At 45.1% G+C, this 71,882-nt stretch overlaps 3 protein-coding genes, 1 long non-coding RNA gene and 1 other non-coding gene across 7 annotated transcripts; 3 read left to right on the forward strand and 2 right to left on the reverse strand.

Annotated features, from left to right (window-relative positions):
• Nucleotides 1–2,005: 2,005 nt before the first annotated feature.
• LOC125545674 (general transcription and DNA repair factor IIH subunit TFB1-1-like) lies at nt 2,006–11,859 on the forward strand. Of its 3 annotated transcripts, none has more exons than XM_048709696.1 (20): nt 2,006–2,323; nt 3,135–3,213; nt 3,579–3,652; nt 3,767–3,830; nt 4,062–4,200; nt 4,910–4,985; nt 5,075–5,170; nt 5,320–5,364; nt 6,583–6,639; nt 6,806–6,961; nt 7,053–7,118; nt 7,287–7,410; nt 7,826–7,882; nt 7,961–8,085; nt 8,408–8,587; nt 9,870–9,983; nt 10,199–10,276; nt 10,928–10,975; nt 11,080–11,148; nt 11,429–11,859. In XM_048709696.1, exons 2-20 carry the CDS (start codon nt 3,180–3,182, stop codon nt 11,507–11,509), a joined length of 1,683 nt encoding a protein of 560 aa, XP_048565653.1. In that variant the 5' UTR covers nt 2,006–2,323; nt 3,135–3,179; the 3' UTR covers nt 11,510–11,859. The 3 variants fall into 3 exon arrangements, 2 of the variants coding, with proteins under 2 accessions (XP_048565653.1, XP_048565652.1); XM_048709695.1 differs by having other exon boundaries at nt 2,027–2,473; XR_007300151.1 differs by lacking the exons at nt 10,928–10,975; nt 11,080–11,148; nt 11,429–11,859 and having other exon boundaries at nt 2,026–2,473; nt 9,837–9,983; nt 10,199–10,233.
• A 985-nt stretch (nt 11,860–12,844) lies between these two features.
• On the reverse strand, nt 12,845–12,917 carry TRNAR-UCU. Its single transcript has one exon. It is a non-coding gene; the product is annotated as a tRNA-Arg (tRNA).
• Nucleotides 12,918–15,526: 2,609 nt separating this feature from the next.
• Nucleotides 15,527–17,179, forward strand: LOC125548979. Its single transcript, XR_007301212.1, has 2 exons — nt 15,527–16,257; nt 16,783–17,179. It is a non-coding gene; the product is annotated as an uncharacterized LOC125548979 (long non-coding RNA).
• An 11,014-nt stretch (nt 17,180–28,193) lies between these two features.
• On the forward strand, nt 28,194–31,331 carry LOC125548980 (increased DNA methylation 1-like). The gene is made up of 6 exons (XM_048712483.1): nt 28,194–29,390; nt 29,478–29,548; nt 29,677–29,909; nt 30,024–30,110; nt 30,474–30,573; nt 30,672–31,331. The coding sequence occupies exons 1-6, from the start codon at nt 28,214–28,216 to the stop codon at nt 31,011–31,013; spliced, it is 2,010 nt and encodes a 669-aa protein (XP_048568440.1). The 5' UTR covers nt 28,194–28,213; the 3' UTR covers nt 31,014–31,331.
• A 1,348-nt stretch (nt 31,332–32,679) lies between these two features.
• On the reverse strand, nt 32,680–33,223 carry LOC125545675. Its single transcript, XM_048709697.1, has one exon. The coding sequence runs from the start codon at nt 33,153–33,155 to the stop codon at nt 32,877–32,879; it is 279 nt and encodes a 92-aa protein (XP_048565654.1). The 5' UTR covers nt 33,156–33,223; the 3' UTR covers nt 32,680–32,876.
• Nucleotides 33,224–71,882: the final 38,659 nt, after the last annotated feature.

A 71,882-nucleotide genomic window follows, 5' to 3' on the forward strand; every position in this document is an offset into this window, starting at 1 on the left:
CATGGGATGTTTGTGAAGATTGCCTAACTTGCGACATATGACTTCAATGCGATTATGCCTCTAAGTCGTGCCTCGACACGTGGGAGATATAGTCGCATCGAGGGTGTTACAATATGATTAACATGTTTCTAAACATATCTTTTGACCTCTACTTTTTATTTACATTGTGCATTTTTCGTAAATATAAGGAACACTTTTTATACCAGTTTAACACTTTAGTACATTATGAAAAAAAATTCTACAATATATGTTTTGATGTCTAGTTGTTTTCATACACATTGTACATTTTTTAATATATAAGGAACAATTTTCATGCACATTTACCATTTTCTAAAACATGAATAACATTTTTAAATGTTTATTTGATCTACTTTTCTCATACACATTGTACATTTTTCATATAAATAAGACACATGTTACCATGAAAAGAAACAAAATAAAATATGAACCAACTTATGGTTGGATGGTTAGAGGTACAGTGGTATCCCCAGCCCACCAGCTCAATATGATATGCTGGCTCAGTTCTCGAAGGTGCTCATAGGGATAGGGTGTGTGTGCGTTTATATGGGTGAGTGTATGCGCGTATGTATGGGCGCTTGTGTCCGTATTGTGTTAAAAAAATAGGGAATTGCTTTTTTTTCAGCATTGTGTTACATATCATGTAGTCTAGTTCAGTTTTTAACCGGAACCCAACTAAATTTCTGGTTCAATAAAAAATCAGTTCTGATTCTGTCATTTCAGAAGATCGTTTTTCTTCTTCTTATAATCTTATAAAAATGTTATGCGTCAGACCTGGCCGCCTCCATTCCCCTTCTTCCCCAACCGAGCGCCTCCATTCCCCTTCTTCCCCAACGAGCGCCCCCCCCTCAGATCCGCCCTGTTTCGTCATGGGACTGCGGTCTTCTGCGGGTGGGAGTGGGCGACGAGGCTGCAGGATCGGGGGAAACCCCTAGCCAGCCGTGTCGGCTGCGACGGCGGCGACGCCCGCGGGCGCCACTCACCTTCCTGGAGGCGCCGGTCAGGTCCTGCCCCCTACCCCCTCCCCCCTTTGTCTCCCGAGTGAAATCCTCAACATTGTTGGGCAGCGGCGACGCCCAGGGCGTCGTAACCTTCTTGAAGGCGCTGTTATGGGAACAAAGATGGGTTGCGGGCTTCGTTATGGTGTAGGTGGAGTGTGTCAGCGGCGGCAGCGTGTCTCCAGCGGCGGCGGTGTCCCCTGGGCGTGTGGTCAAACTGGTTTGGTGCTCTTTGTTGGGCTGCAGGGCTCCTCCGGTGCCCATGGATTCTCCAGGACGGGAGGGGATAGGGTTCCCCTCCTCCGGTGGCTGCTCTTCTGCTCGTCAAGCGAGCCGAAGACTTGGTTTTGGGCCTTGCTGCTGCCCTTTTGTGCATTCCGATAGCTCGCCCCTGTTTCATGCCCGGACTCTTGCATTTGGCGTTGCTCTATTTCTGGTAAGTCGTCGTCAGCAGGCTAGGAACGCCTGGTTCCGCCCCTGTGGTTGCATGCGATGCCATTCATGCAGGTTCTAGGGTGAGCATGTCCATCGCTCACCGGTGCGGCGCCTCGAGCCAGGCGAGGAGGCAGGGGCCTTCTGTGACAATGGATCTGGATGGATGTGTCTCCTTCAAGCCCAGGCGTTTGGCAATGGCGTGCTTTGTTCTGTCGTCGGTGCTCTTTCCTGAGCCATTTAGCGTTTTGTGCCTTGGTTCTCGGCGTGTATGGGGTTCCTGACATCTCTAGCTTTGTGTTTCATGTCCATCTTCTAGCTAGCTAGTTTGTTGTTTGCCTCTGTGAGCTGCTCCTAGGCGCCCTTGTATCTTTGCTGTTTGTTTTCTTTCCTTTTAGTTGGAGTGTGGTTGTATTCCGGAGTTGTAATCCTGGCCGGTTGATGGCTTTGTTAATTCAAAGTCGGGCTCTTCTTGAATCTACGTTTCAAAAAAAAAATCTTATAAAAAAACCCGATCAGTTCGGTCTAACCAAACGCGACCTAGCTTTAGCCACGGCCTTGTCTTCTTATTTACGGGCCAGTGCCACCGCAAACCCACACGTTCGCTCGGCCTCCTTTTCCCCTCGCCGTCCCTCCCTCGCTCAGACCGACGAGCACCGCCGCCTCCCACCAGCATCCCCTGCCGCCGCCGCCTAACTCCCTCCCTGTGCCGGAGTCCCAGCTCCCCGCAGCGTCTCGTGTTCCGCCCCTGCAACGACTCCAGCCCCCGACTGCACAGCCCTCCTTCGAACTCGACATCGATACCAACCCTATCGGCACCGGCGCCGGCGAGGCGAGGCGAGGCGAGGCGACCATCCGGGTGTCACTTTCCCGAGGTTTGCGGGCGAATCCCTGTCTAGATAGCCGCCTAGCCCTCTCCCTGCGCCGTTGAGAGCGAGGAGGGGGAGGCGATGGGGACCATGACGATCGGTGCCAAGTACAAGACCACGCTCAGGGACCCCGGCCACGGCGGCGTCCTCCGCATGGTGCGTCCCCATCCTCGCTCGCCCGCTCCCCACCACCACCACCACTCCCCACCCACCCCATTCGCACCTCCCATCCGAAACCCCCCTTTTGTGTTGGCCTTGGTTCTGTTTGGTTGGCTTGCGCCGGCATTGCTTTTGCTGCTCGGTCGTCGAGGCGTGGTTGCTCGGCAGGGGGTTATCGGTGTTGAGGTGACCAACTGATTGATCCAGAGTAGGTTTCTGATTGGACGCAAAACAGAACAAATTGAAGCATGCTGCTGCTTACTAGATCGGCGTGCGTGTGCGTGTGCCTGTGCTTTCCTCATTGTTGTATGTGTACTGCACCCAACATTCGGGTTTAGTCGTGGAACAGAGTAAGTCTGATCCGCCGTAAGTTAGCATTGCGGTTGGAGTGAAAGGATTGTGTGTCAAGCCCGGTGGTGCCTCCTTTGCCTTTAGTGGGAGCCAATTTGTGCCCCAAGTAGGAACACCCAGTTTGCTTAATGAAATTGGGGGCTCAACACATGCTATAAAAAATCCGCTTGAGGCAGTTGTTTGGTTCGTGATTGCATTGTTTATGTATGATGTTCCTAGTATTTTCATTTTTCATATTTGGTGCTGATGCAGTCTTACCGTTGCTTGCAAGTGATCATAATGCGCTTCTTTGTTCTTGTAATTGCAGAGTGAAGACAAGTTAATATTTACCCCTAATGATCCACGCTCACTAATGAAGCTCAATGTTGATTTCCGAAGCATCAAAGGTGCTTGTCCTTTGTCCATATGCAGCGCTGGTTTCATAATCATAGCACTGAGGGTTGTACAAAATTGAAGTACTGCCATTGTTCTCCTTGTTCTAATGTGTTAGGAAACTACTTAATTGTAGATAGATGGGAATTTACTAGGTGTGGTTTGCGATTTGCCGTGGGTTTGTTTGAAATGATTCAACAGAATGGAGAACATATACATCCAAGATTACATATTCAGAATACATACGTCCAATATTACATATTCAGCTCATCAGCTGTGCCAGAGTAGGCCTTGCATGTTGGTTGATGAGAATTGATTTCATGGTCATTACCAATATGCTTGATGGTAACTTTGTAGCTTCTTCCTACATGTGCTTCAGGCCACAAGTTTAACAAGGTAGATGGCAGCAAACCAACGCCGCCATTATTGAATCTTTCAAAAGATTCTGACAAGGTATGATCAATTAATTAAATATAAACATCCTGTTGAGTTTTGGTTGATAGGCATATGTATGCTCTGCATTTATTTCTGTGACTGAGAAGATTGTGATTTCTGTGCTTTTTTCAGGGGGGAGGCTATATTTTTGAGTTTGACAATGTTGGTAACCGTGATTTGTGTCGCGACTTTGTAGGTAATGTTCAGTAAATGTTTCTAATAGGCATGTCATTTTCTGCCATCAAATAGATCACATATTATGAACAAATACATCTTTTGAAAATGATTATTCTTGTTAGACTGAGTATATGCATTTTTAATGTTACTTTTGGTCCTTGCTTCAATATTTTGATTGTGAGTTTCACCTCTAGTCTACACAATTATTGCCAACAAAATATAGAACTAACTGGTGATGTTGTCCTTTCAGCTAGGGTTTTAGGCAAACATCAAGGTACTGTGCCTGCTAGAACAAATGTACCTCCAGAAAAATCAGCTGTGTCAACTGGTCCAGAACAGCTCAGTTCTGCCGAAATGGAACGGCGGATGAAATTGCTGCGAGAAGACAGGTAATATCTGTATTTCAAACACCCTGCATGATTCTTCTGCTGACAGCAACATGGGGTATTGATAATAATTTAATACTAAACTGCAACAGCGCAAGCTGTCTTGCTCTCTTTAGTAATTTTTGCTGAGCCCTTATGTGCTTGTGCTTTTCAATTGATTACCTGATTCTTATTTTTTTTCTTGTTAAGTATGCATTTGGCTTTCGTAGGTTCACTTATTCAAAGATGATACTAAAGCTTCACTTTTAACTGGTCTTTACTGGTCTGTTTCATCAGCATACAAATCTGCGCAACATTACATAATGAAGCTGGTGGCATAGCTTCTAGATTGAAAATGATATGCCTTTTATGTGTTGTAACTGTAGAACTTTGAAAGAGCCAAAATAAAGTGCAGATGCCAAAATGTTTTCACCTATCCATTTTTTGTATGGGAATGTCATTCAGATATATTTCCTAGCGTACCTGAACTTGCTTGGGACGAAATGCTACCGTTGTTGGTGTAATGTCATTCGGTTATATTTTATTAATAGATCACGTCAGGAGCATGTTGATGCTGTTAGGTTAACAGATCTGTGTAGCTGTAGGGATGAACATTTAATCTTCCTATGTTGTTTTAAGAGAATGATACAGACAGAGTTTCAGACTATCATAGCCAACCAGAGGAACACAGTTCTGTTGTATTATTGTCTTGTTGAACCTTCTCTGTTTGCAGTGAACTGCAGAAGTTACATAAGAAGTTTGTGCTTGGCAATATTCTGCAAGAGTCTGAATTTTGGGCAACAAGAAAGGTAAAAACTACTGTGCATGGATACAATTTCTGTTTGTTTTGTAGTATATTCTTATTCCGTTGCAACCAATACTTATTTAAGTCCTGCAGAATTTACTTGACGATGAAACAAACAAAGCATCAAAACAAAAGCCAGGTTTCAAAAGTGCCATGCTAGCTGATGTTAGGCCATCAGCTGATGGACAGGTATGCTATGGGCCTATAGTCATTGCAAGCCTATGTGGCAAATTATGATAGTTTATGTAGTACATGGCTGTATCCTATCACTTATTGACTTCACTGAATGTTGGTTATCTTAATTTACTCATTTCTGATTTATGTGTATCCTTCCACAGACAAACAAGGTTACTTTCAGTCTGACTACTGAGATTATCCATCAGGTACATTGTTTCTACCTTGGTAATGAATTATCATCTAAAGCAGGTCTACCTGCTAGCATCATTTGCTACTTCTTCAACCATCATAAATGCAGCTATGCATTCATCTAAATGCTGGTCTGCCTGGTAGCATCATTTGCAATATTTTTAACTGTCATGTGCCGTGCTATGTACCTAAAAAAGGTGTAATGCTATGGTTGATGGAATTTCTAAACAGTTGTGTTGTTTAATGGTTTCACTTGACCAACTATTTATTAGCACCTATTGCATTCTGTGTAAGGAGCAACACCTCACTTGTTTTCTTAGGGTCATGTACTGACACATGGTCCTAGACCTCCACGTCATCCTCACTAGGTGGTATTTTACAAACTGTAACTCTTTGTGATGACACAGTTCTATTTTTCTTTTCTTCTTCAGTACTTGACATACATATAGAATGGTAGGATCCCTTGTCAAGCCATTTTTATGCCATGAAAATCTAAATATGCCATTTTTACTGCATGAAAAATGTAAATTCCACTATGTTTAGCTATACCTGTTCAAAAACTTCGAGTGGGCTACTCAAACGCATTCTTGCATCTATTAGTCTGGATAATTGAAGCTATGCTCAGGATTGGCCTGTCCAGACTATCAGGCATTGTAAGCCTGTCCTGGACATAGTTACTTGGATTGCAGGTCACTGTCCTATTCACGATGTCAGGTCGAGCACCCTGTATTCTTGTGATCTGGTTGTCCACCAGGAAGCTGCTGGTCATGACCCCATGCAATAGCAATGGGACAAGGACAGAGTGGAAGGGAGAGATTGAGAGGAAGTGAGCTAGTCCCACAGCCCACTCCCTTCTCATTCTCTTCCTTATTCCCTTCTCTGAATACATTTAGATTGTATCGATGTATTATCTGACTCTTAGGCTCATTGGCCTGGATTCATCGGGCCACATTCATAATCAGTGTCGTGAAGAACATTGCCCCTTTTGACTCACATGGGTAGCCACCTATGACTTTACTATGAGTGAGGCCACACCGTCGTGACCGCATTTCTTGACCCGGTCGAACAGGCTTATTCTGGTCCTTGGGCTGGGCTACATCTGCTCAGTAATACTAGTTTACCTGGCATACATTATTAACCATGTCAATGCTAAACTCCGAGATTGTTTATTGGATGTTGAATAAGTCTTGAAAATCAGTTGTTATGAATATGATATATTATTTGCGGTTTTGCAGATTTTTGCAGAAAAGCCAGCCGTGCATCGGGCATTTTTGGATTATGTCCCGAAGAAGGTAGATAGTGCATACTTGTATATACTATTTTCATGTGCCTTACCAAGGCTTTAGGAAGCTTGAGCTTAAGTTGAAGTTAGTTTATACTATATCTGTGTTGGCATAAAGTGGATTTGGATTCTCATTTTGCTCTGTTTTTCCTTCATCTCCCGTGACTCCCAAAAAGTTGTCAGAAAAGGATTTTTGGACAAAATACTGTAGAGCTGAGTATCTACTTAGGACAAAAAATACTTTAGCGGCAAAAGCTGAAGCCGCTGATGATGAGGAATTAGCCATGTTTTTGAAAAATGATGATATACTTGCCAAGGAGGCAAAGCTCAAGGTATAATTCTGGCTGTTTATTGTTGCATCCTGCATATTTTGCAATACAAGTTTCCTTCAAAAAATATTGATGTCTCAATTATTGTTTACAGATAAAACGAGTTGATCCAACATTAGACATGGAGGCAGATGCAGGGGATGACTACATCCATCTTCCGGTGTGTTTGTGTTCTTGCTACTGTTTTGTTATATCTACAAGTTCACAAAGACAAGTGGTTTATCCGTTTCTCATAATGAGCAACTTTGTCTGCTATTTTGATCACAACCTCATGTAGTGCTTAGTCCTATTTTGAAAAATTCATATCATTATTCTTTCGGGCATCTAGGATCATGGGGTTCTCCGTGATGGCAGCAGAGAGACAACTGATATTGATAGCGAGTTGGCTAGGAGAACACTTTCTCAGGATCTGAATCGGCATGCTGCTGTTGTTCTTGAAGGGAGATCAACAGGTGAAGTTTGGACTCAACTCAAAAGTTTTCATGCTGTCTCTTTTAAGTTTTTGTATACTGAAGTTGATTGGTCAAGCATGCTATTACTATTATGAGATGATACTGATATGCTAACAGCCTAACAGTTCTCCTGCGATTACACTTCTACTGGCTTCCTGTTTGTCTATCTAACACTTTCCTGAAAAAGAATGCACCGACAATTGCACAAATCAACCGTCCTATACTGCTGGTTGGTTGCACACTGTAATGCTCTAGTGTAGTACCTTCTCCGTGCTGGTGTACTTTCCCCTTCACATCAGAGGAATGCCAATCATTTCTACTTTGCATTTGCTTATTGCTGTTAATAACTTAGTATTAATGCACCATATGGTTTCAGTGCGTAAGGTGATTGTATGTGTTGTGCGTCTTTTTGCAGATATTGAATCAACTGATACGAAGACTGTGGCTGAAGCACTTGCAAGGTCCAAGAAGGGTTAGTAATTATATCGCTGTGTGCATCTTTTCTCACCCTAATTAGTTCCTTACTAGGCTGATGAGTTATGAACTGCAGAACCACCTCCTAGCTCTGCTGCTGATGATGCTAGTCATGAGAGATTGGTAAAGGTGGCCCGCATGACTGAGATAGAGGATCTGCAAGCTCCACGAAGTCTCCCATATGCACCACTTTGTATAAAGGTAATAGTTGGTTCATATGGCTTGATATAATATATTACCTCCGTCCCAAATTAGTCGTCTTAGATTTGTCTAGATACGGATGTACCTAACACTAAAACGTGTCTATATACATCCATATCTAGACAAATCTAAGACAACTAATTCGGGACGGAGGGAGTATCAACTACAGTAATACTCCCTCCGTTCGGAATTACTTGTCGCAAAAATGGATGTATCTAGACGTATTTTAGTTCTAGATACATCCATTTCCAAGACAAGTAATTCCGAACGGAGGGAGTATATCGCAAGATTATGGATTCTCACGCCTTTCTTGTCTTCATAGGATCCTCGAGAATATTTTGATTCTCAGCAAGCAAATGCTCTGAGACCTTTAGGTAGCAACGATGGAAGAAAGGCCCGCAGCTGCAGCCTGAGCACCGATGATGCATTCCGTCATTTAATGGATCAAATATCTTCCGTGAAAATGAACTGTCCTGTTGTTCAGTCAGATGTTGCTCTAAAGGTAAGCAGTTCTACTTGAACCTGATACCAATGTTCTATAATAAACTTTACGGGGATTAGGTCCTGTTTCCTTGAAAGATGCATGTCTGTAGATATATCCGACTTACTCCCTCCATTCCAATGAATAAAGCATGCATGCATTTAAAAAATGATCTTCAACAATAAATTAGACAAACTAAATGTGCGTTATGTGCAACAAAAATTATACCGTTGAATTCGTATTCGAAAGAAGTTTCCAATGGTATGATTTGTAGGTTATAAAAATTATATATTATTGGTCTAATTTATGGTTAAAGTTGGATTTGGAATGTGTGTGCGCCTTATTCGGTGGAATGGAGGGAGTAGTACTATCTCGTAAGCAAAATTGTTGGTGTACTAAACCCCCCTCCCCCCCTCTGCACATTGGTCTATTACTCTTTCATTTCCTCTGTCATGGGGTTACCTCATCCAGTGTAGGTGAATCTTGTTTCCTCTGTAAACGGGATGGTGGTTCTTTGTGTGTTAGAGTACGTAATGGTCCTAATGGCCTGGGCTGGCGGTATAGCCCGTTAGTCTTAGGGTTAATTAGAGATAAGGGTCGTTTGCTTAGGGGTCAAGTAAGCCTTGCTTAGGGGGCCTTTTGCCCACGGCCGGGCAAGATGGAAGGGATTTCCTTCTTAATTCTTGCTTGATTAGATTGATACATCTCCTCTCTTTATATAGAGAGGTTTACTTGACTCCCAAGCAAGGCTTACTTGCCCCCCTAAGCAAGCGATCCTTATCTCTAATTAACCCTAAGACTAACGGGCTATACCGCCAGCCCAGGCCATTAGGCCCATTACGTACTCTAACACTGTGTCTGTACATATTTTACTGGAAGAGAATTTGCTCTTCCAAAACCAGTGAAGAAAATTTGCATAGGACTAACCAATCAGTTCCCAACCATTTCTATGGACACAATGATAGGCCCGACATTCTAAATGCTACAAACACTTCTACTATGAGAAAAGTTGATGTTTGTGTAACTGTTTTATATATATGACTAACTTACACCTTACCTGGTCCACAATTTTGCATTGCCAAAAAAGAAACAGTATCCATTTTGAAACTGGTTTACCTTTGTTTGTTTTGTTCCAATTCTTAATGTTGGATTGTCATCTCATCAACATCCCAATACTCCCAGTTACCTGAATACTCCAAGTTTCCCTTACAAACACACGTTTTGGATGCTGTGGCTTCTCTATTCTTAAGGTATTAAATTGCATGAGCAGGAAAACCTAACTACCTACATGGTATGGGCCTAGGTTCTTAGCGAATTGAATGAAGGAATTTCACGTTCACGGAGGCTTAATCTTAAGAATCCCCAAGACAGTCTCCTTGGTCGTCTTCCTCACCGAACACGAGAGGAACTTATGGATGTGAGATACTGCACCTATTTACCTTTTATGCAGAAGCTGTACTGTACTTCCAATTTTTTCTAGAATGTTTTCTTTCCGGACTTATCTTAATGTACCTTTATTTATTTATTTATGTATATTTGTCCGACCATTCTAAAATCATCTTATCACTGCACTCGAGATCTTATTATACATCTTGTATTGACAGAGTTTATTGTGACTGTCTATTTTGTTAGCATTGGACGGCTATCCAGGAGTTGCTGCGCCATTTTTGGTCATCATACCCAATAACAACCACAGTCCTTAGTAATAAGGTGTATTGTCACTCCTATCTTGTCTGTACTATTTTCTAACCCACAAATAGTATTTCGGTGGAAGTTGCTAAATGTAGCTCAGTGGCGGGGTGACTTTTGATTAAACAAATGGTTACTGAAATGTAGTTTCCTGCTTCAAGATGAGAACAATACCAGTGCATGTTATACATGTGAATAATAACTAATAAGAGCGCAAGTAGAAATTATCAGTTAATAATTTTAGTGGTGGAGTTTGATGTGTTGCCAACTTGATGGTTGTCTCTTTCCTTGCTATCAGTAATTATGGAAATTAACCACCACCAGGTTCTTCTTCTACTTTATTATTATATTTTTGGCTGTCAAAATGTTGCATTTAACTACCCAATTTGTTTTTAGCTTTTCTCATACTACATTAATTCTGTTAACAGAACCAATTACTGAAAAATAGCAGATGTTAGGATTGTGTTATACAGTCTAGTATTGGTATATTTGTGTATACAGCGTAATAGTAAGTCAAGGATGCCCAGATTGATGGCTATGTTCTGTGGTTTTGTCACTAATTTATAATCTAGATACCTGGTAGGACTGCTATATGGTAAGCTATCTTAAACAATTAAAACATCCAGACCATTATTGCTTAGATGTTTATGCACTTCTCCGGTTGTTCCACAGGTTCAACGGCTGAAGGAAGCAATGACACAGATATATCAGAAGTTACAGGTTAGTCTTCCTCAGCACAGTTGATATTTGTAATCTAATTATAACTGAATTGCCTTTGATTATATTTGTATATACGCATCGTGTGTGCAACTTCATACGTGCAGGATATAAAGGAATCAGCACAGCCTGATGTACGACATGAAATATCTCAACTCGTAAAGCCCATGACACAGGTTCCTACCATTCCTTACTGTTGTGCTTGATTACATTACCCAATGAATTATCTGAAACTTGGAGAAAACTATCCACCTATACCTTTTGTCATGATTTAGCTATACATTTCCATATTTGCAAAGCAGAAGCATATGTGTGAGAGCAAATATTTGTATTGAATGCTCATTTGCTGGTTTTCATGCTCATTGGATACTTACTTCCTTGCTGTTGATGTCATAAAACACACGAATACCATTCTTCTTTCAGTAATTTTCAGCAAGCTGATTATATAATTTCCAGGCGCTGGATGCTGCATTCTACCATGACCAGCAGCAGAAATCTTCAAAGGCCGGTACCGGGAGCAAGCCCAATGGGTTTTGAGCAGAGAAAACCCCCCATAAGGATTCAGCCTGATTACTGCTAGAGCGTGAGGGCTACCACGCCGGTGAGCTCTAGGCGGCAATGATGCCGTGTTGAAGAGGCTTTTATTTTGCCGTGTATTAATTATTAAATACACGTGGAACATAATAACATGCCTACTTGCAAATTTTGCCCTGGACATCTCGCATTCCTCCCCTCCTAGCTGTTTCAAGATAGAATCATCATTCTGGTTCTTCGTTGTGTTTATGGATGTCCTATTTCCCCTGCAGTGGCGATGTGCAAATGGTTATAAATAAAGAAAATCCTGATGAAAAGATAGGTATACCATGATATATCAGCAATTTGCTCTTGCGAACGAATGCTTGTTTTGTTCCATGTTAAAAAAAATAGGCATTATAATGTAGTAGTAGCTTGTAACGTGCATCTTCTTCTATGGGTATTTTAAAAATTAATGTGCTGGATTGCCAAAAAGAGAAGTGTTGGTATGAAGAAATAAAATTGTGTTTGATGATAAATGCAGTTTTCATGTCAATAGTTGTTGCATGGTACTCCCTCTGTAAAGTGATCTAAACGCGGAAGTACCTTCCTACACCTAGTAGGAGCAAATGCTCCTGGTGTGAACAGTAAAATCACAAAAAAAATCTGATGTTTTTTCGTGATGTACTTTCACAAATGTTATGTGCATGCAAAGTTTCATCGCGAAATCACATTGGTGGAAGTCGTGCCAGAAGAAAAATAAAATCAGAGCTTCAAAATTCTTTTGTAAGTAACATTTTTAGAGCATCGATTTTGTTTCTTTACCACACCTTCCACCAATGTGATTTTGCATGCACAACAAACATTTATAAAAGTACATCACAAAAAAAAATTCATAAATTTTTGAATTGTTTTGATTTTACTGTTCACACCCGGAGCATTTGCTCCTAGGTGTAGAAACTTTACAGAGGGAGTGAGGGAGTACCTCTAATAGTTACATTAAGTTTGCCTGGTAGGGCTGTTGTCATCAGACCATTCTAGAACCGATGGAGCAACATGGCGCGAAGGTGTGATGTTGGCGTCCTTGTGGCTGAAACTGGTTCCATGGAAGTGGCATGCTGCCACTAGGATTTGCCAACGCCAGTTTTTCAAGGGAAAAATGGAGCGGTGGTGGTGGGAGTGGGAGTGAGGCCAGTTATTTCAGCAGAGGAAAACAATACGCTGTAGAACAACCAATGGAATAAGTTCACTTCGAATTTAAGAGAGAAAATACTCACAAGAGAGTGAGTTCAGAAAAAGTATACATACAGAGAGAAATGGAAAATAGAAGCAAAAAGAACAAATATAAAAAAAATTACACACGCCCAGTGGGACTCGAACCCACAATCGCCTGATTAGAAGTCAGACGCCTTATCCATTAGGCCATGGGCGCTTTTTGATTAAATCGCACCCAAAATCTATTAGTACTTATCTTTCTTTTTGGGGGTAAAAGATTTTTTTTTTTTGCGAGAAGGGGTAAAAGATAATTAAGGAAAGAGCATGCGTGATGCGTCTCCGAGCTGCTTTAGGGATTGCATAGGAAGATTCACACGTTGCAAGCCAACATTTCTTTTTGCGAGTAGCAAGCCAACATAATTTCATTTCAGGTCACCAATCTTCGCCGGAGGAGAACAAAACGTCTACGGTCTCTGGGTGGGTGCAGCCTATGATTATCCTAGATGATAAATGTCACACGTATGACACGAAGCATTCTGTCCCTGACAGTTTTTACAATAAAAAATAATATGTTGCCATCTAAAAAAACACGGGAATTTGCCATCTAAAAGTAAGTTGTCATCTTCGTGTAACTAAACTTGCCATAAAAAACCTTTCGGAGTTGACATGTGTTCGTGTCACATGTGTGGCACTTATCAGGGTTCATGATCAATTTTTTTGATGAATGCAACATTGTTACCTTAATCCATTCTCTTTTTTTTTGCGAGAAACTTCCAATCTATTCATTTTCAATCATGGCAGTACAAAGAACAACAGAGGTAATAAAAATTACAACCATGTCCGTGGACCACCTAGCGACGACTACAAGCACTGTAGCGAGCTGAAGACGCGCCGCCGTTATCGCCCCTCCCTCACCGGAACCGGGCAAACCTTGCGGTGGTAAACAGTCGGAAAGTCATCGTGCTAAGGTCCCATATGACCAACACACGAGATCAGCAACCATCATCGATGAAGAAAGTCGTAGATCAGAAGGATCAAACATGTAAACACCCAAACGAAAACGAACAAAGACCGGATTCAAACAAATCCACCAAAGACAAGCACGGATCGAATCCCACGAGATCCGACGAAGACATGCCTCCACAAGTTGTCTCCAAGATTCTTGACAATCTTCACAAACCCTCTAATTCTTGACAGCGAGTTTGTGAAGATTGTCATGATTTTGCCTAGCTCATCTCCAAGATGGTCGTGAGGGACGGTAACACTAGTTGTTTTCACCACTTTGTTGCTCATGTGGTATTACTGGCAAAGAGTGTTGACAATAAGGTTATATGTCAATTTCCAGAGAGAGGCGACATTACTTGAACCCCTTACATAATAAAATAAAATAAAAAGGAATGTGGTGTAATCTGCAATGGATTCGTGAAATACTCGACAACCAAAGCCTATTATGGAACAGATACTGTTGAGTATTGTTGCGTGAGTGCAAAATCCAAAGGCAAAATGCATGTGAGGATTCCTTGCTAAAGTGCCTTTATTTTATAAAGTTTGGTAAATATTTCACGCCGGGTGACCGGCTAGAACCTGCGCCGGTGTCTCTGCACGTCGCCCTCGTGCACGTGGCAACGTCCTCTCATGCGGGCCCAACCTTATCCCTTCTGGCACCGCCTGCCCCTTCCTTTTCTTATCTCTTCACCAAAATGGCGTCAACCTCTCGTTCTACTTTGCCTCATTTCTTTGTATCTGATTACTCAAAAAAAAGAGAATCTTTGTATCTATTCCCCATCATGCCCAACCTTTGTATCACCTCCCCCCCCTTGGTGGTCATGGTTGCTGCCACTGAAGACACGTGATCCGCGACGGGTCACGCGCCCTCCCTTCTTTCTGCCATGCAGTGGTTGTGGCTGCCGCCGACCTTCTCCCTTCCGCCCTGCGGTGCTGTGACCCGCCATGGTCGGTACCCACCCCCCTTCTTTCTGCCCTACTGCCACCCCCTCCTCTCTTCTCCTCATCTTATGACCAAAAGGTTGCGACCATCGATTGCCGGTGTTGCAACCATGGATGTGAGAGCTCCAACTGGTGTCTAGGGGAGCCACGACCATGTAAGACGAGCGTGGTGATTGCGGGGGGCTAGGACGGCAGCCTTGGTCCAAGCGACACCGGGCATTGCTACAACTAACATCGTGTGTTGCTACCACGGGTGTCACGCCTTGCTACAGTCGACGTAGTATTTTTTGCTACATTTTGCTACAACCGGCTTCACGTTTTGCTACAATCGGCTTCATGTTTTGTACAATCAAGATCACATGTTTACTACAACCGGCACCGCACCAACCCCCGGGGGAGGTTGCGGACCGGTGCCCAACTAACACTACAATAACGGACCAACACCCACCAAAGATGCAAGGCGGGCAGCACGGGAGGATGCAACCGTCCGGCGAGGTTGCTACGCCCGTGCCGGTGACGCTATGACGGCCACACGATGCTGGACAATGGCGACCTCGTGCTGCAACGGATGCGGCCAGGGTTGTGACGATGGCCACATGATGCTGGGACGGCAACAACCCCATGCTGCAACAGACGCGGCCAGTGTTGTGACGACGACGACCTCGCGGCGCCGCCGACGACCTGTTGTGGTGGGTTCATGCGACCAACCGAGGGTGACCCCCAGGCAGCCGGCGAGCGAGGGTGGTGCAGGTGGCCGAGAACAAGCGGGGGCGCTGCTCTCTCTTCCCTTCCTTTTCCTCTTCTTTTTTATTCAAGCATGTTGTAAGGTGGATCAAGGAATTGTACGATTAGGAAAAACACAGATCGTGTGGCGGGGGAGGGGGACTGATCTAGGCTGGCGTACGGTCGACCGGTGCCTAGCACCGGCCATAATGTTTTGCAACTCAGAGTTGGAGATGTGTTATGCTCAAGTCGTAGGGCTATTCCATACTAGTACAGCAGTTGTTGATTCACCGTAGACAGCTGTGAATTAAGTCAATGACACACAATAGTTTATTTGGAATCATAACACCCCACCATTTTAGCCAGCCGCCGTGAGACGACACTAGTATAGCACGTAAAAAAAAGTTCTGCCGCTCCGCCTACGAGAAATGGCGCTCGTCGCCGCCCAGATCGACCACCTCCGCGCCCTCGTCGCGGCACCTCGCCCGCGTCCGCACCTACCAGCTGACCTGCCTCCCTCCGCCTCGTTGTCCGGCTCCCCGACAGCGACGAGGACGACGATTACTGTCCGGCGCTCCGCTGCTACAACGAGGAGTACCACTACGAGGACGGGCAGGAGGGGAGCGAGGAGGATGCCGTGGCGTGGGTCTGGAACGCCGGATCTGCCTCCTCGAGAACGGACGAGATAGGGATGTAGGTGAATCGTCCATGGAGGAAGAGAATGCTCCCCACCTGTATGCAGATGGGGCATTATCGCTGGACTTGGCCGGACAGGAAACAAGCTGATTTTGTGCTGACAAGGCGTCACATGAGGAGACTGGAAAAAATGCAGACGAGGCCTTGCTGCCGGACTCGCCAAGACTTCCTCCAAGTTCGTGGTGTTTAAGGTATGGCGATCTTTGTGTCACTAGTCGGTCGTTACCTTTAGAAATTGTTACCGAGTCGTCGATATTGCTTACTGTGCTTTGCTTTAGTCTGATTCTGATAGGTTCAAGCATTAGAAAGTTTATGAAACAAAAGCATTGGTGGATCGTTAGATTTTTGATATGGAGCATATGTGCAGATTCGCTGATCTTGCAAGATCCAAATACACAAATACAATCTGTCATCTCTTGGATAGGTTTTGCCATAGAAGTTTGGTATGATTGTCGTTGAATGTTGCCACGGAATTTGTTTCTGTTAATGCTCTGACCTAGCCTTGGTTGGAGCTGATTTTGGTGCATGCATGGAGATGAGTTCTGGTACATTTTTGCTACCAGTTTACTTAAAATAGCTAGGATTTCCATCGAACAGTATGTGTGTGATGGATCTTTTCAACTTTGTTTGCTATTCAATTAGGTGCAGATTTTGTGAGATAATCTCGTCCTAACATGTCTCTGATTTTGGTTTTGTTTTTTTCCTGTGGGTTTCAGGAAAGGAGGGCAGGTTCGTAGGGGGTTAACAAGCAAGGTGATGCTATTGTGTCTATTATGTGTAGTTTGTTTCAGAGAAGTCACGCTGATTTCTCTCGATATTTGTCTATTTGCAGAGAAGTTGGTCAAAGGCAGGCTTTAGTTAAGACTGATTTAGAACCGGATGAACAATGCTAACATTGCATAGTTGTATGCCATCTAGGGCTGTCTCAATTTCATATCACCCGGAGTTGTCTAATGTCTCGGAATATGCTGATCTCCGGAGGTAATAAATTTTACATTACTTAGCATACTTAGATGAAAAGTTAAATCATGCATGTGTTCGGAAACCAAGTTCAAAATCATGATGTGTTATCGGTTCCTTTAATTTCTAAGTTGTGAGCTCTTTTTTGGGAAATACTTGGGTTTGCTTGATTTTCGTCTTCCTTATGCCTTTGGTCATCATAGTAATATATATTTTGTCTCAATTCATGGACATTCAACTATGATATCAAATAATTCTTCACTTATTGGTCGATGCATTTGTTAAATTGTGTTGACTCATTTTGCTCATAGCAATGCACGGGCATTGTCCTAGGGCGTGTTTGTTTGCCCGCATTAGGCCCAACCGGGCCCGCGCGAGAAGAAAATTGTCTGTTTGGTTACATGTGTTCATTGTTTGGCCTGTTTGGCCCGCATCGCACGATGTTTAAAGCACCACCAGCCAGGCTCGCTAGGAACCTCAGAATTGGCAGTTTTTCCATGGCCAGGCCCGCGGGATGCACGTGGTCGGCGGCGGGTGCACGCGAGGAGCCATGCTAGAAACTTCGCGTTGTTTCCCTAATCGTCGACAATAATTATCCTCACCACTCTCTCTCCCCTCTCTCCATTCTCCCGCTGTCACACCAGGGGCGGCGTTCAGCGGATTGGAGAACAACAAGGCAACCACCGGCATCAGAAACATCACCCCTAGCACTTCGGAAGTGGCGGTAAGCCCTATTTTCATCTCCTCCCATACCAATTCGTATTCGATCCGCGTTCAGATTCGGTCCGTGTAATGCATCCGCGTTCAGATTCGGTCCACGTAATCCATCCGTGTTCTAGGGGAATGGGGAATCGGGGTAAATAGCCATAGGATTGTTCAGAACTTCTTCATGAGTACTAAGTAGCGATGGATTTTAGGGTTCTGATCCGGATTGAGTACAAGGGGAATGGGGATTCGGGGTTAATCTTACACGGTAGCTTTAAATCCTAGCCGCGACGACCCTGGAGGCGCTTGGAGCGGCGGTGCCCCTCGGTCTTGTAGTTGTCCTCTAGCTCGACCGTAGCATGCACTGTCTCGTCATCCTCACTGCCGTCCAGATCTATTCGCATACTATGGTGGGCTAGCTCCGGCGCCCTGACCACCATCGCCACCGCTTCCTCCTCCGGCTCCAAAGTGATGACCTCCGACGCCACCAACGTCCTATTCCAGAACGCTATGGCACGCTGGTCTTGAGGAGCTCTGTACTCCTTGTACTTGGCCCATCTTGCGCTCCGTGCAACATCTCGGAGTCGGCGTGATTCATGGCCTAGCGCAGGATGTCGACTGACATAGCGCCCTTCACTGGGTCAGGAATCAACGTCTTCAACTCCTCCCTCATCGATGTTGGTGAAGTTTGAGCACACTTCAATGGTGTTCTCGAACTTGGTGTGGTCACCGAGCGAGCACCCGAGGAAGAATGCCCTCCATCTAATGCCCCAGGGGAAGGGGTTGGAGTTCATGGCGATGGAGAGGTGGTAGAGGAGTAAGAGACATAGAGGGTTAATTGAGTGCGGTGGTGGGTAAATATAGGGGCTTGGGCGATAGGATTTAATACCGAACAACCTTTGAACTTTGTGTTGTTCATAATGCAGATCGAGACGGAGAACAAGGGCAAGGAGGTGGTGTCGGCAATGGAGAAGGGCGAGGAGGTGGTGTCGGCAATGGAGAAGGGCGAGGAGGTGGTGCCGCCCTTGGACGAGGTGCCGCTCACGGACGAGGATGTGGTGGTGGAGGAGCCCCACAATGGCAAGTGCCAGAACTATGGGCACTACCATGAGGTTGGGCCAACTCACTTCTGCAAGATGATCCTTGCCCCGAAGATGGAGTGCCTGCCTATGCCCCTGGACTTCACAAAGCACTTCCCCGCCGTGCGGACGGAGTTCAAGCTGAAGACAAACACCGACTGCGGACGGAGGGTCACTGTCCGGCTGATGAACGACCGAGTCACCCTCGATCGGGGTTGGGCCCCCTTCGCCGTCGTCCACCAGATCAAGATCCGGTTCATGGTGACCTTCAAGTTGCTGGTTCCCGACACCCCGAAGCTGACCGTCTTCAACGACGACGTCATTGAAGTGGTGACCAAGTGCGGGAGGCACGACAACGCCTTCGCCGTGAACGTCTGGGAGACCTCTTTGTTGCACATGCTAGTTTGGTTAGGACTATGTCGTACTGGTTCGGTTAAAAACTGCTTAGTCTAAGTGTCATGCTATGTTGAGAACTGCTTGATTTGGTTTAAACTTATGTTTATATGATATCTATTTGTGTGTCTTTGGTTTGTTCTGCCTGCCTAGTGTGCTGGTAACCTCACCACCTCCATGAGGAGGTTACCCATGGGGCTTGTTTCGTTTAGTGATTAGTCCCACATCGCCTGGCTACGCAAAATGGGGTCGGGCGCTTGGCTATTTAATAGGACGTGGTGCCATTCATGGAAGGGCATCCAAATCCTTGGTGAGCCCAACGCAGGCTACCCTTTCGGTATAAACTGAAAACTGAATCGAAAAAGGAAATATAAAAACACCAAAATTTACTAACCGAAGTTTGCTTTATACCAAATGCCCAGGCTGAGTCGTGGGAGGTGCCCAACAAGAACGCACGGGACCGTCGAGCTAGAGCCATGAGGGAGGAGAAAGGGGATCGACTGCCCAAGCATTGCCACTCACACGTGACCCCTGGTAAGCCCCAAGACCCTTTTTCTTACATATGTGTTTAATGTCAGATGGTGGGGAGGGTTCTGGTACGGCTCGAGTGGCGGGGTGGCTAGAGAATTCATCGTCATGCTAGTAGTAGTGGATATTAGGATAGATCTCACAGTTGGTTTTAAGTCGTCCCTAAGGCGTCGCCTAGGGGGGCGTCGACCTTGCCTTATACACATGCTTAAGGCATCTGCCTTAGGTCATAGGGCGTCCAAGTCGTCCACCTAGGCAAATCTGGATGCCTCGGGTAGGGGCAAGGGCTTTAGGCGGGAAACAGAGTCTTGGGCGGGAACTAGAGGCTCTCGCGTGCCAACAGTTACGAGCAGGGGAATCAGAGAGATCGAACCAGTTTTCCCCCACCTGAACCTTTGGTGGCGGCTGGAGCTGCAAATCGAATCTGCCCCACCTCGACAGCTTCTCCTCTCAGGCGGATCCCCCTCCTCTTCAGTAGATCCTCCTCCCCCTCCTCTCTTGTAGCTTCTCCCCTCCTCTCTGGCAGATCCTCCTCAGCTCCTCTTCTCCAGGTCAGCATTGGTTTTACCTCACCCCTACCAAATTCTACTCTATTTAGCTGCTTAGAACCCTCTAAGGCGTCGCTTGCCTTATGCCTTAGCGCATAGGCGGTGAGGCACCCCCAGCGCCTTGCCTCGCCTTAACGCCTTAAAACATTGGATTTCACGCGTTACGACGTGATCTTGTTAGATGATGCGATCTCATGCGAGTAGAGGGTGTGGATCTTCGATGCCATGATGTGATTTTTCCCCTTTTTTGTCAGTTATTTCCATTTTTTTCTTAACCAATTTAGGAACAAAATTATAGTCGACTCAAAATATGGGAAAAACTAAGGAGGCATCTAACAAGCGGTCCATGGCGCACGCCTAGAAAAGGAAACTTGTCCCCCGCGTGGTCCCCATGAGATAAAAATGGAAATTTGCTACCAACTACACCACCTGGTCCTCCCACACGTGTTAGCCCCGCCTAGCTCCCTGCAGTAAATGTGTTTTTTTGTTGTGCCTGTAATTCACATTGTTTCTGTCTTTGGAATCAATCCATGGGCTCTTTGAAACTAGGCCCCATTTGTATATGTTTCGACCAACATTTCTCCAAACCAATTTTGGTGTTACGGAGCCAAATTTAGTAATGAAGGATGCAACTTTTTGAAACCAACTTTGGTGCTACGAGAGCCAACTCTACATGTTGTAACTTTAGTGCTACATGAACCAACTTCCTGTGAGGTTGCAACTTAGCAACCATGGTGACCAGCTTCCTGTGATGTGGAACTCCGTATGTTGCCCTGGCAACTGTCTAACAGTTGATGTGCAATTTCCCCCTGTTCCCCTAGATGTGTAGTTTTCACTGCTCGCACCTAGCCCAAACTACCCCTACTAGTGAGAAGTGCGACTTTGTTCATTGTCCTCAGCCAACTGTGCATCACTCAGTGTGCAACTTTTCCCTCTAGCCGTGGATGTGCAGTTTTCATCTGGCACTCTGCCTCAACTACCCTACCAGTGAGATGTACAACTTCGTCTGCTACCCTTGTTAATTGCTTAGCAGTCGATATGCAACTTCCCTCCTACCCGTGGTTGTATAGTTTTCACTGTTGGCACCCCTCCCCAGCTACCCTGCCAGTGAGATGCCCAACTTCATTTGTTGCCTCGACCAAATTCCTAGCATTCGATATGCAAATTCAACTACCGCCCCGGTCGACTAGCAGGCTAGGGAAGGAGATGGGTGCTGATTTGAGACTCATCCCGAGAGTTGGGATAGGGATAAGATGTTGGATGGCCAGAAGGAGCATATCCAGGCAAGTAACATGCACGTATCCTTGTACTGGACGGGCAACTTGAGCATGTTCCCATCCAGCAGGCCCCCGTCAAACCCTAGCTTCGTCAGCGTCAGTGGACCACAAGATCAAGCCATCATGGGCTGACCTGAGCACCAATCTCCCGTGGAACGCCTATCCCCAAATCAGTCGGCATCATTGTCGCTGCTGCTACCACGACCGTCTTCTCAGGACACCACCACAACCATGTAGACATGGGACGCCATGGCCTTCAACCCACATCAGGATGCTGCTTCGCTCTCGAATCTGAATCTTCCTTTGCAGCGGAATCCAACATCCATAGACATAAGAATAGGGTAGTGATCAGAGGAAACCGAGGAGAGGGCTGAGAGGAGGTTGTCACGGTACATCTCATCCCAGTGGATAGAGCCTGACTAGTGATTGGCCAAATCCCTGCAAAGGTGGAGCCAATCTAAAGTGGGTAATATTCTTGCGTAGCTCCTGTGCAGGAAGGAACTAGCCCTTTTGTTCAATCAGGCATATGACAACCCCCCCTCCCTGCAGCGGAAGACTGGCTACGTTTTGAGATGAAGAGGAAAGCCCTGAACCTCGCATCGCCGGAGCACAGGATTGCTGGCAGAGATCTCGCATTCACTGGTTGCAGGAACGTGGCCAATTCCCATTTTTGCCACATCTAGGTTAGTAAATGGAGGAATATTCTCACACCTTCAGCACCGCAGCGATGCTGCTTCCTCAATAAGATACGGAGGCTTTGGCCAAGTCTTACTATGAGGAGATTTTGGCACCCGCGTCTCCCGCCCACACGTTGTTGATCCCTGTACCGCCCCCTTCCCACGGCATTGACCGAACTCGACCTTCCCTTCTTCGTTCTGGAAATCTAGAATATGCCATTAAGGACCTCCGGCAGACAGGGCACCGGGCCCTAACGCATTCTCGACACCATTCTACCAAAAGTTTTGGCAGATCATCAAATCTGGTGTTATCACCGCTATTGACCTGTGATTTTACCTTGTTGGCTCCACCTGCTCAACCAGGCCTCCCTGGTCCTCCTCCCCAAGTGAGATGCGGCTATGAATTTGGGCGACTTTCAACCGATTAGCCTCGTTCATAGCTTCCCAAGCTATGTTGACCGAACTCGACCTTCCCTTCTTTGTTCTGGAAGTCTGGAATATGCCATTAAGGACCTCCGACGGACAGGGCATCGGGCTCTAACGCATTCTCGACACCATTCTACCAAAAGTTTTGGCAGATCATCAAATCTGATGTTATCGCTGCTATTGACCTGTGATTTTGCCTTGTTGGCAATTCCCTCCACCTGCTCAACCGGGCCTCCCTGGTCCTCCTCCCCAAGTGAGATGCAGCTATGGATTTGGGCGACTTTCAACTGATTAGCCTCGTTCATAGCTTCCCAAGCTCCTCGCCAAAGTCTTATCAAATCGGTTTGCACCTTGTTTGGCTGAGCTCATCTACGCCAATTAAATCGCCTTCGTCGAAGGCAGGGTGATCCTAGATAATTTCTTCTTAGTTCAACAATCCGTGAAGCTCCTCCACCTGAAGAAAATACCATCGATCTTGCTTAAACTTGATAGTTTGAAAGCATTCGACTCGGTGGCTTGGCCTTTCTTCTTGGAGGTGCTTCGTCATAGGGGTTTTGGCTACAAGTGTATTTCCATAATTGCGACCCTTCTCCGCACCTCCTCCTCATAGGTTCTGATCAATGGTAGCCCTTTCAGCCCTATTGTGCATGATCGCAGCCTGCGGCAAGGTGACCCCATATCTCCCCTATGCTTTTCGTTATTGTTATTGGTATGCTCGATGCTCTCCTCCGGAAGTTCAATCGGGAGGGGATCTTCCTACCCCTCTTCCATTGGGGCATTAAGCATTGTGCTTCCTATTTGCAGACGATGTGGCACTCTTCCTATGACTAATATACGCATGATCTGGTCGGTGCCCGCTTCCTCCTTGAGATCTTCAAAAATGCTTCAGCTTTGAAGGTTAATCTTTCTAAGAGCGCGTTGGTTCCCATTCGCTGCCAAGGAATAGACATACAATGCCTCTCCGCGAAATTCCCTTGCCTAGTTTCCTCCTTCCAGATTAAGTATCTGGGCCTCTCGCTGTCCCACTCATGGCTCCACAAGGCTGACCTCTTACCCCTTGTGGAATTATTTTCCAACAAGCTCCCGGCCTAGAAGACGGTCATGATCCCCACTACCAGGCGCATCTTCCTCATGAACTTGGATCTCACTGTGCTGGGAATTTACCACATGCTTGCTCTTGATGTTCCACCATGGGTCCTCAAGGCGGCGGACAAAATCCTTCACGGATTTTTATGGGCAAACTCGTATTGCACCAAGGGAGGGCAATGTTTGGTCCCTTGGAAGAACGTGTGCACCCCTTTGCACCTTGGGGACTAGGTATGCACAATCCGAAGAACATCAACGGTGCGCTTCACACTAAGTGGCTTCGGATGGCAAAAACCTCCAATCACATCCCCTGGTCTGTTGTTGACCTCTCTGTCTCAGATGAAGACACGGCCACCTTCAGGGCCTTGTCTTCTCTTGTGGTTATGGATGGGACCTATTCATTCTTTTTGCATGACAATTGGATTGATGGATCGAGCATACCTATGCTGGCGCCGGACCTAGTGGTCGTTGTCCGCCCCCACGCTCTTGCTTGCCACACGATCAATGATGGCATGGCAAACACATCTTGGGTAAGTGACCTCTATGGCCAACTATCTGTGGCGACGATCGTACAATTCCTTGAATTATGGTTGAAGATCTCCGGTACGCCCCGTCTACCGGCCCGAACTTGTGGTCTTGGAAGTGGACAGCTTCTGCTGAGCACTCCACTAAGCCTTCCTACATTGTGACGTTCGCTGGCCGCATTGAGTGGGGCTGTGGTGAGCTCATCTGGAAGCCTGGGTCTCATATGAAGTTAAAGTTCTTCGCGTGGCTGGCCCTTTGGGAACGGTGTTGTACCTCGGATCGCTTGGCAAGATGGAGCCTCTCCCATCAGGCATTTCCCCCCTTTGCAGGCAATAAGATGAGTCAATCAAGCACCTCCTGCTATGTTGTGTCTCTGCGCGGGAGGCCTGGTACGACACTCTCCAGTTGATTGGCATTGCTCACCTCGCACCCACAACTGACGACTCAATCCTCGAGTGGTGGTCTTACTGCCAAACTGCCATTCCCCCAAAGATGAGCAAATGCGTCAATCCGGTGATCCTTTGCTCCCTAGGATGCATTTAGCCCGAGCAGAACCGGTGAGTTTTCAAGAACCGTTCGTTAGGCCCTATGGCTGTGATAGAGAAGATCCCCGAACATTTTCGCAATTGGCGGAAGGTGGGTAACGGTAGTCTAAAGCAAGTAGTCCCGTTGCGTGTCGACGCGGATGGCCTGAGCTGCCTCTTCCCCACACCCCCTTGTACGGTAGCACTTGTAATCGTCACTGCTTTCCTATCATAATATGTAGGCACGCAGATCTCCTGCGTGTTCTGGAAAAAATGATGGGCAGTTGGAACCAAGCCAAGGCTAGCCATAGGCCTTCATTACACGTATCAAGTTCTGCGTCTAGCGGGGAGAAATAGTTGTAGAGCCAGCAGCAAGCCGCCCTGCTCTCCACGAAAGAGCTATCTACGTCGAGCTGCACCCATCCTGGTTGTGAGCCACACCACCTTGGCCTCTCAACATGAGTACAAGCAGGCTACCTATTTTAAGCTTAGTGACCTGCTTCCCTTTATTCAAGTCTGCATGTGGGTGTTCATTAATAAGCAGGATGGACTCCATGTTGCTACACAAAAAAGTGCAACCGCATGCAAAGGCATTGGCTTATTCTGTGTGATTTTCATTTCGCACAAACCAAAATTTCCGCAAGAGCATGAGCAACATTAAGGCGTTGTTCAATGCACAATGGCCGAAGAAGGTGCATAATCCATTCATGTCCATTAACACGCATCAGTTCATCTGCTGGTAAGTCCCAGTACTAGCTCATCATGTGCCATAGTTCACGCATATGCAGACACCGATATAGGGCATGCAGGGCGTCCTTTTCCTCCACACCACACACCGGTAGGTGCCATGATTATCCGGATGCAACCGATATTTTGCTCTGTTGGGTGGCGAGTGCCTCGGTGGCCAGCTTCCAGGCGAAGAACTGCACTTTCGGAGGAGCCAAACTGTGCCAGTCATAGCCCAGCCTTGTAGGTGGTTCTCAGGCCTGGAGCTCGACGCTCCTACCCGCTGCTCATCCAGACATGCAGCAAATCCTAGCCGATAGGAGCTTCGTACAGAGAATGTGCCATGTTTGTCAGCTTACCAGACAATGAAATCCTGCTCAGCCCACTGGGAAGTTTTTGTCCGGAGGGTCATATGTGCATCGGATGTGACAAAAATATGTGCATCGGAATAGACTAATAGGCAGGAAGTCTTTCATCACCTCTTCTTGGTCGATCTTCAGAATGAGACGATAGACGTTATTTTAGCATTTGTAGGCATTATCCCAATGAGAAAAAATTCCTTCACCACTACTATAAACTCGCTCGCCTCAAAATACCCAATTACGCTGATAAGATCGGGCCAGAAACCCCTTTGGACCAGGCGTTTTCAAGGGGCCGTTTTGGAACAACGCATCAGCGATCTCCTCGTTCGAGAATTTCTTGCGTAGATCATCATTCATAGCCACAATAAACTTTGGCTGGAGCACCTGTAAAACAGCTGCAGGATTGAGATAATGGTCATTGGTGAAGATCTCCTTGAAGTATGACGTTGTTGTACACTCCATTTCAGAAGGCACCAACTTCCACAGGCCATCAACATCTCTAAGCTTCTTAATTTTATTTTTGCGCGCCCTTCAAACAACTTTTTTTTTGTGTGAAACCCTCCAAACAGCTTTACGCTGGAAAATTTGGTGTTACGGCCCCCCTCTCGGCGAGCCAACAGATCTGTGACCTTTGCATCCATAACATTTCTTCCCGGTAGAGCGTCTCATTCATGATGTTTGTGAGACATCTTGCGAGGGTCGCCATTATATTGATGTAGTAGTGCAAAGCTCTTTCCGGAGTTTACCCAGCTCCCGCAACACGTTTCGGAATTTTATCCAACTCCAGCCCTGAAGAACTCCCATGCACTCGTAAATCTCGCCAAGGTTGTGCTTAGGATTGGCATTAGCCCACGCGGACAAAATATTTTCAGGGAGGTCGCCTGCCCGCTCTGAGAAGAATTAGTACTGTTTGTGCTTCTGTTGTCACTGGTTCCATTCTTCGTGTCCAATTTTACTAGAGGGTGGCGTGCCCAATTCACATCAGCCACAGCACGATCTAGTCTTACTCGATCATCTTGCTGTCCAATGCGCTTATTATCATAAGTACAAGGGGCGCCTGAGAAACTAAGATCTGTCAATCTGCAGACATGCAACACGTCCATGAAAGCTACCATCTGGTTCTCAGCTAGCTGTATAAGGGGAAAGTGCTCCTACTGCCACAAAGTTCGTTAAAGTCGCCCACAAGCATCCAAGGCAGATCGGAAACCGGTTTTAAGGACTGAATGGTAGACCACATAAGATGTCTATTTTCCACTCTTAGTTTACCATAAACACAGGCCAGGACGACTCCGAAGGCGAGGTAGTGCATTTGAATTTATGAAAATATGAAAAAAATAGTTTTGAAATGCATGGATAGTGTTACTGAAATTATGAAATAGGGATCTAACTTTTTTGTAAAATTTAGTTGATCTTTTGTGAAATATAATTTAATTAGCAAATTCATCTGTAGTTCATTTGAAATTATGAACCTAGTCAAATGCATATATAGTGTAGTTGATTTCTTTTGAAATGTATGTATATTGCATCTAAACTTATGAAAATAGGAAGAAAATAATTGTGAAATTCATGTGTAATGTATCCAAAAAATTAAATAGAAATGAAATCTAGTATAGAAAAACTACATTCTAATTCCATTTTTCTTATTGAAATTGCTTCAGTTTTGTGCAAAAAATATGTTGTGACTTTTTAAATCATTGTGTATTAGAGTCTTCTGATTTTTTTTCAAGAAAACACAAAAGTCTTGCATCTCGATGCAAAGAAGAATTTATACAGCCCTTAATAAGGGCAGCATCCAATATTACAACATGACACCTCTAATCGCTAGGCATCGCCCCTGCCAGTAGCAACATCGCTAGATCCCTCGTCCACAGGGTCGCCGCTGCCTGACTTCTGCCTTGATCGTGTCAAGGATGCGAGCTAAGATAATGTTGTGATGCTTCCAAATGCACCTTGACACCATCAAGATGGCAAAGTACGTGCCCTTCTGAGTAGAATGAATGGACATGTTTTTTGCCACCATGGGGGAGCACCTCATCTCCCACCATAAGGCCAATGGACTCAAGGACCCACAATTTACTAACTGGTTGACGTGGGAGTGGACGACATGGATTAGCATTTAGCGGTCTTCTGATTGTGCATCTTTTCTGAAATTGCATTAAAGCATGTGTGTAGACTTCAGCTGAATTTGAAATAGTGTCCAAAAACTCTATGAAATGGGTATGCAATACTTTGTGGAATGCATGGTTATGAAATTTACAGATTGTGAATTAATGTGTGAATCTTTTGTGGACTGCAGTGGCGGGGCGGGGTTCTTCTTTCCGGCCATTGTCGATGCAGAGCAATGGGAGAACGCCGCCATTGTTCTCCCCTGAGAGTGGCCGTGGGATGCCACCACCTGTTGTTTATTCCCGGAAACAGGGGGCTAGCGCCGATGGTGGGCCTTCTGCCATATTGAGAGACGGCGGCGGCAACCACCATCCCAGCAGCACTGACGGTGGCCACGGCCAACCAGTGAGCGAGAGGCTGCTTCAGATCGTTCCTGCTAACACCAGAGCTGGGAAGGGCAAGAACGTGCCACCGGCCGGTGGCACTGCCGTGCCGGCAAACGGCCGCGTACGGAAGACACGCGCGCCCAAGGGGAGCAGCACTCTAGCAGAATCCAGGAAGGTGCCCGGCAAGAAATCTGACGCCGGCGAACCGGCGGGCATGCACCATGGCACCCAAGACAACGACCAGCTGAAGACTGTCTCGGCTCCAAGCAACAGCAGGAATAGGAAGAGCACGGTCTCTGCCTCAGCCGTGTCATCGAGCCGGAGGCCTCGCAGGAATAACAGTAGCACGTCCGGCACGGCGGCGGCCGGAGCCAAGAAGCACACCATCCTGACATGGCTGATCGACTGCGGTGTGCTCAAAGAGAACGAGAAGGTCTCGTACGCGGACAGCACCAGCTTCGCCACGAAGGCCTCTGGCGCGGTGACTAGGGCCGGCATCCAGTGCACCTGCTGCGACGCCGCGATGGCGCCCCCGGCCTTCTCGTCTCACGCCGGCTCCGAGGACTCGGCACCGTGGGAGAGGCTCCTGCTAAAGTCCGGCAAGTCGTTGCTGGAGTGCGTGCGGGAGGCATGGGAGGGGGAGCACCTGAGGATCTTACACGCCAAGCAGAAGGCACAGGCTGCGGTGGAGAAGGAACGGGAGAGGAGCACACAGGAGAAGAAGCGTACTCTGCTGCTCGCCAAGCAGAGCAGGAAGGAACCAGCCCTCGCCCTCGACCTCGACGGGACCAACTATGGCGGGGACGACGACCGGAGCGACGACGCGTGCGGCGTGTGCGCAGACGGCGGACAGCTGCTGTGCTGCGACAACTGCCCGTCCACCTTCCACCCGGAGTGCCTCGCCGTGGAGGTCCCTGAGGACTCCTGGGTCTGCCACTACTGCCGCTGCTTCCTGTGCTCCGCCGACGATGACGGCCATGGCGGCCTCTCCATCTGCCACCAGTGCACCCGCAAGTGTAAGCAACTCTCTCTCGTGTCTCTGAAGAATAAGGATCTCCACTGATGAAAAGTACCTCACTGATGATGCTTCTGCATGCATGCAGATCACCACCACTGCCGCGCGCCCCTGTTGGCCGGGCACGAGAGGCCCTACTGCAGCAAAGCCTGCAACAAGGTAAAAGCACCTGATGAAACATACATATTTGCTTTCAGGAACTTTATTTCGTTGAAGTTTAGTATAATCCGTTATTTTACCATAAAACCTGCTGCCATAACACGTCCACGGTAACATTTTTTATTCAGATAGCGGTGAATCTGTCAAACATGGTGGGAGCCATGGTCAGCATCGGCGAGGAAGGCCACTCATGGTCCCTGTTAAAGTTCCAAGAGGGCTCCGTGACGTCAGACCCCGCCGCCCTGCTGGAGTGCAACGCGAAGCTGGCAGTGGCGTTGGGCGTGCTGAATGAGTGCTTCAACCCCGTGAAGGACAGGCTGACCGGCATTGACATGCTTCACCAGGCCGTCTACAGCGTCGAGTAAGTCGGCAGGGGCTCTTCTCTCTCTCTCTCTCTCTCTCTCTCTCTGAGTGTCAGGTGAATCAAGGTTCTGAACAAGACTCGATTGACTGTGTTTTGGATGTTGTGGTGCAGATCGGACTTCAAGCGGCTGAGCTATCAACGGTTTTACACCATAGTTCTGGAGAAGGACACGGAGATCATATCTGTAGCCTTGCTCAGGTATCTACATATGAGCCCATCCATCCCTTCGCCGCATTTCTTTTAGTTGATCGTTATTGATTAATTCTCCGTGCTTCTTCAGACCAAAAATGCATCCATCCCGCACTAAGTCATAAAATTCTCTAAAAATATAAAGAAAGTTTCAAAAACAAAGAAAAAAAGTGAATCAGTTTAGTAGAAAAGTACTCTATCAGATTCGAACCAACTCGAACCAACGACTTACGTCTTAGCACGAGATTACTCTACCACTAATTAAAAAGCCCTTTATCGGATTTGATGGTCTTAGTTTCATTTTTTTATTTAAATTGTATATATATACTGATGAACGCGCTTCACATACATGTGTCTTAATTTAATTTGCAGGTTCCATGGCGCCAAGCTGGCGGAGATGCCGTTCGCGTGCACACTGCCGCAGTACCATAGACAAGGGATGATGCGCCTCCTCGTCAATGCCATCGACAAGGTTGCCACAACGCACACGAAACACTACTTGTTTGTATCTATTTTCGGCACATATCATTTGTAAGTTTTGCACTGATGCATGTGCATCTCTTGAGTCAGGTGCTACAATCGGTGCAGGTGGAGAATTTGGTGATCTCGGCGGTGGATGAGGTAGTGGACACATGGAAGAAGCTTGGCTTCGAGGACGTGGAGCCACAGCTGAGAGATGAGGCCAAGAGGCTCAGCACGGTCACCATTGCCGGCACCATCCTACTCCAGAAGCCCACGGCCAAGCAGGACATGTTGCTGATAACCGAGGACGAGCGGGCGTTCCTGGAGATGAGCTGGCTGCGCTGCAGCTTTGTCGACCTCTTGACCGGGACCGCGTTCCCATGGTCGCCATATGCTGACCCCGTGGCCGTTGCCGTGAGGGGGGCGGGCGGCGGTGGTGGCGAGGCGTAGCTACACGGCGGCCTCATGCAGCGACAACCTCCACCTCCGCGTGAACAAGTGATCATGACTCCATTTTCTGAAGAATTTGTTGTGTTTCTTTATTTGACAAATTGGAGTTAGTTTACATACCGTTTGTTCTAAAAAGTCAGAAGAATGGACCGATAACTCTGAAGTTTTCACATTTGGAGTTAGTTTACATACCGTTTGTTTTAGAAAGTCGGAAGAATGGACCGATAACTCTGAAGTTTTGACATTTGGAGTTTATTTACATATCTTAGACATGGTTCGGAAATATTTCAGTTTATGTTTTTGCTATCATGGGATCTATAAGTTTTTGGATGACAAGGAATCGTATTTTTCTGTCGTTGATTGTTGCGATGGTTTTTTGTTTCTAGTGAGATTCTTGGGATGGTAGGAACCTTTGCATGTACTTGTAGTTTTTAAACAGGATTGGCTCCTGGAAAATGAAGGACGCGACTTCTTTGTTCCCCGTGGCAGCCTCAGCATCCCTTCTGGGCATCATTCTTGTACTACTTCTGTTTTGGTTGGTGTGTGATTTTCTGTTTTGGATCTAGTTCATCAAGAGAAAATCATGGTACATACTCACCCGATCGCCACCTTGGTCCACATCCGTCAACAGATGAAATTAGAGGGTTAAGGACTGGTTAAACGGAAGAATGAAGCACACGGTTCTTTCTTAATGGCAAATTTATACTAGTGAGGTCATTAGAATTTTGTTTTAGTGAGGTCATCAGACCAACAATTTATACTGGTGATCAAGTAGGTTCAGTTTGGTTTTGCATCTTCAGGCGTCAATTTGGCTTTCCAATTCCCCTGACCATGCACCTGGGAATGCCGGATCTGAAGCTGGCGTTCACAAGTCCGGCCTCTACTCTGTACTGTTGATGGTCTCCATCCCGTTAGGTCAAAGAAATCTAGGAGGTCTTGCTCCCATGTCTTTGGGTAGGAACTGCTGCTCTGTGTGTGTTGTGGTGGTAAGTTGTTTTGCTGCTTACCAAATGAGTCCAAATGAAATGCAGTTTTACTTGCTGCTTACTGAAGTGAAGAAAATAAAATGCACACTTACTTTGCTGGTAGCTGCTTTGAACTAAAACCACGACGAGTAATTTGGAACGGAGGGAGTACAAATTAAATAAATGGCGTACATCCATGATTTTCAATATGATAGAGGAACAGTTAATACATCCACAGAACAGAAAATGGCGATGATGATGCTAGAATAGTTATGAAACATGTTCAAATTAACGGTAGTACCGAAAATTCATACGCTCCTTGCGCTGGTTCAAGTCTGTGTTTCAGTACACCAAACTACTGACCGAATGAGAAGGGGGAGAAGTTTTATTACACCAGAGCAGTTCTTGATGAGAAACCAAACTAACATGATTGATTCTATTGGATAATTATTTTAATCCAGGACCCTAGTAGGCACATATTGACATCCTACCTGAAGGTCAGCAATTTTTACCTAATAAACCTCCAAACTGAGATGGTTCACCTGCTTGTGAAATTTGTAGACGTCGTAGCTGATGGCTATGGTGTGCCCTTCATTTTTCAGAATCATCATGATGCTAACGGTTATACTAGCTCGGTATCAGCCCCTTGTGATCTGTTGCCATCATTGACAGGTTCTAACTTCTAGTAACACACAAGAGACTGGAATATTTATCACGAGAAGCTTTATTCTTGTTCACGATCAGCGCTTATTTAAGCGCTGCACGCGCGCACGATCGGGGCTGATAGCCGCCAAACACGCACGCCTGCATACGCTATACGACTGTGCGCAACATCACACATACATATATATGATGCCGACATATACACACATCGTAGTGTGCTCCGTAACGTGTAAGCTTAGTCATCGGCCCTGACGACGAAGTTCTCCTTGCGCTCGTGGAACTCGCCGGTGCGGGTGTTGATGTCCTCCTCCAGCCTGCTCTCGCGCACCTCGAAGTGGCCGGAGCCACGGCCGTGGTGACCGTGGTGACCATGGCGGCGGCCGGCGGTGTCGAACTCCTGCACGAACGTCTCCTTGACGATGTGCTCCTGCACGCCGCCGCAGCCGCGGCGGGCCGGGTAGCCCACCGCCCTCACCTCCTCCGAGCAGTAGTCCACCTCCTGGAAGTGCGCCATGCCGATCTACTGATGTGCTTGGGTTTGTGTATGTTCGTGCGTTGTAGGACCCGAGTTGTGCAATGTTGTGGGATGAGGTGCGCTTTTATAGTGTGGTTCCGTGCATGAGTGGGGCAGGGAATTTCCTCGCGAAAGACACATCTGCACACTGCTTTCTGCTTTCTTCCTTCACTTTTTTCTAGCATCCTCTAAGAATTTTTGGCCAGGAGGATCGATACCTTGGCGGCTTTGGTGCCCTTTTTACGTTTCAGTAATTCAGTTGGACATTGGGAAAAAGAACTAATTAAACGGCTCACACTGATCTGCAATTTTTTGGAGTCTACTCACACTGATCTGCTGTTTGCTCGCAAAGAGAGCTATTTTAGCAGTAGCTCCGTTGCCTCTCTGATCTTGGTCATGTTGCTTCTGATCGATCTAGTAATTTTATGGATATAAATCAGATCCCATTTAAACCCACTTATATTGTCTAACAATTTAATAATTGTTTTTAAAATAAACTATCGAGCTAGCTAAAGCTAACCAAAACGGACTAGCAGGGGCCATATTTATTTGCCGTTTACATCTCTGTAGCTTGCAGAGGCAAGCATCGGTCTATCATGATCGACTGAACATTTCCCACCTCTTAGTTAGTTTAGCGTTAGTTTCTCCAACTCGTAAGAGAATTTGTTAGTCCAAATTCGGTTTTTTCGTACAAGAACGGAAAACAACCTGGTGATTAGCAACGTGAGCAGCCAACAGACACGTCTCGATGCTCATGCTTTCTAGGTCACCTTCAAGAGTGGTTGCCAGTCATGTAAGAATAAACTTATCTCTTGCAAGTGGGAATATATACTTGCGTCTCGCCCTGCACTACGTTAGGAAGGACAGAAAGATGCGCTCCGTCGAATGAAGGATCTGGTACAGAATAGTCACCAAGTTAACTGACATGCATGGTCATGATAAACCATGATACCACTGTTGAATTGCTAAGGGCATCTTCAACTGCGTCCCCAAATCGGACGCGTCTTTGGACACCGATACGAAAGCCGGCCTTCCAACACTATTCATCAAACGATCCGTCCTTCTTTTCTCTTTTTTAAAATCCGCAGCGCTCAAAATAACTATAGATAAGCTAAAAATCCATCTCTGCTACCGAGCTCATCTGCATAATTTTTTGAGTAGTGAAAATATTCAAATGCAACACTAGTTTAAATATAATATTATTACCTCTTTTCCCAAATATAAAATGTTTTTGCAATTTAAATTGAACTACAAAAACGTCTTATATTTAGAAACAGAGGGAATACAATCCAAACATTAAATAAGAAATAGTCAACCTTGAATTCAATTATGTTTTAGTTGTCCCCTTTAATCACACGCAATTGCTTAATTGGATCATTCTTAAGCTACTCATGAGTTTCACGATGCCGAATATGCCGATGCATTTGAACAAACTCCTCAAACATGACCGGATTCTGAGCTGGTAGTTGGATAGGATCACATTTTCTCAAATTCCATATCTGCACAAACTCCTTCACCCTCATTCTCCACAATCATGTTGTGCGTGATCATACAAGTTATCATCACCTCCCACAAGGTCTCTGGGTCTCATATTTTTGCACGTCCTCAAACAACTGCAGAACAAGCTTGGAGAACTCCAAATGCCCTCTACATATCCTTACTAGCTCCTTCTTGCCTTTGGGCAAAGGGAGCTCTTCTCTGACCAACAGGCTCACAGATAGATACCATCAACTAGATAGTAGCACATGTTGCAATCATGACCATTGATGGCCTAGTTGCATGGAGGAGCTTATCCTTAATTTAGTCAACCTAGCAAACAATGGAGATGGATGCAGCATGTTGATGCCATTGTGAGACTCGGGATTGCCAAAGAAAATGTGTCAAATCCAGGGTCTTGCGATGCAACTGATTCAAGAATGATGGTGGGCTTATTAACAAGGCCCTGATATCGCTCTTGTAGAGCATATGGGCAGTCCTTCCCTCTCTGGTACATGCAATCAAGCGATTCGAGCATACTTGACCACCTTCTTGCTTCTAGGGTGCTATGAGTCTTTCGATGTCTACTAATTGTTGGTTCTATCAAGTACTGTCGTCCAAACACCTTGACCACCGCAATAGCAAACCTAACCATGCCAACTCTATATGTGCTTTCGGACATCCGGAGAGGTACTCGTCCCACAAATCTGCTATTGTGCCATAGCAAACATCCTCAATGCAACCATGCACTTTTGGTAACCAGATAATTCAATTCTTCCAACGACATCCTTATTCAAGATGTAGTAGCCATCATAGGCCTATACACAATTGTAGAGGCGATCGAAAACTTTTTTCCACTCCGAAGGTGGGCTTCCTCTTAAGTAGGAAGGTGTTGGCCCCATAAGTGCAAAGGTTTGTAGCAAGTAAAAATTATTCCTCAAAGTGGATGACCTTAAGGTTTATCGAACCAGTAAGAGTTTGCTAATTTACCAATGATAAGTACATGCACACATAAATACAAAACTGTCTTGGCCCCCCAACAAAACTAGCGAGATTTTTTGTCTTACTAGTCTTGCTAGTTAAAATGATTAAATGCAAGTGTGTATGGAAGATTGATTGCACAAGAATTTTAAAAGAGCTTTGACCGAGATTGGAAGAAATAGGAAGAGGAATGGAGCAGGATCCATTGGTTCATTAGTGGTTTCTCTACAAAAGACAGTGCGGTGTGGTGAACAAGTTACAGTTGTGCATCGATTAAATTGCAATTTTTCACTGAGATTATACATTGTCAAAACTACATATGAGCATCACGTCCAAACATCTATAGACCGTTATCCAACTGCATCTTAAAGTATTAAGTAACAAAACAGAGCATGGCATTAAGTAGATGATATATTGTCGGGTCATTTCTTGATTTCATCCGGTCATTAATAAGTTGATTATTTTTAGATAATAATATATAGAAAGAACGCTCGTAAGGAGTCCTATTGAAACCAATAAATATAGACATGCTTGCCATCCACACCAGAATAGATAGAGTTTTTCGAAAAACCTGCTAGTGGAGGAAGGCCTCCTAGGGATAAGAGACATAGGCTAAAGAAAGAGCCAAAAAAGATGTTTCGTGTATAATCCTGCATAATCTCAAATGCTATCAGCTCCGGTAGTAGACCAAATAATACAATGCAAGCAAAAGTTCCTAGATTCATAGAGATATAGAGCACCATATAAGTTATCATGCATTCAAAGGACAACTACCTAATCATCTTTTTATCCGTGGCGACAACAACACAATGCAAGCCTTTTCCACTTTATGTCCTTGTGGTAGATTACTTGCAAGATTCTGCTCAACTATCATACACAACTCCCTCTTGGACATTACTCATCAAGCTTGGCCAAAGAAAAACAAATAGATCAAAGAACACATATGAATAAGAATTATGCAGCAAAGAAAGCAAATTGATTTCAAAAGAATGTATGGATAGATATGATTATAAAGTGATGATTCATCATATTGCAACAAAAACACCAACATATTACACCATATGGATCACAATCATGTAGGGTTGCTCATGTGATCTTTGTATTGAGAAGCAAGAAAGAGAAACCATCTACATACTGCTATGGATCCATAATCCAAAGAAAAACAACTCATAGGCGATCACGATGACCTTCAAGTTGATGGAGATGGTCACCGTGATGATTTCCCCCTCCAAAGTATCGGAAAAGGCCTCAAGATCAGATCGCCAAAGGAATCGAGAGGTGTCGCGACAGAAACAGAAAAACAGCTCGACGGTTCGGGTTTTTGGAGCAAACGAAAAATATAGGCGCTGAGAGGTGGTGGAACGGAGTCCCGTGGGCCCACATGGTGTCGGTGTCAAAACCGGCTGATCTCGGGTAGGGGGTCCCGAACTGTGCGTCTGAGGAACAAAGGTAACATGAGACAAATGGGACACGATGTTTACCCAGGTTTGGGCCCTCTTAATGGAGGTAATACCCTACTTACTACTTGATTGATCTTGATGAGTATAGGGGTTACAAGAGTTGATTTACCTCGAGATCGTAATGGCTAAACCCTAGATATCTAGCCTGTATGAATTCTGATAGCCTCTATGGACTAAACCCTCTGGTTTATATAGACACCGGAGGGGCCTAGGGTTGTACATGGTCGGTTTACAGAGAAAGGAAAGCACGCATCTGGACGCCAATCGTGTCGTCCACGCAAAGGAGAGTCCTATCTGGACACGAGGGAAGGCCTTCTACCTTGTATCTTCGCGGCCCATCAGTCCTGCCCATGTCACATAGCCCGGACACCCGAGTACCCCATAATCCAGGACTCCCTCAGTAGCCCCTGAACCAGTCTTTCGATGACGATGTGTTCGGCACGCAGATTGTCTTTAGCATTGCAAGGCGGGTTCCTCATCCGAATACTTCAAAGTGGTCTTATGAATAAGAGATCTGTATCCGGCTCTACATAACAGCCACAACCCTCAACCACGAAGGCGATATACTTAATCAAAATAAGGCTTGTCAACTGACAACTTCTTCGGTGAAACGTTACATCTGGCCTATTTATCATTTCGAACCGTTTTTAGCCTCCCGCTTCGCGTTTCAAGGCGCGGCCTCTATTGACACGTCTTGTCAAAGCAGCAGATCATGTCCTCTTATTGCAGGATTCTCATCAATACGGGTTTGGGTAATCCAACCGTGCCATTCGCATGACCCCTTGGGAATAGGCGAGTTTTAAGGCTTGTGGGGGCGCTTCATATTCACTGCCTATATAAGCGGATAAAGACCCATCTTTTTACCCCACGCCTTCTTCCTTCCTCTGCCTTCCCATCCTTTGAGCCCTAGCGCCAAAGCATCAATCTTTCCCACCGCCCTGAACCTCTCTAGCCATGTCCGGCTCCGGCTCTCAGGGCAAGTGGATGACCTCCTCCGTTACGGAGAAGGACGTCAAGAAGCTCCGGGAAGCGGGGTACCTTGCTGCGGGCGTCGCGCACAGGCTCCCTGCCAAAAAGCAGGTCATCCCCACTCCAGAGCCCGGCGAGAGAGTGGTGTTTATCCCCCACTTCCTCCGTGGACTAGGGTTTCCTATCCACCCTTTTGTCTGTGGCCTCATGTTCTATTACGGGCTAGATGTCCATGATCTAGCCCCAAATTCCTTCCTCCACATCTCGGCATTTATCGTTGTGTGCGAGGTGCTCCTCCGCATCTCCCCCACTTCGGCATATGGCTTAAGGTCTTCAACGTGAAGCCGAAGGTGGTCGACGAGCAACACGCGGACTACGGCAGCGTCATGGTGGGCAAGCTCCCCAACGTCACCTGGCCCAAAGGGGCCTTCATGGAGACTATCAAGATATGGCAGCAGGAGTGGTTCTACATCACCGAACCCCGCGGCGCCACATGGGAAGCCACTCCCGAGTTTAGATATGGACCCCCAATGCGGCTCGCGTCGTGGATTAATAAGGGTCTAGACTGGGCGTCGTCCGATGAAGTGATGGTGCTGCAAAAGCGCATCAAAAATATGATAGAGAAGAACACCAGTCTCACCGATGTGATTCAGGTGATGCTTTTCCACCGGATCCTCCCCTGCCAGCGCTGGCCTCTCCACATGTGGGAGTTCAATCCGGAAGGGCCGCGAACCCTGCAGCGATTCTTCGGCAGAACGCACGAAGAGATCTGGAAGCTGCTCTTCAAGGCCCAGAAGACGTGGCCGGAGACGACCGACGACATCGGCCTCGACTGCGCGCATCCGGCCACCCCGGTAAGTATTTAGTTTCCGAACATTACTTCAGCTCGTAAATCAAAAGGTATACTGAGCCTTCCATTCTTCAATCAGGGCTAGACAAAGAAGGCTGAGCGAATCAAGTGTCCGGCTCCACTACCCGAAGACCCAACCATTCCTCTGCTAACAAGGATGCTGGTCCCGGCGCCATATCAGGCGCCGGAGAAGAAGGCCAAGAAGAAGAGCAAGGAGGCCAAGGGTGGCCTCCGCCGTAAAGGTACTTCGGACATAGTGTTCGGAGAGACCGAGGCTCCCTCCTCTCGCAAGGGAGATGAAGATGAAGAGGAGGAGGAGGCAGAAAGCGATTCTCCCCTTAAGGGGAGGATGAAGAAAAAGGGCGGCCTCCGTTGACCCGGAGGCAGGGGTGTCCAAGAGAGGGAAAATATCTCTCTCGGACGGCTCAGATTCGGATGTCGAAGTCATCCCCGAGCGGCGCCCCAGGGTGAAGCCCCAGACCGCATCATAAGTATCCGAGATGCCTTACATATATCCGGTCTTTTATGATTGTAGGATAACATGTTCTATTATGTGTGTTTTAGTCCGGCCCGTGAACTCCCCAAATTATCATCATCTTCGGGAATTCTCTGGCGCCGGAGATGGTGGAGAGAGAGAGAGAGATGCCTCCACGAGCCTCCCCTCCACCCGCCACGGACGACATCGAGGTGTTATCCCAAAGGACCTCTCCGGTCCATGGAGAGGTGTGGGAGGCCACCAAGACGGCGCCAGAGGGTAATGCCTCGGCTGCCGAGAACATGGGGGGGGGTACAATCCCCATGGAGACTGACGACGGGGGCCCTGACCAGTCCGGCCCCCAGCCGAACACCATTCCGGAGACCCATGTGGCTCCAGAATCGAGTGAGCAACCTGTTGGAAATATGCCCTAGAGGCAATAATAAATGGCTATTATTATATTTCCGTGTTCATGATAATTGTCTATTGTTCATGCTATAATTGTATTAACCGGAAACCGCAATACATGTGTGAATACATAGATCATAATTGGTCCCTAGTAAGCCTCTAGTTGACTAGCTCGTTGATCAATAGATGGTCATGGTTTCCTGACCATGGACATTGGATGTCATTGATAACGGGATCACATCATTAGGAGAATGATGTGATGGACAAGACCCAATCCTAAGCGTAGCACAAGATCGTGTAGTTCGTTTGCTAAAGCTTTTCTAATGTCAAGTATGGATGACCCACAAGTATAGGGGATCTATCGTAGTCCTTTCGATAAGTAAGAGTGTCGAACCCAACGAGGAGCAGAAGGAAATGATAAGCGGTTTCCAGCAAGGTATTCTCTGCAAGTACTGAAATAAGTGGTAACAAATAGTTTTGTGATAGGATAATTCGTAACGAGCAACAAGTAACAAAAGTAAATAAAGTGCAACAAGGTGGCCCAATCCTTTTTGTAGCAAAGGACAAGCCTGGACAAGCTCTTATATAGAGAAAAGCGCTCCCGAGGACACATGGGAATATCGTCAAGCTAGTTTTCAACACGCTCAAATGATTCGCGTTCGGTACTTTGATAATTTGGTATGTGGGTGGACCGGTGCTTGGGTACTGTCCTTACTTGGACAAGCATCCCACTTATGATTAACCTCTATTGCAAGCATCCGCAACTACAACAAAAGTATTAAGGTAAACCTAACCATAGCATGAAACATATGGATCCAAATCAGCCCCTTACGAAGCAACGCATAAACTCGGGTTTAAGCTTCTGTCACTCTAGCAACCCATCATCTACTTATTACTCCCCAATGCCTTCCTCTAGGCCCAAATAATGGTGAAGTGTCATGTAGTCGACGTTCACATGACACCACTAGAGGGGTGACAACATACATCTCATCAAAATATCGAACGAAGACCAAATTCACATGACTACTAATGGCAAGACTTCTCCCACGTCCTCAGGAACAAACGTAACTACTCACAAAGCATATTCATGCTCATAATCAGAGGGGTATTAATATGCATATAGGATTTGAACATATGATCTTCCACCAAATAAACCAACTAGCATCAACTACAAGGAGTAATTAAAACTACTAGCAACCCACAGGTACCAATCCCGGACTTGGAGACAAGAATTGGATATAAGAGATGAACTAGGGTTTTGAGAGGAGATGGTGCTGGTGAAGACGTTGATGGAGATTGCCCTCTCCCGATGAGAGGAGCGTTGGTGATGACGATGGCGATGATTTCCCCTCCCAGAGGGAAGTTTTCCCGGCGGAACAGCTCTGCCGGAGCCCTAGATTGGATCCGCCAAGGTTCTGCCTCGTGGCGGCGGAGTTTCGTCCGAGAAGATGGCTTCCTATTTTTTCCCATCGAAAGACTTCATATAGCAGAAGATGGCCACCGGAGGGCCACCAAGGGGCCCATGAGGTAGGGGGCGCGCCCAGGGGGGTAGGGCCCGCCCCCCACCCTCGTGGGCATGGTGTGGCCCCCCTGGTGAACTTCTTCCACTGAGTATTTTTTATATATTCTGAAAACGTCTTCCATGAAGTTTCAGGACTTTTGGAGATGTCCAGAATAGGTCTCTAATATTTGCTCCTTTTCCAGCCCAGAATCCCAGCTGCCAGCATTCCCCCTCTTTATGTAAACCTTGTAAAATAAGAGAGAATAGGCATAAGTATTGTGACATAATGTGTAATAACAGCCCATAATGCAATAAATATCGATATAAAAGCATGATGCAAAATGGACGTATCAACTCCCCCAAGCTTAGACCTCGCTTGTCCTCAAGCGAAAGCCAAAATCGAAAAATATGTCCACATGTTTAGAGATAGAGGTGTCGATAAAAATAAAATACGGACATGAGGGCATCATGATCATTCTTAGAACAGCAATCTTATATAATTCTTGTCATATGATCTCTTATGCTAGAGTAATAATTCAATCACAATTTCAAGTATGAATCATAAACTTCATTGAGAACTAACAAACTATAATCTCGATCATTGGAGCAATTGCAATTTATCATAACATAGGAAAGAGTCAATATATAAGAGCTTTTCAGCAAGTCCAAATACTCAACTATCATATAGTCTTTCACAATTGCTGACACTCACGCAATACTTATGGGTATGGAGTTTTAATCGGACACAGAGAAAGATAGGGGCTTATAGTTTTGCCTCCCAATGTTTACCTCAAGGGTAGTGTCAACAATAATAGTTCATGAAAACTCACACCCAATTAGCCATATATATCAGGATCTTTCCAACATACTGTGCTTGCCAAAGGATAAAATGTAAAAAGAGAAAGGTGAAGATCACCATGACTCTTATGCAGGGTAGGAGATAAAAGTAAAAGATAGGCCCTTCGCAGAGGGAAGCAGAGGTTGTCATGCGCTTTTATAGTTGGATGCACAAAATCTTAATGCGAAATAATGTTACTTTATATTGCCACTTGTGATACGGACCTTTATTATGCAGTCTGTCGCTTTTATTTCTTCCATATCACACGATCGTATAAAGCTTATTTCTCCCACACTAATAAATCATACATATTTAGAGAGCAATTTTTATTGCTTGCACCGATGACAACTTACTTGGAGGATCTTACTCAATCCATAGGTAGGTATAGTGGACTCTCATGGCAAAACTGGTTTAAGGGTATTTGGAAGCACAAGTAGTATCTCTACTTGGTGTGATGAATTTGGCTAGCATGAGGGGGGAAGGCAAGCTCAACCATGTTGGATGATCCATGACAATATAATTTATCTTAGATGTAAGAAAGCATAACCCATTATGTTGTCTTCCTTGTCCAACGTCAACTCTTTAGCATGTCATATTTTAATGAGTGCTCACAATCATAAAAGATGTCCAAGATAGTATATATATATATATGAAGACCTCTCTTTCTTTATTACTTCCTATTAATTGCAACGATGACCAAAACTATGCTTGTCAACTCTCAACAACTTTTATTCATCATACTTTTTCTAGGTGAGCTCATTACTTTCCATAAAGATCCATATGATCTCTTTTGTTCCTTTTTGTTTCTTTCTCTTTTCTTTTATTCCCTTAGGATCATGGAAAAATAATCAAGCCCTTGACTCAACACTAATCTTTATTATATAGCTCACGGACTCGATTACATAGAAGGATCATAAAGCAAAACTCATAACTAGATCATACTAAGAACTTTTATTCTACTAGATCAAGATATTACCAAAAGGATCGAACTAAGAAAAACGGTAAAGATAAAAGTGATGGTGATACGATACTGGGGCACTCCCCCAAGCTTGGTAGTTGCCAAGGGGAGTGCCCATACCCATCTGATTATGTCTCCTTTGTTGGTGAAGAAGGTGGAGTTGTTGATGATGTAGGTTTCTTCCTTAATTTGCGCTTGAGGACAGAATTTTGGTCCCTTAGGTCCTCGATCTCTTGCTCCAGGCTCACTATCTTTTTGCATAGTTCCTTTTTGTTTTCCTGCAAGAGGCGAAAAGGGATAAACTCGATCTTAGGTTTCTTTACTCTATCCGGGAGGCTTGACTTTTTGATCATGCATGTCCCCAGGTTGAGGTAGTGGGACTTCATCTTCATCTGAGCTCGTCTCCTCCTTTCCCTTAGGTTCATAGTCCTCTTCTTCTTCCGTAGTCCAATCACAATGCTCCACATCCCCATAGACCTTAGGATCTGCAAGGTAATCAGCCACATAGCTTTATGCTTCCGAATCCTGGGATGACATGTTGCCCTAATCTGCAGCAGGACAGCTCGAAACAAAGATGAGAGATATTTGCGTGATACATGAGTCAAAACTTTCGGGAGATTATATAATGAATTTTTACCGATCAAAATACGTGTCGTGTAAGAAAACGGAGTCCGGAAAGCACACGAGGTGCCCACGAGGTAGGGGGCGCGCCCTCCACCCTCGTGGAGGCCTCGTGTCCTTCCCGGACTGCTACTTATTTTTCTATTTTTCTAAATATTCCAAAACGGAGAAATATTGTCTTAAAAACTGTTTTGGAGTCAGTTTACTTACCGTACCACATACCTATTCCTTTTCGGAGTCTGAAACGTTCTGGAAAGTGTCTCTTATGTATTCCTCCGGGGTTACGGTTTCAATAACATTGGTTTCAACATTTATGGGATTACCTGAGATATAATGTTTGATTCTTTGACCGTTCACCACCTTCGGATTTGTGCCTTCGAGTTGTTGATTTTTATGGCACCGTGTGACGCCCAGATAATTAAGCTACAATAAGCACACACTAATGGTGCCATGCCATCGCAATTAATTTTCTAAAAATCACTTTGATCCAAACCCAATTAATTCAAATTTAAAGTACAAGTCAAATATTTACATCCTCAAACATGCAAACAAAATAGTTCATAATATTACTAATATTCAATAGGTATTTGTCATGAAGAAACCCACATCAAATGAATTCTTAAGTTGACCCTAGAGATATTTTAGGTGGTCCAACAACATTTAAAATTGTAATTTAAAATAAACAATAATTTAAACATTTACAAGTAAAATAAAATTTTGTGTGTGGCCTCAAAATGTTTCCTTGAATCTAAGTGCCAACTTTCATCAGTAACAAAAATCATTTGCCCACTCAATTAAGAGATAACGAGCTATATTATTTAGCAGATAGGGAAATATTAAAACTAGTATGCGCTATGCACTTTAAGCCCAGTGATACAGTGCAACCCAGCCCGCCTAGACTACCTCCTCCCTCGCTACAGAGCAGGAGCATGGCGTGGCGGACATCCACCCCGCCGAGGCCACCGTGTCAGCCATCCCATGGGTCCTCGGGGTGGATAAGTGCCTCCCTCGACGCCTCTCTCCCACTGTGAACCCTAGCTTGATCCCCTTCGCTCCCTCACCCTCTACCTCCCCTCCTCAGATCCTCCTTTCCCGAGCTCCGCCATGGACGCGTCGCTGGCGTAGCCATCGCCGCTGCCCTCCCCGCTGCCGGAGACCGCGCCAGGGGCACCGCCTTCGTCGCCTACTTCGACTACGTGGGCGAGCTCGGGCCGAAAGCCACCCATGTGCCCGCTGCCTCCCCGTCCTCAACCTCCGTCCGCCCCGGATCGTCGCCGCCTTCTTTGACGCCAGCCACCTCTGCTGCTCCTAAGCCACTCGACGGGCCTCCTTGTGCCTGCTCGGTGAGCACCTCCTCTCCCCTCCCGTTCTTGCGCCGTAGGCCGCCGTCCCCGAGTTCGTCCGAGCCCCCCGCGTACGCATACGCATACGTGCGTGCGTGTTGTGCTGCTCATGTGCCGCTGCTCCGTCGTGGTTGCCCGCCTACGCGTCGCGAGCGCCGTGACCCGCGTCGTCCCTAGCCCTCTCCTCTGCCTCGCCTCCCTGCACTCGCCTACTCACCCACACACGCTCGCGCTCACCGGTGCCCTGCCCGCGTCCGCTCGCTTGCTCTGCTGCTGCACTCGCCCCAGCGCGCCCCCTGCTCCTCCTCCCCTCCCACGCGCGGCGCTGCTGCTTCTGCATCTGCTGCTGCGGCCGCCCCGTTCGCGAGCTCCACCGGTCGCGGCCTCGCCTTGTGTGTGCATCGCGTGCTCGCGCGCGTCTCCTGCAGCCACCTGCGCCCATCGCTGCTGCCGCTTGCGCCTGCCCACGTGTGGCTTCGCCCGTGCCCTCGCGTGCCCCGCGCTGCTCTGCTTGTGGCTGCTGTTGCGCCTCGCTCGGCTGCAGCGCCCGAGCCACGCCGTTGCTTACCGTACTGGTGATGCTAGTTACTGTAGCGGCTACTAGCTAGCTTTTCTGATTATACATTGACTAACCCTCTAGACATCCTCTAAACAACGTCTAAACAGCTGTTAAGTTGGGTGAAATTAATATGAGTAGAAATTATACTTGACAAACTTCATTTTATCCCACTGGACCAAATCCTTTCGATGCATGGTTTAAATCCTACAAAAATCACAAAATGCTAAGTTCTGTTAAGTGAAAAAAAAACCGAAAACAGCTTTATTTTCATAGCTACTTTAGAGCTGTTGATGATCAAGCAAATGAACTCTAATTTGGACGAAAGTGCTACTATCTTGTATATGACAGAAAAACGCTCAAAATTGATATAAGGCATATAATCATAGGAGGTACAGATCCATAGTTGTAGCCTTTTGAAAACAGCTAAAAGACGTTTAAAACTGGCAAATTCTCAGACTTAGCAAAATTTCAGGAATTTTCAGAATATTGCTAAAACTCCGGAAAATCATAGAAATTAATCCGTAACTTGGATGAAAAAGTTTTCTACATGAAAGTTGCTCAGAATGACGAGACGAATCCAAACACGCGGTCCGTTCATCTGTCACATGCCCCTATCATAGTGAACATGGAACTTTCCCCCTCCGTTTCAACTATCCGAAAATGCCTAACTTCGGGAAAACATTCCCGGATGTTATTCCCCTTCGTCGGTATCGGGTAGCCCTGCGTTAGAACACCCCTAGCGCTGCTTGTTGCCTTATCATGTTTAGTATTGCACTTGTTTGCTCTCTGTTTATTGTTTCTTCCCCCTCTTCTCTCCAGTAGACCCCGAGACCGCTGCCGATGCCGCTGTGATCGACTACGTCGACGACGACCCTTCCTCCCTTTCAATGGAGCTTCCAGGCAAGCCCCCCCCTTGATCACCAGATATCGCCTACTCTTCTCTCTACTGCTTGCATTAGAGTAGTGTAGCATGTTACTGCTTTTCGTTAATCCTATTCTGATGCATAGCATGTCATTGTTGCTACAACTGTTGATACCTTACCTGCAATCCTAAATGCTTAGTATAGGATGCTAGATTATCATCAGTGGCCCTACATTCTTGTCAGTCTGCCATGCTATACTATCGGGCTGTGATCAAGTCGGGTGTTGATCACAGGTATATACTATACATACATGCTATACATGTTGTGACTAAAGTCGGGTTGGCTCGTTGAGTACCCGCAAGTGATTTCGATGTTGGGGGCTGAAGGGGCAGGTGGTTCCACCCAGGTAGTGGTGGGCCTAGGTTCCCGATGGCCCCCGACTATTACTTTGAGGCGGAGCGACAGGGCAGGCGGAGACCACCTAGGAGAGAGGTGGGCCTAGCCCTGGTCGGTGTTTGCGGTTACTTTAAAATAACACGCTTAACAAGATCTGGGGTATTTGATCTAAGTCTGGCTACTGGCCTATACGCACTAACCAACTACGCGGGAACAGTTATGGGCACTCGACGTCGTGGTATCAGCCGAAGCCTTCGTGACGTCAGCGACTGAGCGGCGCGCGCCGAGTTGGACTGGAACGCCTGCTCTTGTATAAGGGAGGCTAGGTCTGCTCACCGGCCGCGTAAGCAACGTGCAGGTGTGCAATGGGCGATGGGCCCAGACCCCTGCGCCATAGGATTTAGACCGGCGTGCTGACCTCTCTGTTGTGCCTAGGTAGGGCTGCGACGTGTTGATCTTCCGAGGCCGGGCATGAACCAGAAAAGTGTGTCCGAACAAAGGGGATCGAGCGTGTTGGGAAATGTGGTGCACCCCTGCAGGGAAGTTAAACTATTCGAATAGCCATGATCTTCGGTAACAGGACGACTTGGAGTTGTACCTTGACCTTATGACAACTAGAACCAGATACTTAATAAAACACATCCTTCCAAGTGCCAGATACAACCGGTGGTCGCTCTCTCACAGGGCGATGAGGGGAGGATCAGCGGTTAGGATTATGCTATGCGATGTTACTTGGTGAACTTACCATCTGGTCTCTTCTTCTGCTGCAAGATGGAGGTTACCAGAAGCGTAGTCTTCGATAGGATTAGCTATCCCCCTCTTATTCTGGCATTCTGCAGTTCAGTCCACATATGTTACCCTTTTCCATTTGATACCAATGCATACATATGTAGTGTAGATCCTTGCTTGCGAATACTTTGGATGAGTACTCACGGTTGCTTTTCTCCCTCTTTTCCCCCTTTCCATTCTACCTGGTTGTCGCAACCAGATGCTGGAGCCCAGGAGCTTGATGCCACCGTCGACGACGACTCCTACTACACCGGAGGTGCCTACTACTACGTGCAAGCCGCTGACGACGTCCAGGAGTAGTTTAGGAGGATCCCAGGCAGGAGGCCTGCGCCTCTTTCGATCTGTATCCCAGTTTGTGCTAGCCTTCTTAAGGAAAACTTGTTTAACTTATGTATGTACTCAGATATTGTTGCTTCCGCTGACTCGTCTATGATCGAGCACTTGTATTCGAGCCCTCAAGGCCCCTGGCTTGTATTATGATGCTTGTATGACTTATTTTATTTTTAGAGTTGTGTTGTGATATCTTTCCGCGAGTCCCTTATCTTGATCGTACACGTTTGCGTGTATGATTAGTGTACGATTGAATCGGGGGTGCCACAAGTTGGTATCAGAGCCGACTGCCTGTAGGAATCCCCCTTCCGCACTCCTTGGCCAAAGTTGAGTCTAGTCATTGAAAATCTTTTACTAACATGGCTGTGTGTCTTACGGGCCCACGTTGCCATTGGGTGGTATTAGGATCTTTTATTCCTCGTCTATACTCTGGGACTCTGATCTCTCTTCTATTCGGGTTAAATAAATTTTGCTAAATCTAACATTAGGGTCTCATGATCACTTTCACCCGAAGAGCAACTTATTACCGATGATCGTCTGTTGCACCAGAAGATTCCAAGAATACTCTATGATGTTCTCTCGAGACTTTGTGCCATCGCTTTTGCAATTTCCGTCCATCGATAAACCTCTATGAAAAACTACATACACTTTCCATAAATACAAACATTCCCCGTTGCTCTTGTTATTACAAGATGACCCGAAATACTCTCTGTTGTCCCGAGAATCCTTTGAGCTTACTACCATGTTGTTCTTTGCCACATGAATACCCCTATGGATAATTTCTCACACTTACCGGGGATTCATTCATCCCCAGTTATTTAGGTGTTTTTTTAAAAAATCTTTGAAATACCATTCAAACATCCGAAAATCCTCAGCAGCATATTGCTCTTGAAATTCTTGCTTGCTTACATTATGGTTAATCCCATAAGTCTAGTAATCTTATTGGCATCCTTTGTCACTATCATCTTGAGTCCGTTGATTCAATATGTTGCGAATGCCAGCAATCCTCAATCAGATCCTAGAATTCATCCTTCTAGCTCAGGCGTCATTTTAAACATGAGTTGGATCTCGACCAATCAAATTGCCATCGATTGTACCCCTAAGCTTGCCCAACTTATCCATCCTTCATCAGAGCAATTGCTTCTGATCCCTTGATATGGAGATCATAATTCATTTGCGTTTGAGCTTTGAATTAGTCCTTTGTTTCTATAATCCCATGCCTTTGCATTGTTTCTTCTTCTGGCTGAGTACCGTTACTCACATTAGATCCTTTGTGGTCCGCTAGATCCTTTGGTGGATTATTATCTGACTGTTCTTGCATATTCTCAAAACCTGGAGTTCTTTCCTTGATACATAAGGCCATTGGTAAATCCTATTCTCTGATTTGGCCAACCATGCTCTGCTTTTCGAGCTGGTGATATTTACTCTTGAAGCTTGAGGTATATGTTTCTAAGATGCCCCGATGGGTTGAACCTATACCTTCCCTAAAAACCGTATGAACCCGAAGGTTCTCACAAGTCATAACCTTCTGGTGTTTTACCAGATAAGTTTCTACCATACAACTTATTCGAGGACGAGAAGTGAATGAATGGTCATGCATTGGAGAAGTGGGAGTCGACCTTGAACTGGTGTTCATGCCCATGGAAACGATGTAGATCTTATCATTAAAGCTTCTCTTAAATTAATTATTCCCTTGGTATAAGTTCATCTTATATCTGGGATCTGGCCTTTTGCAATCATGGTTCCGACCATGCTAACGTTATTCAATATATTTGAAAGGAAACCATTCCATTGCCTCGTCTATTTTGACAAGATTAAAGTATCTGCTATCGCAAGTCTACGATACAAATCAGTTTCTATTCCGATCTACCTCCGAGTTTCACCTCTATTATCTCGAGAATATCACCGAACTACATAACTGCTTATGAGTCTTCATCTAGTATTGCTTCTCACCATTTTCAGAATTCCCTCAAGTTTGGGTTGTCGTCAACCGAGAACACCAAATAGTGAATCGAGTCCGCACTCTGATTCAATAACTCTAAGTAATCTACATTGCTTATGAGTTTACTAATCCTTCAAGTCATTCATAGGGTGATCGGCTATATCATTATCGTACATTTTTTTAACTGTGCTACCTGGCCCTTCTTCCCGGAGCACAAATTTCGACGGTGAGCTAATCTTACGTCGATCTTCCTCATCACATCATTTCTCCTTGAATAGCAAACTTGATTTCGAGTTTGTGTTGTACCCATGGTTCCAATAACCTTTTGCTTCACCATTCCTTTGACTTGATGTCATCGCTGATCGAATACATTTTCATGAAATCTCTCGACAAATGTGTCGTGATCATAGTCAACATTCCGAACTCTTCCAGGATATCAATTGAATTCATAATGAGAAAGACCATCCTTGCCCTCGATGATAAGTGTTATCATCAACCACTCTACTGTCTTCCCTCCAACACAAACTTGTCCATGTTTTGTGTTATACCTTGAGTTCCTTGCTATCCAGCAATTGATCTTCTTTACCTTGGAGTATTACCATATTTTATGTCAAGAATGTTGTGAGAATTTCACCACCTCTCGAAAATTCTTGTACAAGTGATACTTATCACCATCACCATTCTTTTCTTGGTCCCCGTGTTGTTTATAACCGGGATACCAACAGGTGAACGATTCTGCCCTTCTATCACCCTTATTGCTTTGGAGTTGATGGTCAACATTACATCCTTAGGTCATTGATTATTGAATCACCATTCTAACATTGATTCTGCTACCTAAAGCCCATATTTCGGGTGCACCCTTCAACCAATGTTAATTTGTATGTTTTCCTCGAGCATACATTATTATATCATTTGATCTGGAAAATGTTATGTCCTTGTTCATATAATTGTGGAAATCCATCTTTTTGAAAATCTCAATGAATTGGCGTCGAGTCCATCAGCCACCTCCTCACCCTCTCCTTGATTTAATGATGAACTCTTGTTTCGGAACTCGCTTCCATAGTTCATTTCCCAAGGATCTTACAATGTCATCTCGCCAATTTGTGTTGCACTTTTACTTCTCATGCATCTTGAGTCTGAGGTATCCTGACACCAACCACATCTGAATCTCGGTCAGATATGATGGTTGGGACTTGTTTCCAAGAGTTATAACATTGGTCCTTATATATCGGTAAGGTGATGTCATGCCTATCACCCCTGGCCGGAGGACCTATTGTTATAGTTCCCTTTTTAGCAAGCTTAGTGATTCTTCCATGGAGGAAATTGTAAGACTTATTTTATAAGTTGTTCCTGATGAATCCTTTGTGTATGCAAAGTCCGACCTTTGCTTGAAGACCATGTCAAAGCTATATCAAGGCATGTATGCGGTACTCCTATCATCAATAAGAACATTTAAAGCACAACACCACATTTTCCTTATCAATTATCCAAACACCTTTGTTTGGGTAATGTCATGAAATTCCTCTCCCCTTACCTAAATGGTTTTCTACTTCTATCCTATCATGGATATCATGCTCTGTTTGTCCTTGGGAAGGATATACCCTTGAAATATGTTTTTAAACACATATTCCCTTTCCATTGTTCTGTTAATTTGATAATCATATTATCCTTTCTATTGTTTGGTTTAACCTTTCTTGAGGTCTATATGATCTAAGCAGTATTATTCTCCTACTTATGTAAACACCTCGGTGTACAATTCTGTCAGCAAGACCCTGTTACTATTGTTGATGACATTTTGGTAGACACCGATGGATGAGAACTTTGCCTATTGGTCCGCCTTGTTCTATGAGCAGGAAAATGGTTCTCTTCGTCCCTCGCCCTTGGTACCGATGTTGTTGCCGACATAACTGACATTCTACCCTCTGACATGCATTGCTAACATGATCGTGCAAGATGTCACCGCTCCTCCTACTTTTAACCAACATCTCTTAACCACTTTCTTTCTAGATCTATTAACAGTCTTTTGCAAAATTAATTTGAGCTCTCTATTACTCAATTCTACTTGACCACTAGACTGAGGGTGATAAGGGGATGCAATTCTATGATTAACATCATACTTAGCAAGCATTTTACGGAAAGCACCATGAATAAAATGTGAACCACCATCAGTCATTAAATATCTAGGGACTCCAAACCTTGGAAAAATAACTTCTTTAAGCATTTTAATAGAAGTGTTATGATCAGCACTACTAGTTGGAATAACTTCTACCCACTTAGTAACGTAATCAACATCAACTAAAATATGTGTATAACCATTGGAGGCAGGAAAAGGTCCCATATAATCAAAGCCCCAAACATCAAATGGTTCAATAACAAGTGAATAGGTCCATAGGCATTTCTTGACGTCTACTAATATTACCAATTCTTTGACATTCATCACAATATAAGACAAACTTACGGGCATATTTGAAGAGAGTAGGCCAATAAAAACCAGATTGCAATACCTTATGTGCAGTTCTATCTCCAGCATGGTGTCCTCCATAAGCTTTGGAGTGATACTTGCGTAGGATATGTTCCTGTTCATGCTCAGGTACACAACGTCTAATAACACCATCTACTCCTTCTTTATAAAGATGTGGGTCATCCCAAAAGTAATGCCTCAAATCATAGAAGAACCTTTTCTTTTGCTAGTATGTGAAACTAGGTGGTATAAACTTAGCAACAATGTAATTAGCATAATCAGCATACCGTGGAGCAGTATGAGAAGTATCTATGACATTTAGTTGCTCGTCAGGAAAGCTATCATCAATAGGTAGTGGGTCATCAAGCACATTTTCTAACCCAAACAAGCTGTCTGCAACGGGGTTCTCAGCTCCCTTTCTATCAACAATATGTAAATCAAATTCTTGTAGCAAGAGAACCCATCTAATAAGTCTAGGTTTAGCATCTTTCTTTTCCATAAGATATTTAATAGCAGCATGATCAGTGTGAATAGTTACTTTAGAATCAACAATATAAGGTCTGAACTTATCACAAGCAAATACAACTGCTAAGAATTCTTTTTCAGTAGTAGCATAATTTCTTTGAGCATTGTCTAGGGTCTTACTAGCATATTGAATAACGTTTAATTTCTTATCAACTCTTTGCCCTAGAACAGCACCTACATCATAATCACTAGCATCACACATAATTTCAAAGGGTAAATTCCAATCAGGTGGCTGAACAATAGGTGCAGAGATCAATGCTTTCTTAAGTATTTCAAATGCTTCTACACAATCAGTACCAAAGACAAATGGTATATCTTTTTGTAATAAATTAGTCAGAGGCCGAGAAATTTTCGAGAAGTCCTTAGTGAACCTCCTATAAAATCCGGCGTGACCAAGGAAACTTCTTATACCTTTGATGTCCTTGGGACATGGCATCTTATCAATAGCATCAACCTTGGCTTTATCAACCTCAATACCTCTTTCGGAAACTTTATGCCCCAGGACAATACCTTCATTAACCATAAAGTGGCACTTTTCCCAATTCAAGACAAGATTAGTTTCTTCACATCTCTGCAAAACTTGATCAAGGTTGCTTAAGCAGTCATCAAAATAAGATCCATAGACGGAGAAATCGTCCTTGAAAACCTCACAAATCTTTTCACGAAAGTCAGAGAATATAGCCATCATGCATCTTTGAAAGGTAGCAGGTGCATTACATAAACCAAAAGGCATACGTCTATAAGCAAAAGTACCAAAAGGGCAAGTAAAAGTAGTCTTTGATTGATCTTTGGCTGACACAGGTATTTGAGAGAAACCAGAATAACCATCTAGAAAGCAAAATTGTGTATGTTTGGATAATCTTTCTAGCATTTGATCGATAAAAGGTAAGGGGTAATGATCCTTTTTAGTGGCCTTATTTAATTTACGGAAATCAATTACCATCCTATAACCTGTAATAATTCTTTGAGGAATCAATTCATCTTTATCATTAGGAACGACAGTAATACCTCCCTTCTTAGGGACACAATGGACATGACTTACCCACTGACTATTAGCAACGGGATAGATTATACCTGCCTCAAGGAGCTTTAGTATTTCCTTTCTTACCACTTCTTTCATTTTAGGATTCAGCCGTCGTTGATGATCATGAACTGGTTTAGCATCTTCTTCCAAATTTATTTTATGTTGACATAGAGTGGGACTAATGCCTTAAGATCATCAACAATATACCCAATAGCAGCACAGTGCTTCTTCAGAGTTTTCAATAATCTCTTTTCCTCATGCTCTAAAAGGTTAGCACTAATAATAACAGGATATATCTTTTTCTCATCAAGATAAGCATATTTAAGAGTATCAGGCAATGGTTTAAGCTCAAACACGGGATCACCCTTGGGTGGAGGAGGATCCCCTAGGATTTCAACGGGTAAATTGTTTTTTAGAATAGGTTCCTGTTTAAAGAATACTTCATCTATTTCCCTTCTTTCATTCATAAACATAACATTTTCATGGTCTAGCAAATATTGTTCTAAAGGATCACTAGGAGGTACGCCAATAGAAGCAAGACCAATAATTTCATACTTACTAGGTAATTCTTCTTCACGGTGTTGTCTACTAAATTTAGAGAAATTAAATTCATGAGTCATATCATGTAAACCGATAGTAACAACACCCTTTTTGCAATCTATCTTAGCATTAACAGTGTTCATGAAGGGTCTACCAAATATAATGGGACAAAAGCTATTTTGTGGGGAACCAAGAACAAGAAAATCAGCAGGATATTTAGTTTTCCCACACAAGACTTCAACATCTCTACAATTCCCATTGGTGAAATAGTATCTCTATTGGCAAGTTTAATTGTGACATCAATATCTTCTATCTCAGCAGGTGCAATATCATGCATAATTTCTTTGTATAAGGCGTAAGGTATTGCACTAGCACTAGCACCCATATCACATAAGCCATGATAACAATGATCTCCTATTTTAACAGAAATAACAGGCATGCCTACCACAGGTCTGTTTTTATCTTTAGCACAAGGTTTAGCAATTCTAGCAGTCTCATCAAGAAAATGAATGACATGCCCATCAATATTATCAAACAAGAGATCTTTAACAATAGCAATATCAGGTTCAACTTTAATTTGCTCAGGAGGTGTATAAGTTTTAATATTGCTTTTACTAACCACAGTTGAAGCTTTAGCATGATCCTTTATACTAACAGGGAAAGGTGGTTTCTCAACATAAGAAGCAGGAACAATAGGGTCATTATAAGTGATAGTCTTTTCTTCAACTTTAATAGGTGCAACTACTTTTACTTCTATGGGAGGATGATATTTAAACCACTTTCCTTGGGGAGATCAACATAAGTAGCAAAAGATTCACAGAAAGAAGCTACTGTCTCAGAGTCAAGTCCATATTTAGTGCTAAATTTACGAAAAACATCGGTATCCATAAAAGATTTAACACAATCAAACTTAGGTGTCATACCTGACTCCTTACCTTCATCGAAGTACCAATCTTCAGAGTTGCGTTTAGTTCTTTCTAATAAATCCCATTTGAATTCAATAGTCTTGATCAAAAAAGAGCCAGCACAAGAAGTATCGAGCATGGTGCGATTGTTATCAGAAAGCCGAGCATATAAATTTTGAATAATCATTTCTCTTAAGAGATCATGATTGGGCCATGAATATAACATTTATTTAAGTCTCCCCCAAGCTTGAGCAATGCTTTCTCCTTCGCGAGGCCAAAAATTATATATATATAATTGCAATCACGATGAACAAGATGCATAGGATAAAACTTCTGATGAAATTCCAATTTCAATCGTTTGTAGTTCCATGACCCCATATCATCACATAGCCTATACCATGTCGATGCATCTCCCTTCAAAGATAAAGGGAAGACCTTCTTCTTAACAACATCTCCGGGTACACCTGCAAGCTTAAATAATCCACAAACTTCATCCACATATATTAGATGCTCATCAGGATGCTTTGTTCCATCTCCTACAAAAGGATTAGCTACCAGTTTTTCTATCATACCCGAAGGAATTTCAAAGCAGACATTTTCATTTTCAGTAGGTTCAGTAGGTTGAGGAGCAACTCTTTGCTCTACTGGTCGGGGTGAAGGTACCCCGAACAAGCCCCTCAGAGGATTACTTTCCATAGTAACGAGTGACAGTAAATTTCAGCACACTATATAAATTTTTCCTTACCAAATTCCACCTACCAAAGGCGCTTCACTCCCCGGCAACGGCGCCAGAAAAGAGTCTTGATGACCCACAAGTATAGGGGATCTATCGCAGTCCTTTCGATAAGTAAGAGTGTCAAACCCAACGAGGAGCAGAAGGAAATGATAAGTGGTTTCCAGCAAGGTATTCTCTGCAAGTACTGAAATAAGTGGTAACAGATAGTTTTGTGATAGGATAATTTGTAACGAGCAACAAGTAACAAAAGTAAATAAAGTGCAGAAAGGTGGCCCTATCCTTTTTGTAGCAAAGAACAAGCCTGGACAAACTCTTATATAGAGAAAAGCTCTCCCGAGGACACGTGGGAATATCGTCAAGCTAGTTTTCATCACGTTCAAATGATTCGCGTTCGGTACTTTGATAATTTGGTATGTGGGTGGACCGGTGCTTGGGTACTGTCCTTACTTGGACAAGCATCCCACTTATGATTAACCTCTATTGCAAGCATCCGCAACTACAACAAAAGTATTAAGGTAAACCTAACCATAGCATGAAACATATGGATCCAAATCAGCCCCTTACGCAGCAACACATAAACTACGGTTTAAGCTTCTGTCACTCTAGCAACCCATCATCTACTTATTACTCCCCAATGGCTTCCTCTAGGCCCAAATAATGGTGAAGTGTCATGTAGTCGATGTTCACATGACACCAATAAATGGATGACAACATACACCTCATCGAAATATTGAACGAAGACCAAATTCACATGACTACTAATAGCAAGACTTCTCCCATGTCCTCAGGAACAAACGTAACTACTCACAAAGCATATTCATGTTCATAATCAGAGGGGTATTAATATGCATATAGGATCTGAACATATGATCTTCCACCAAATAAACCAACTAGCATCAACTACAAGGAGTAATTAACACTACTAGCAACCCACTGGTACCAATCCCGGACTTGGAGACAAGAACTGGATACAAGAGATGAACTAGGGTTTTGAGAGGAGATGGTGCTGGTGAAGATGTTGATGGAGGTTTCCCTCTCCCGATGAGAGGAGCGTTGGTGATGACGATGGCGATGATTTCCCCCTCCCGGGGGAAGTTTCCCCGGCAGAACAGCTCTGCCGGAGCCCTAGATTGGATCCGCCAAGGTTCTGCCTCGTGGCGGCGGAGTTTCATCCGAGAAGATGGCTTCCTATTTTTTTCCCATCGAAAGACTTCATACAGCAGAAGATGGCCACCAAAGGGCCACCAGGGGGCCCACGAGGTAGGGGGCACGCCCAGGGGGGTAGGGCGCGCCCCCCACCCTTGTGGGCAGGGTGTGGCCCCCCTGGTGAACTTCTTCCGCTGAGTATTTTTTATATATTCTGAAAACGTCTTCCGTGAAGTTTCAGGACTTTTGGAGCTGTGCAGAATAAGTCTCTAATATTTGCTCCTTTTCCAGCCCAGAATCCCAGCTACCAGCATTCTCCCTCTTTATGTAAACCTTGTAAAATAAGAGAGAATAGGCATAAGTATTGTGACATAATGTGTAATAACAACCCATAATGCAATAAATATCGATATAAAAGCATGATGCAAAATGGACGTATCAAGTATCATTTCCTTAGACCATGAGATTGTGCAACTCCCAGATACCGTAGGAATGCTTTGGGTGTACCAAATGTCACAACGTAACTGGGTGGCTATAAAGGTGCACTACAGGTATCTCCGAAAGTATGTGTTGGGTTGGCACGAATCGAGACTGGGATTTGTCACTCCGTATGACGGAGAGGTATCTCTGGGCCCACTTGGTAATGCATCATCATAACGAGCTCAATGTGACTAAGGAGTTAGCCACAGGATCATGCGTTATGGAACGAGTAAAGAGACTTTCCGGTAACGAGATTGAACGAGGTATAGAGATACCGACGATCGAATCTCGGGCAAGTAATATACCCATGGACAAAGGGAATTGTATACGGGATCGATTGAATCCCCGACATCGTGGTTAATCCGATGAGATCATCATGGAACATGTGGGAGCCAAGATGGGTATCCAGACCCTGCTGTTGGTTATTGGCCAGAGAGATGTCTCGATCATGTCTGCATGGTTCCCGAACCCGTAGGGTCTACACACTTAAGGTTCGGTGATGCTCCAGTTGTTATGGGAAATAGTATGTGGTTACCGAAGGTTGTTCGGAGTCTCGGATGCGATCCCGGACGTCACAAGGGGTTCCGTAATAGTCCGGAGGTGAACAATTATATATGGGAAGTCTTGTTTCAGTCGCCAGAATGATTTCGGGGTTATCGGTATTGTACCGGGACCACCAGAAGGTGTCCGGGGGTCCACTGGGTGGGGCCACCTGCCCCGGTGGGCCTAGTGGGCTGAACAAGGGAAGGAACCAGCCCCTGGTGGGCTGGTGCTCCCCACGCCCCAAGGGGCCCTAGGCGCCTAGGGTTAGGAACCCTAGGGGGTGGGGCGCCTCCCACCTGATTTGGGGGGCAAGTCCCCCCTTGGCCGCCCCCCTGTAGATGGGATCTGGGGGTCGGCCCCCTCCCCCCTTCCCCTCTAAATAGTGGGGGTGGGAGTTCTGCCATACCCTTCCCCTGGCGCAGCCCTCCCCCTCTCCAACCCCTCCTCCACCTTCGTCACGCTTGGCAAAGCCCTACCGGAGAACCACGAGCTCCATCACCACCACGCCGTCGTGCTGTCCGAGTTCTCCCTCAACTTCTCCTCTCCCCTTGCTGGATAAAGAAGGAGGAGACGTCCTCGGGCTGTACATGTGTTGAACACGGAGGTGCGATTGTTCGGCTCTTAGATCGGAATCGGCTGCAATCTGAATCGCTGCGAGTACGACTCCACCAACCGCGTTCTTGCAATGCTTCCGCTTAGCGATCTTCAAGGGTATGAAGATGCACTCCCTCTCTCTTGTTGCTAGCATATCCTAGATTGATCTTGGTGACATGTAGGAAATTCTTTGAATTATTGCTACGTTACCCAACAGTGGCATCATGAGCTAGGTCTATGCGTAGATTCTATGCACGAGTAGAACACAAAGCAGTTGTGGGCGATGATTTGTTCAATTTGCTTACCGTTACTAGTCTTATCTTGATTCGGCGGCATTGTGGGATGAAGCGGCCCGGACCGACCTTACACGTACACTTACGTGAGACTGGTTCCACCGACTGACATGCACTTGATGCATAAGGTGGCTAGCGGGTGTCTGTCTCTCCCACTTTAGTCGGATCGGATTCGATGAAAAGTGTCCTTATGAAGGGTAAATAGCAATTGGCATATCACCGTTGTGGTTTTGTGTAGATAAGAAACGTTCTTGCTAGAAACCCATAGCAGCCACGTAAAACATGCAACAACAATTAGAGGATGTTGAACTTGTTTTTGCAGGGTATGCTATGTGATGTGATATGGCCAAAAGGATGTGATGAATGATATATGTGATGTATGAGATTGATCATGTTCTTGTAATAGGAATCACGACTTGCATGTAGATGAGTATGACAACCGGCAGGAGCCATAGGAGTTGTCTTAATTTATTGTATGACCTGCGTGTCAATAAAAATGCCATGTAATTACTTTACTTTATTGCTAACCGTTAGCCATAGTAGTCGAAGTAATAGTTGGCGAGACAACTTCATGAAGACACAATGATGGCGATCATGATGATGGAGATCATGGTGTCATGCCGGTAACGATGGTGTTCATGCCGCGCCAAAGATGGAGATCAAAGGCGCAAGATGATATTGGCCATATCATGTCACTTTATGATTTGCATGTGATGTTTGTCATGTTTACATCTTATTTTCTTAGAACGACGATAGCATAAATAAGATGATCCCTCACTAAAATTTCAAGAAAAGTGTTCCCCCTAACTGTGCACCGTTGCGAAGGTTCGTTGTTTCGAAGCACCAGGTGATGATCGGGTGTGATAGATTCTAACATTCACATACAACGGGTGTAAGCCAGATTTACATATGCAAAACACTTAGGTTGACTTGACGAGCCTAGCATGTATTGACATGGCCTCGGAACATGAGAGACCGAAAGGTCGAACATGAGTCGTATAGTAGATACAATCAACATGGAGATGTTCACCGTTGATGACTAGTCCGTCTCACGTGATGATCAAACACGGCCTAGTCGATTTAGATCATGTATCACTTGGATGACTAGAGGGATGTCTGTCTGAGTGGGTGTTCATTAAATAATTTGATTAGATGAACTTAATTATCATGAACTTAGTCTAAAATATCTTTACAATATGTCTTGTAGATCAAATGGCCCACGCTAATGTTGCCCTCAACTTCAACGCATTCCTAGAGAAAACCAAGCTGAAAGACGATGGTAGAAACTATACGGACTGGGTCCGTAACCTGAGGATCATCCTCATAGCTGCCAAGAAGGCATATGTCCTTGAAGCACCTCTAGGTGAAGCACCCATTTCCCCAGCAACTCAAGACGTTATGAACGCCTGGTAGCCGCGTAGTGATGATTACTCCCTGGTTCAGTGCGGCATGCTTTACAGCTTAGAACCGGGGCTCCAAAAGCGTTTTGAGCAGCACAGAGCATATGAGTTGTTCCAAGAGCTGAAAATGGTTTTCCAAGCTCATGCCCGGGTCGAGAGATATGAAGTCCCCGACAAGTTCTACAATTGTAAGATGGAGGAAAACAGTTCTGACAATGAGCATATACTCAAAATGTCTGGGTTGCACAACCGCTTGTCTCAGCTGGGAGTTAATCTTCCAGATGACTCGGTCATTGACAGGATCCTCCAGTCGCTTCCACCTAGCTACAAGAGCTTTGTGATGAACTACAATATGCAAGGGATGGAAAAGTCCATTCCTGAGTTATATTCAATGCTGAAATCAGCAGAGGTGGAAATCAAAAAGGAACATCAAGTGTTGATGGTGAATAAAACCACTAGTTTCAAGAAAGGCAAGGGTAAAAAGAACTTCAAGAAGGATGACAAGGGAGTTGCCGCGCCCGGTAAATCAGTTGCCGGGAAGAATCCAGAGAATGGACCCAAGCCCGAGACTCAGTGCTTTATTGTAAGGGAAATGGTCACTGGAAGCGGAACTGCCCCAAGTACTTAGCGGGTAAGAAGGCCGGTAACGCCAAAGGTACATGTGATATACATGTTATTGATGTGTACCTTACCAGCGGTCGTAGTAGCTCCTGGGTATTTGATACCGGTGCGGTTGCTCATATCTGTAACTCAAAACAGGAGCTGCGGAATAAGCGGAGACTGGCGAAGGACGAGGTGACAATGCGCGTCAGGAATGGTTCCAAGGTCGATGTGACCGCCGTCGGGATGCTCCCTCTACATATACTTACGGGGTTAGTTTTAAACCTCAATAATTGTTATTTAGTACCAGCTTTGAGCATGAACATTGTATCTGGATCTCGTTTAATGCGAGATGGCTACTCATTTAAATCCGAGAATAATGGTTGTTCCATTTATATGAGAGATATGTTTTATGGTCATGCCCCGCTGGTCAATGGTTTATTTTTGTTTAATCTCGAACATGATGTTACACATATTCATAGTGTGAATGCCAAAAGATGTAAGGTTGATAATGATAGTCCCACATACTTGTGGCACTGCCGCCTTGATCACATTGGTGTCAAACGCATGAAGAAACTCCATGCAGATGGACTTTTGGAGTCTCTTGATTATGAATCATTTGACACGTGCGAACCATGCCTCATGGGAAAAATGACCAAGACTCCGTTCTCCGGAACAATGGAGCGAGCAACCAACTTATTGGAAATCATACATACTGATGTGTGCGGTCCAATGAGCGTTGAGGTTCACGGTGGCTATCGTTATGTTCTCACCCTCACTGATGACTTGAGTAGATATGGGTATGTATACTTAATGAAACACAAGTCTGAGACCTTTGAAAAGTTCAAGGAATTTCAGAGTGCGGTAGAGCATCAACGTGACAGGAAAATAAAGTTCTTACGATCAGATCATGGGGGAGAATACTGAAGTCACGATTTTGGCACACACCTAAAGAAATGTGGAATTGTTTCACAACTCACGCCACCTGGAACACCTCAGCGAAATGGTGTGTCCGAACATCGTAATCGCACTCTATTGGATATGGTGCGATCTATGATGTCTCTTACCGATCTACCGCTATCATTTTGGGGTTATGCTTTAGAGACTGCCGCATTCACTTTAAATAGGCTCCGTAAAAATCCGTTGAGATGACACCGTATGAATTATGGTTTGGAAAGAAACCTAAGCTGTCGTTTCTGAAAGTTTGGGGATGCGATGCTTATGTCAAGAAACTTCAACCTGAAAAACTCGAACCCAAGTTGGAAAAATGCATCTTCATAGGATACCCTAAGGAAACTATCGGGTATACCTTCTACCTTAGATCCGAAGGCAAGATCTTTGTTGCCAAGAATGGATCCTTTCCAGAGAAAGAGTTTCCTTCAAAAGAAGTAAGTGGGAGGAAAGTAGAACTTGATGAGGTACTGCCTCTTGAACCGGAGAGTAGCGCAGCTCAGGAAGATGTTTCTGTGGTGCCTGCACCGACTAGAGAGGAAGATAATGATGCTGATCATGAGTCTTTGGATCAAGCTACTGAACTTCGTAGGTCCACGAGGACACGTTCCGCACCAGAGTGGTATGACAACCCTGTCCTGGAAATCATGTTGTTAGACAACGGTGAACCTTCGAACTATGAAGAAGCGATAGCGGGCCTGGACTCCAACAAATGGCTTGAAGCCATGAAATCTGAGATAGGATCCATGTATGAAAACAAAGTATGGACTTTGACAGACATTCCCGATGATCGGCAAGCCATAGAGAATAATTGGATCTTTAAGAAGAAGACTGGCGCGGATGGTAACATGACCATCTATAAGGCTCGGCTTATCGCTAAGGGTTATCGACAAGTTCAAGTGGTTGACTACGATGAGACCTTCTCACCCATAGCGAAGCTGAAGTCCGTCCGAATCATGTTAGCAATTGCCACATTCTATGATTATGAGATATGGCAAATGGACGTTAAAACGGCATTCCTTAATGGTTTCCTTAAGGAAGAATTGTATATGATGTAGCCGGAAGGTTTTGTCGATCCTAAGAATGCTGACAAGGTATGCAAGCTCCAGCGCTCAATCTATGGGCTGGTGCAAACATCTCCGAGTTGGAATATTCGCTTTGATGAGATGATCAAAGCGTTTGGGTTTACGCAGACTTATGGAGAAGCCTGTGTTTACAAGAAAGTGAGTGGGAGCTCTGTAACATTTCTCATATTATATGTGGGTGACATACTATTGATGGGAAATGATATATAATTTTTGGAAAGCATAAAGGCCTACTTGAATAAGTGTTTTTCAATGAAGGACCTTGGAGAAGCTGCTTACATATTAGGCATCAAGATCTATAGAGATAGATCGAGACGCCTCATTGGTCTTTCACAAAGCACATACCTTGACAAGATATTGAAGAAGTTCAATATGGATCAGTCCAAGAAGGGGTTCTTGCCTATATTGCAAGGTGTGAAATTGAGCACGGCTCAATGCCCGACCTCGACAGAAGATAGAGAAAAGATGAGTGTCATCCCCTATGCCTCAGCCATAGGGTATATTATGTATGACATGCTGTGTACTAGAACTGATGTGAACCTTGCCGTAAGTTTGGTAGGGAGGTACCAAAGTAATCCCGGCATGGAACACTGGACAGCGGTCAAGAATATCCTAAAGTACCTGAAAAGGACTAAGGATATGTTTCTCGTTTATGGAGGTGATGAAGAGCTCATTGTAAAGGGTTACGTCGATGCTAGCTTCGACACAGATCTGGATGACTCCAAGTCACAAACCGGATACGTGTACATTTTGAATGGTGGGGCAGTCAGCTGGTGCAGTTGCAAGCAAAGCGTCGTGGCAGGATCTACATGTGAAGCGGAGTACATAGAAGCCTCGGAGGAAGCACATGAAATAGTCTGGATGAAGGAGTTCATCACCGACCTAGGAGTTATTCCCAATGCGTCGGGCCCGATGACTCTCTTCTGTGACAACACTGGAGCAATTGCCCTTGCCAAGGAGCCCAGGTTTCACAATAAGACCAGGCATATCAAGCGCCGCTTCAACTCCGTTCGTGAATATATTCAGGATGGAGACATAGATATTTGTAAAGTGCATACGGATCTGAATGTCATAGATCTGTTGACTAAACCTCTTCCGCGAGCAAAACATGATCAACACCAGAACTCTATGGGTGTTCGATTCATCACAATGTAACTAGATTATTGACTCTAGTGCAAGTGGGAGACTGTTGGAAATATGCCCTAGAGGCAATAATAAAGTGGCTATTATTATATTTCCGTGTTCATGATAATTGACTATTGTTCATGCTATAATTGTATTAACCGGAAACCATAATACATGTGTGAATACATAGATCATAATATGTCCCTAGTAAGCCTCTAGTTGACTAGCTCGTTGATCAATAGATGGTCATGGTTTCCTGGCCATGGACATTGGATGTCATTGATAATGGGATCACATCATTAGGAGAATGATGTGATGGACAAGACCCAATCCTAAGCGTAGCGCAAGATCATGTAGTTCGTTTTCTAATGCTTTTATAATGTCAAGTATCATTTCCTTAGACCATGAGATTGTGCAACTCCCGGATACTGTAGGAATGCTTTGGGTGTACCAAATGTCACAACGTAACTGGGTGGCTATAAAGGTGCACTACAGGTATCTCTGAAAGTATCTGCTGGGTTGGCACGAATCGAGACTGGGATTTGTCACTCCGTATGACGGAGAGGTATCTCTGGGCCCACTCGGTAATGCATCATCATAACGAGCTCAATGTGACTAAGGAGTTAGCCACGGGATCATGCGTTACGGAATGAGTAAAGAGACTTGCCGGTAACGAGATTGAACGAGGTATAGAGATATCAACGGTCAAATCTCGGGCAAGTAACATACCGATGGACAAAGGGAATTGTATACGGGATTGATTGAATCCCCAACATCGTGGTTCATTGATGAGATCATCGTGGAACATTGATAACCCACAAGTATAGGGGATCACAATAGTTTTCGAGGGTAGAGTATTCAACCCAAATTTATTGATTCGACACAAGGGGAGCCAAAGAATATTCTCAAGTATTAGCAGCTGAGTTGTCAATTCAACCACACCGGGAAACTTAATATCTGCAACAAAGTGTTTAGTAGCAAAGCAATATGATAGTAGTAATAACGGTGGCACAAGTAATATTTTTAGTTTTATAGCGATTGTAACAGTAGCAACGGAAAAGTAAATAAGCGAAGAACAATGTATGAAAAGCTCGTAGGCATTGGATCGATGATGGATAATTATGTCAGATGCGATTCCTCATGCAATAGTTATAACATAGGGTGACACAGAACTAGCTCTAGTTCATCAATGTAATGTAGGCATGTATTCCGAATATAGTCATACGTGCGTATGGAAAAGAACTTGCATGACATGTTTTGTCCTACCCTCCCGTGGCAGCGGGGTCCTATTGGAAACTAAGGGATATTAAGGCCTCCTTTTAATAGAGTACCGGACCAAAGCATTAACACATAGTGAATACATGAACTCCTCAAACTACGGTCATCACCGGTAAGTATCCCGATTATTGTCATTTCAGGGTTAACGGATCATAACACATAATAGGTGACTATAGACTTGCAAGATAGGATCAAGAACTCACATATATTAATGAAAACATAATAGGTTCAGATCTGAAATCATGGCACTCGGGCCCTGGTGACAAGAATTAATCATAGCAAAGTCATAGCAACATCAATCTCAGAACATAGTGGATACTAGGGATCAAACCCTAACAAAACTAACTCGATTACATGATAAATCTCATCCAACCCATCACCGTACAGCAAGCCTACGATGGAATTACTCACGCACGGCGGTGATCATCATGAAATTGGTGATGGAGGAAGGTTGATGATGACGATGGCGACGGATTCCCCTCTCCGGAGCCCCGAACGGACTCCAGATCAGCCCTCCCGAGAGAGATTAGGGCTTGGCGGCGGCTCCGTATCGTAAAACGCGATGAATCCTTCTCCCTGTTTTTTCTCTCCCCGAAAGTGAATATATGGAGTCAAGATGGATGTCGGTGGAGCGTCAGGGGGCCCACGAGGCAGGGGGCGCGCCCAGGGGGTAGGCGCGCCCCCACCCTTGTGGATAGGGTGTGGGGCCCCTGACGTGGATCTTTTCGCCAGTATTTTTTATATATTCCAAAAATAATCTTCGTTGATTTTCAGGTCATTCCGAGTACTTTTATTTCTGCACAAAAATAACACCATGTCAATTCTGCTGAAAACAGCGTCAGTCCGGGTTAGTTCCATTCAAATCATGCAAGTTAGAGTCCAAAACAAGGGCAAAAGTGTTTGGAAAAGTAGATACGACGGAGACGTATCAACTCCCCCAAGCTTAAACTTTTGCTTGTCCTCAAGCAATTCAGTTGATAAACTGAAAGTGATAAAGAAAAACTTTTACAAACTCTGTTTGCTCTTGTTATTGAAAATATGTAAAGCCAGCATTCAAGCTTTCAGCAAAGATTATGAACTAACCATATTCACAATAACATTTAGGTCTCATGTTTACTCATATCAATGGCATAATCAACTAGCGAGCAATAATAATAAATCTCGGATGACAACACTTTCTCAAAACAATCATAATATGATATAACAAGATGGTATCTCGCTAGCCCTTTCTGAGACCGCAAAACATAAATGCAAAGCACCTTTAAAGATAAGGACTGAGTAGACATTGTAATTCATGGTAAAAGAGATCCAGTCAAGTCATACTCAATGTAAACTAAAAGTAATACATGCAAATGACAACGGTGCTCTCTAACTAGTGCTTTTTAATAAGAGGGTGATGACTCAACATAAAAGTAAGTGGATAGGCCCTTCGCAGAGGGAAGCAGGGATTTGTAGAGGTGCCAGAGCTCGATTTTGAAATAGAGATGATAATATTTTGAGCGGTATACTTTCATTGTCAACATAACAACCGAGAGATCTCGATATCTTCCATGCTACACACATTATAGGCGGTTCCCAAGCAGAACGGTAAAGTTTATACTCCCCCACCACCAACAAGCATCAATCCATGGCTTGCCCGAAACAACGGGTGCCTCCAACTAACAACAATCCTGGGGGATTTTTGTTTGCAATTATTTTGATTTGATTTGAGCATGGGACTGGACATCCCGGTGACCAGCCATTTTCTCGTGAGTGAGGAGTGGAGTCCACTCCTCTTGAGAATAACCCGCCTAGCATGGAGGATACAGACAACCCTAGTTGATACATGAGCTATTCGAGCATACAAAACAAAATGTTTATTTGAAGGTTTAGAGTTTGGCACATACAAATTTACTTGGAACGACAGGTAGATACCGTATATAGGAAGGTATGGTGGACTCATATGGAATAACTTTGGGGTTTATGGAGTTGGATGCACAAGCAGTATTCCCGCTTAGTACAAGTGAAGGCTAGAAAAAGACTAGGAAGTGACCAGCTAGAGAGCGACAACAGTCATGAACATGCATTAAAATTAATCAACACTGAATGTAAACATGAGTAGGATATAATTCACCATGAACATAAATATCGTGGAGGCTATGTTCATTTTGTTTCAACTACATGCGTGAACATGTGCCAAGTCAAGCCACTTGAATCGTTCAAAGGAGGATACCACCCCATCATACCACATCACAACCATTTTAATAGCATGTTGGCAGGCAAGGTAAACCATTATAAACTCCTAGCTAATTAAGCATGGCATAAGCAACTATAATCTCAAATTGTCATTGCAAACATGTTTCATTCGTAATAGGCTGAATCAGGAATGATGGACTAATCATATTTAAAAAAACAAGAGAGGTCGAGTTCATACCAGCTTTTCTCATCTCAATCAGTTCATCATATATCGTCATTATTGCCTTTCACTTGCACGACCGAATAGTGTGGATAATAATAATAGTGCACTTGCATTGGACTAAGCTGGAATCTGCAAGCATTCAATTCAAGAGAGAAGACAAGGTAATATGGGCTCTTTGTTAGATCAACAATAATTCATAAGAGAGCCACTCAACATTTTCATTATGGTCTTATCCTCTCGACCCCCAAAGAAAAGGAAAGGAGCAAAACTATTTACACGGGAAAGCTCCCAACAAACAAAAGAAGAACGAGAAATCTTTTTGGGTTTTCTTTTTAATTACTACTACTACATGCATGGAAAGTAAACTAGCTAAAAGTTACAACTATTTTTTTGGTTTTTCTTAAGGTTATTCAAACACACAAGAAGAAAGCTTAAAAGGAAAATAAACTAGCATGGATGATACAATGAAAAAGTATGAGCACCGACAATTGGCATGAGTGTGTGAACATGAATGTAATGTCGGTGAGTGAGGGAGTCCTGGATTAAGGGGTCCTCGGACAGCCGGACTATATACTTTGGCCGGACTGTTGGACTATGAAGATACAAGATTGAAGACTTCGTCCCGTGTCCGTATGGGACTCTCCTTTGCGTGGAAGGCAAGCTTGGCGATTCGGATATGTAGATCTCCTCCCTTGTAACCGACTCTGTGTAACCCTACCCCCCTCCGGTGTCTATATAAACTAGAGGGTTTTAGTCCGTAGGAAAACAACAATCATACCATAGGCTAGCTTCTAGGGTTTAGCCTCTCTGATCTCGTGGTAGATCAACTCTTGTAATACTCAGATCATCAAGATCAGTCAAGCAGGAAGTAGGGTATTATCTCCATCGAGAGGGCCCGAACCTGTGTAAACATTGTGTCCCCCGCCTCTTGTTACCATCCGCCTTAGACGCACAGTTCGGGACCCCCTACCCGAGATCCGCTGGCTTTGACACCGACATTGGTGCTTTCATTGAGAGTTCCACTGTGTCGTCACCATAAGGCTTGATGGCTCCTTCAGTCGTCGGCAATGATGCGATCCAGGTTGAGGTTTTTCTCCCCGGACAGATCTTCATATCCGGCGGCTTCGCACTGCGGGCCAACTCGCTTGGCCATCTGGAGTAGATCGAAAGCTACGCCCCTGGCCATCAGATCAGGTTTGGAAGCTTGAACTACACCGCTGACATCCGTGGAGACTTGATCTTCGATGGATTCGAACCCATGTCAGGTGCGCCGCACAGTCACGATAAGCATGATTTAGCTCTGCCGTCAGACAGTGTTCGGGAGATCACACCTGTAACTACTCTGGCCCTCAATCCGGAACAGATCGCGCCATCCGAGGACGGGTGGATGGACCCCGCCATGGAGGCCACACACTCAGCGGTGATAGAGCCGAATACTGACTTCACCTCCTATGAGACTTGTGTTGTCGGACCTTTGGATTCGTCCCCGGCCACGGTCTCCAAACCACCTGCGTCCGTACCTATCAAATCAGATTGGGCGCCGATCACGGAGTTTTCCTCCGCGGATATCTTTCAGCACTCGCCCTTGGGCGATGTGCTGAATTCATTAAGGTCTCTCTCCTTGTCAGGAGGTCCCTGGCTAAACTGCGTTCAGCTCGAGTGGGAAGTGGACGAAGAAGAAATTCGTTCCCCACCCACCACCCACTTAATAGCCACTGTCGACAACTTGACCGACATGCTTGATTTCAGCTCCAAAGACATCGACGGTATGGACGACGATGCGGGAGACGAACAGGAACCACCGCCCGCAGGGCGCTGGACTGCCACTTCATCACATGATATATACATGGTGGATACACCCAAAGAAAATGATGACGAGGAGCGGGAGGAAGCAGCGAAGGACAATTCCCTCGAGAAGCAACCAAAGTGACGGCGTAAGCGCCGCTCCAAATCCTGCCCTGGCAAAAAAACGATAACAGTGCAAGAAAGAGTAACACCCCGGTCGACCCCAAAGGAGACAATGACCACATGAACCCAGCGGTGGAGCAGGGTGAACCAGCGGATGGCGAACATAGTACGGAGCCGCTGTCCGGTCACGACGACCCCGAGGGTAAAACTCATCAACATGTCTCCGAAGACATGAATAGTCCGGACGGCGATGCACACATCATCCCGGAAAGACACTTGGAACAAGAGAACCTTCATAAAAGGCTCATTGAAACCATGCGGAGCCTGAAGAAGCAGAAGCAAAGGCTTAAGACCGCCCAGAATACACTCAACAGCAGATGGAATAAAGTGCTTGACACGGAAGAAAAGTACGGCGGTAATCGCCACACAAAAAGCTATCCAAAGCTCAAGTAGTTGCCTGAATTCGACGACGAGGCCTTAGAGCCCACTCAGCTGGAGAATAAAATGGCCGATCAACCAGACCAGCCACCCCGTGGTCGTGACAGGGCGGCTAACGATGACGTACAAAAGTCAGCACAAGACCTACATGAGGACCTACACATAAAAGCCGGGTTGACCAGGTCCATTTACAGACCTAGGAAGCGTGTTCCGTCACAGAATCATCACCGCCCAAATGACTATACTGACAGAATAATAGTTCGGGATCAAAACCGAACACTACAACCGTTAGACACACCCAAATACAGGGGTGCCGCGCACCCCCTATGCTTCACCGACGAGGCACTAGACCATGAATTCCCAGAAGGATTCAAACCCGTGAACATAGAGTCATACGACGGAACAACAGACCCTGGGGTCTGGATTGAGGAATTTATCCTTCACATCCACATGGCTCGTGGAGATGATCTCCACGCCATCAAATACTTGCCCTTAAAGTTGAAAGGACAAGCTAGGCACTGGTTGAAAAGCCTCCCAGAAAACTCAATTGGAAGTTGGGAAGAGCTCGAGGACGCTTTCAGGGCTAATTTTCAAGGGACCTATGTCCGACCTCTGGATGCAGACGATTTAAGTCACATGATTCAGCAATCCGGAGAGTCAGCCTGAAAGCTTTGGAACAGATTCCTCACTAAGAAGAATCAAATTGTCGATTTCCCGGACGCCAAAGCCTTAGCGGCTTTCAAACATAGTGTCAGAGACGAATGGCTTGCCAGACACCTCGGCCAGGAAAATCAAGGACAATGGCAACCCTAACAAGCCTTGTGACCCGCTTTTGCACGGGCGAGGATAGTTGGCTGGCCCGCAACGGCACCAGCGACCCAAGCACATCCGAAGTCAGGGATGGCAATGGAAAACCACGACGCAATAAAAGCAAGCGTCAAAGCAACGAAGTCAGCCCAGACAATACGGCGGTAAACGCCAGATTCAGGGGCTCTCGACCTGGTCAACCGAAAAATCCATTCAAAGGCAGCAGAGATGGACCGTCCAGCCTAAACAAGATTCCGGACAGATTATGTCAGATTCACGACACCTCCGATAAACCTGCAAATCACACGAACAGAGAATGCTGGGTCTTTAAGCAGGCCGGCAAGCTAAACACCGAACACAAGGGGAGGGAGACACCAAGTGAAGACGAGGATGAGCCTCACCAACAAAACACTGGGGGACAGAAAAAATTCCCACCAGAAGTCAAAACAGTGAACATGATTCATGTAACAAAGAGGAGGAGCACACGCGCACTCCGAGACATACGCGCCATAGAGCCCGTTACCCCCAAGTTCAACCCTTGGTCGGCCTGCCCAATCACTTTTGATCGCAGGGATCACCCGACTAGTATCCGGTACGGAGGATTGGCTGCCTTGGTACTAGACCCAATAATTGACGGATACCATCTCACCCGAGTCCTTATGGACGACGGTAGTAGTCTTAATCCGATATATCAAGACACAGTCCGCAAAATGGGGATAGACCCAACAAGA

The sequence above is a fragment of the Triticum urartu genome, chromosome 3, assembly GCF_003073215.2.
Source record: "Triticum urartu cultivar G1812 chromosome 3, Tu2.1, whole genome shotgun sequence".
NCBI classification, from domain to species: domain Eukaryota; kingdom Viridiplantae; phylum Streptophyta; class Magnoliopsida; order Poales; family Poaceae; genus Triticum; species Triticum urartu.

Coding starts and splice junctions, on each gene's coding strand:
- LOC125545674 (XM_048709695.1), top strand. CDS start 2,399: ATGGGGACCATGACGATCGGTGCCAAGTACAAGACCACGCTCAGGGAC. Junction 3,653..3,766: donor TTTCAAAAGATTCTGACAAG/GTATGATCAATT, acceptor TGCTTTTTTCAG/GGGGGAGGCTATATTTTTGA. Junction 8,588..9,869: donor AGTCAGATGTTGCTCTAAAG/GTAAGCAGTTCT, acceptor GTATGGGCCTAG/GTTCTTAGCGAATTGAATGA.
- LOC125548980 (XM_048712483.1), top strand. CDS start 28,214: ATGCAGAGCAATGGGAGAACGCCGCCATTGTTCTCCCCTGAGAGTGGC. Junction 29,391..29,477: donor CCACCAGTGCACCCGCAAGT/GTAAGCAACTCT, acceptor GCATGCATGCAG/ATCACCACCACTGCCGCGCG. Junction 30,111..30,473: donor ATATCTGTAGCCTTGCTCAG/GTATCTACATAT, acceptor TTTAATTTGCAG/GTTCCATGGCGCCAAGCTGG.
- LOC125545675 (XM_048709697.1), bottom strand. CDS start 33,155: ATGGCGCACTTCCAGGAGGTGGACTACTGCTCGGAGGAGGTGAGGGCG.